This window comes from Lissotriton vulgaris, chromosome 2_1 (assembly GCF_964263255.1).
Source record: "Lissotriton vulgaris chromosome 2_1, aLisVul1.2, whole genome shotgun sequence".
Lineage (NCBI taxonomy): Eukaryota > Metazoa > Chordata > Amphibia > Caudata > Salamandridae > Lissotriton > Lissotriton vulgaris.
Window position 1 is genome coordinate 178,427,898 of NC_141687.1, and position 72,089 is coordinate 178,499,986.

Consider the following 72,089-nt stretch of genomic DNA (forward strand, 5'->3'; position numbering starts at 1 on the left):
CCTCCACTGGTAGAGCACTTGGTATCCGTAAAAGAAGCAAGCGACTGTAGTGAATGCCTTGCTTCAAGCCTCCAGTGGTAGAGCACTTGGTATCCGTAAAAGAAGCAAGCGACTGTAGTGAATGCCTCGCCTCAGGCCTCCTGTGGCAGAGCACTTGGTATCCGTAAAAGATGCAAGCGACTGTAGTGAATGCCTTGCTTCAGGCCTCGTGTGGTAGAGCACTTGGTATCCGTAAATGAAGCAAGCGACTTTAGTGAATGCCTTGCTTCAAGCCTCCAGTGGTAGAGCACTTGGTATCCGTAAAAGAAGCATGCGACTGTAGTGAATGCCTCGCTTCAAGCCTCCAGTGGTAGAGCACTTGGTATCCGTAAAAGAAGCTAGCGACTGTAGTGAGTGCCTCGCTTCAGGCCTCCAGTGACAGATCACTTGGTATCTATAAAAGAAGCAAGCAACTGTTCTGAATGCCTCGCTTCAGGCCTCCTGTGGCAGAGCACTTTGTATCTTAAAAGAAGCAAGCGACTGTAGTGAATGCCTCGCTGCAGGCCTCCCGTGGCAGAACACTTGGTATCTTAATAGAAGCAAGCAACTGTAGTGAATACCTTGCTTTAGGCATCCTGTGGCAGAGCACTTGGTATCCGCAAAAGAAGCCAGCGACTGTAGTGAATGCCTCGCTTCAGGCATCCTGTGGCAGAGCACTTGGTATCCGTAAAAGAAGCAAGCGACTGTAGTAAATGCCTTGCTTCAGGCCTCCTGTGGTAGAGCTCTTGGTATCCGTAAAAGAAGCAAGCGGCTGTAGTGAATGCCTCGCTTCAGGCCTCCTGTGGCAGAGCACTTGGTATCCGTAAAAGAAGCAAGCAACTGTAGTGAATACCTTGCTTCAGGCATCCTGTGGCAGAGCACTTGGTATCCGCAAAAGAAGCAAGCGACTGTAGTAAATGCCTTGCTTCAGGCCTCCTGTGGTAGAGCACTTGGTATCCGTAAAAGAAGCAAGCGACTGTAGTGAATGCCTCGCTTCAGGCCTCCTGTGGCAGAGCACTTGGTATCCGTAAAGGATGCAAGCGACTGTAGTGAATGCCTCGCTTCAGGCATCCTGTGGCAGAGCACTTGGTATCCGTAAAAGAAGCAAGCGACTGTAGTGAATGCCTTGCTTCAAGCCTCTAGTGGTAGAGCACTTGGTATCCGTAAAAGAAGCAAGCGACTGCCTTGCTTCAAGCCTCCAGTGGTAGAGCACTTGGTATCGTTAAAAGAAGCAAGCGACTGTAGTGAATGCCTCGCTTCAGGCCTCCTGTGGCAGAGCACTTGGTATCCGTAAAAGAAGCAAGCAACTGTAGTGAATGCCTCGCTTCAGGCCTCCTGTGGCAGAGCACTTGGTATCCGTAAAAGGTGCAAGCGACTGTAGTGAATGCCTCACTTCAGGCATCCTGTGGCAGAGCACTTGTTATCTTAAAAGAAGAAAGCGACTGTAGTGAATGCCTTGCTTCAGGCCTCCTGTGGTAGAGCACTTGGTATCCGTAAAAGAAGCAAGCGGCTGTAGTGAATGCCTCGCTTCAGGCCTCCTGTGGCAGAGCACTTGGTATCCGTAAAAGAAGCAAGCGACTGTAGAGAATGCCTTGCTTCAGGCATACTGTAGCAGAGCACTTGGTATCCGTAAAAGATGCAAGCGACTGTAGTGAATGCCTTGCTTTAAGCCTCTAGTGGTAGAGCACTTGGTATCCGTAAAAGAAGCAAGCGGCTGTAGTGAATGCCTCGCTTCAGGCCTCCTGTGGCAGAGCACTTGGTATCCGTAAAAGATGCAAGTGACTGTAGTGAATGCCTTGCTTCAAGCCTCTAGTGGTAGAGCACTTGGTATCCGTAAAAGAAGCAAGCGGCTGTAGTGAATGCCTCGCTTCAGGCCTCCTGTGGTAGAGCACTTGGTATCCGTAAAAGAAGCAAGCGGCTGTAGTGAATGCCTCGCTTCAGGCCTCCTGTGGCAGAGCACTTGGTATCCGTAAAAGATGCAAGCGGCTGTAGTGAATGCCTCCCTTCAGGCCTCCTGTGGCAGAGCACTTGGTATCCGTAAAAGATGCAAGCGACTGTAGTGAATGCCTCGCTTCAGGCCTCCTGTGGCAGAGCACTTGGTATCTTAAAAGAAGCCAGCGACTGTAGTGAATGCCTCGCTTCAGGCCTCCTGTGGCAGAGCACTTGGTATCCGTAAAAGATGCAAGCGACTGTAGTAACTGCCTCGCTTCAGGCCTCCTGTGGCAGAGCACTTGGTATCCGTAAAAGAAGCAAGCGACTGTAGAGAATGCCTTGCTTCAGGCATACTGTAGCAGAGCACTTGGTATCCGTAAAAGATGCAAGCGACTGTAGTGAATGCCTTGCTTCAAGCCTCTAGTGGTAGAGCACTTGGTATCCGTAAAAGAAGCAAGCGGCTGTAGTGAATGCCTCCCTTCAGGCCTCCTGTGGCAGAGCACTTGGTATCCGTAAAAGATGCAAGCGACTGTAGTGAATGCCTCGCTTCAGGCCTCCTGTGGCAGAGCACTTGGTATCTTAAAAGAAGCCAGCGACTGTAGTGAATGCCTCGCTTCAGGCCTCCTGTGGCAGAGCACTTGGTATTCGTAAAATGTGCAAGCGACTGTAGCGTATGCTTCGCTTCAGGCCTCCTGTGGCAGAGCACTTGCTATCAGTAGGGATACTCCGAGCCACGTCTCGTATGTTGGAGGAGAGAGCGCTGTAGTCTATGTTGGCTAGGAGCCAGGCTATCCAAAGACCTCATCCCCTCTGCATCACTTGTCACCTATGAAGAGATTTACACTGTTTGCTGCCCCTGCTGTCAATGCCATTGAAAAGACACTGGCAAACCACTGCTGGGCAATAGGCGTATCATGGCTTTTTGTATATTCCAGAGACATCCAATCAAAGTTCAAATTCATCCTACCAAGTCTCACTCATTCATGGCCCAAAACCGACAACAGAACGTATTGACATCAACCAAAAGCGCTGCCATGCACTGTCAGGGCTATGAGTGCAATATAAATTCAATACAGCATAACTCTATGCAATACAGATTTAAGGAAGTGTACATGCCTGCTTTTGTACCTACCTAGTCTGTATTTTTCTCATGTCAGAAAAAAAATTGAAAAGCAGTGACATCTTGTTTTTAAAAAAAATCTTTTAGAATATTCACCTAAAATGCAAACAGTTGATCAAAATCACTGAAAGGATATTTAAGAGCTGTCCACATAATTTCTGACTATTAATGCAAACACAGGGATAATTGCCATGGTACAAAAGAATACTGAGAATTATTCACACATTATTTTTCATCCACGAGTAGTTGTCCCTTCCACAATACCAAAACAAAACCGAATGGACAATATTTATTTCTGCGAAAGGTAACACTCTGATGAAGCCCTTGCCATATTGGGAGACATGCTCCTAGACTGTGCTTAGGTAGAGCCTCTGTTGTCCGGACCGAACAGAATCTGAGATGTTTCAAACGTATGCTGGCCTGAATCAAGTGCTGGGTTTCAGTTTTGACAGTGTACCCTGATGGCTTACTGTCAGCCCACTCTATTCCACAAACATCCCGACACCCATGCCTTCCCCATAGTCCTGCTTACTTGAAATCCAGCTTTTTCTCTTCGCTTTTTGAACCTTTTGGGGGGTAATTCGGCAAAGAAATGCCTCGTTTTATGAGGTTATCACTCTCCTTTCCCCTCACGACGTTTCTTAAAATTCACTTATGCACAATATGTGTTGTAGGCCTTAGTATGTTTTATATAATTCATTTAACCGATACATAGATTGTATCCATTATTTACACCTTCTTAGCACAGAGAGTTGTTTCCAGCTCTGTACCAGAAACTGTACATATGCATTACTTTATATATTGCTGTAGTCTGCTGATGGATGCACGTTTGCACCTCCAGTTATTTCATTATTGTGGCGTAGTCTCCGAGTTGGCCTTTGTTTGTGGTTGCAACAAATACAACAAATAGAATATTAACAAGTAATTATCAATTGTCACTTGAGGTGACATATTCGCTATTGGAATCCTGCGTGCTAGTGGGTTCTCAAAGCACCTCATGTGGTTTAAGTTCAGTCAGGCCAGGTACTGTGTTAGAGAGATTACATTATTTGTCGCACTGATCTAAAAAACACCGCTGTGTTGAGTCGTCTAAAATGGGGGTTCAAACCCTGAGGAACTATTTGAAGCTTGAGATGTTCTGATGTTTGCGTTCACATCAGTCGATGATCTGCAGGGCCATTAGATAATCACTGTTACGTATGTATTCTTGTTTGCCCCAGAGACTCTTGGAAACATCTCCCTGCACCAGTCTGTAGTATTTCCGGTAGCTTCTACGAAGGAGTCCCACTGTGGTAACATTACTAGGGTGTAACTAAGCGTTCTCCACAGAGACCGGCCGCCATTCGCTGCACTCTGCGTCACTTCCTCTGGGCCTGGGTCTAAATGTAAACAGTCAAGCCTAAGGGAGTTCTGAGGAGTTTAAAATAAACGGAAAATATGTTTCAGTCCCGTCAGAATTTCCAACACGTAAGGTTACTCTCTTGATGGTACTATGGTGCCCACGGAAGGCCGCAGAAAGATTAGTCTTTTTTTCCCCTCCCCTATCATCACCAGTGTTTTCTTTCATGTGTTGCCTACAGTATTGGTTTCTCACGTGTCTTCCGGGGACCGCTGGGGTCCGCAAAGCCTACTCAGGGAGTCCGCGACAGCTGCTCAGAAAGTTACGTTTTATTAACAGATTAGTAAAGTGTATATAAATAAAGAAGCAAAATTTAAAATTGGGGATTTGAAAATGCCCTGTAAATATGACAGAAGTTGAAATGAAAGGCTAAAAGTTAGATTAAACTCCTCAGACTGATTTGTGGGAGCGAAGCAAGTGCATCAAGAGAATATAGTGTGGATGATGAGTGGCCTCCACAAAATTTAGAAAAGTACCTGTCTTCCAAATATTTATTTTAATTTTTTTTATATTTGTATGTGATACAAATTAAATATTTCATAATTTGTGTATTTGCTTGATAAATTCTTGTCCGTATTTTTTGTGTCTTTTTTTGATTATTAAATCATCGAAAATGCTTAGGCCGGGATCGTTGGCTTCCCTTAATGGTTCAATGGGGGTCCACAGGTTCCAATAATCCTTCAGTGGGAGAGTACCCGGGTTAAAGTAATAATAAAGTGAGGGGGTACGAAAGTCAAAATGTTAGGAACCAGTGGTCTACGGCATTGGCTACTGACAGTAAAACCAAGCTTATCAGTGATGTGCCATACCTCTCGGCTTTCCTTACTGTAACAGTAATACCGGGTGTGTATCTCTGCATGTTTATATATAATACATGGGAGCCTACAATCCGTGCAGCCTATCTCTAATTTTGTTTTCACATTCGAGAAGTAACTCTATTCGCCTGTAATAACTGATCAACTTTAGTAATTTTTTCAATTGAGTTTTGACTTCAGCAATGTCATAAGGGATTTGCATTGGGCTATAACTCAGTGTAACTCAAGGCAGCACAATGCGCTGCTTTGCCTATCTTTGCATCCAGGAGGCTTTCTATGGGTGGTGCATGGACGTACCCATGCAAGCACCAATGGACTGTGATATTTAGAGAGACTTGTGGACGATGATTTGCGCCAAACTCCTGCACCTCCCTGAGGCAGTTGTTAGCAGGAGAAATATTTTTATTTCTCCTTGTTTTTCCCTTTTTGTGTGTGTGCTGCTTTTCGCAAAGAGGAAACTGCGTTTCGGCATAATTATCGCCCGAAGAGACGATTTCCTGCACAAAAACTATACTGACCACAACTCAGACACCCTTTCACTATGGTTCAAGAGTATCTGTGTTGACCCATGACAGAATAAAGTGCGCCAATGCAAAGAGAGGGAATAGAACAGCATCACATCTTTGTAGATATGGTGCTGTTCTGCTTGTCGCGTTCACGTAATGCCGTGCATCAACTTCACTTGCTGCGATGCGTTGTGTGATTTATTTGTAAATCTGTACCTCGTTTTTTTGTCGAGTCACTCGCTTCCAGCCTATATTTCTGCATCAGTCTGCCTTTGTTCTTTTTTTTTATTATTAAAAACAATGCGCATGTCTGCTTATGAGAAGTAAGGGGGAGGAAGGGGGCTTTTGATTGTCCTTCTGGCTGTTCTAGTCCAGATTATGAATTGTTTAAATAATCTTTCAAAGACCTGTCAGATACACTATTTTAGGAGATCTTAGCAATACTCGTGCCTGCTTGACAAATCAAAGTTATCAGGGCAAAGGGTTCATTATCATATGGCCCAGAACTGTCATCTTACTCCCATAGTACTGCTAAAAAGTTGCTATGTTGAAATTCTGTGTGCTCAAACGTGAAAGAACAAAGTGAAACTTATTCTCCACATACTTTTATTGTTTCACAAGGTGGTTATATCCTTCATACCGCTCAGGGACCATCAGAGAGACAGAGAAAGAGCACTACACTTTAGATGAATTTCCAGTTTGAGTCTCCAAAGAGCAATACTGGGAACCAAACAGCACTGTCCTTGCACGCGTTCTAAAGTGTATGTGAATATTTATGTGATTGTGTATGTGTGGATGATTAAGTGTGCTTGTTTGTAAATGTGTGTAGCTGTGTTTAGTTAGTCTAGGTGCCGATTATATGTGTGAGAGCGGCTGTGTCTGTGTATGAGATTTGGTGGGCTGGGGGACGAGTGGATCATGAGCGAGCAGCTTGATGAATACAAAGACAAAAAGAACTATTGATGGACACACTCTATGCATGCCTGCAGGAACGAGCTAGTATATGCCCAGCAGATGACCAACCAAGGGAAGTAATGGCGCAAATTATAGAAGGCTGCAGGTACAAATTATTAAGGGGCTTCATGATGCGGCAGCCCAACATCACCATGGATGACATCCTTGGTCCTGCTGTGGGTACTGCGGGCAAGAAGAACACGCCCTTGAGGAATGGACAGCACAAGGACGGACATGCTCAGAGTGTGGCACCCTAAACCACTTCACCACCACAAGCAGCGATGGGCCTAGAGGCAGAGGCGCACAAGGGAGGAAAATACCATTGAAATTGGTAAGGCAACTGTCCCTGGAAGACCTGGAATCTCAGGGCGCCTCAAAGATATCACCTCACCCCTGATACCAATTAGAAGACTCATTTCCAGACGAGGAGTAGAAAGCCTACCTCATCTTGTTCCCAAACGAAACCGACAACCACAACCCATATGCATTGTTGAGATCTCAGGATCCAGCATAGAGTCCCTAATCGATATTGGGGCTTTCGTAAACGTAATGGGGATCCAGCAGTACTAGTGCCTCCGGCCACAACCACCTCTGTCTCTGACAAATACCAACATCTTTTTACATACGGAAGACAGAAACCACTACCCTTAAAGGGGCAGAAGACCGTACGAATATAAGCAGAGGGCCAAGAGATCACGACCACCTGTATTGGTTCTCTTTTATGTTTGTTAACTTCCACTAGCTGCACACATTTACGATATTTCTACTAAAGCTATTCACAATGTTTAAGTCCCATTCACTGTCGAGATAAGCTCTCTTTCCATCGAAAGGCAGACAGCTTCTGACAGTATGCTCGAATCCAAGTTTTTTATTATTTAGTTGTGTAAAGCAAATCGTTTAGCCTTAGAATTTTTGTGGCATTTCCTATTCATTCCTCAGTACCTTTCTTTGCAGGCATTATCGGATTGATTTGGTCATTATGATCAAATTCTAAATGTTGTAATAAACATTGCAGGTTAAAAAGTAAAGTCAATATACAAGAGCGATGATATACTTTAGTACTAAACAGGCAGCCACAGGTGCAGTTACCAGGGTCATCATTTGAGTGGTGCAGCAAGTGCAGTAGCACCGAGCCCAAAATTTGTCAGAACCTTTCTAAACACATAATATTGCTATATTTGACTACTAAACAGACAGTCACTATTGCAACGACCTTGCAGTTATAAAGGATTTGATTTGAATGGTGCAGTAGGTGCAGTGGCACTAGGGCTAAAAGCTCCAGGGACCCCACTAAACCCAGATTATTGCTAAAATTCTAAGCTAAACAGGCAGTCACAAGTGCAGTTACTTTGCAGACAACAGGGTAATGATGTCAATGGTGCAGCAGGTGCAATGACACCAGGAGGAAAAAGGTCTAGGCACCCCACTAAACACCTAACCCCCATCTGCCCCCCAGGGGGGCAGTAAGACTGTCCCATTTGTGTTTGGGGGGGTTGGAGCATTGGCATGCCCATTCTGGGCGGCACCTACCCCTACGTATAAACATTAAATAAAATACCTGCCACCTAGTTGGGCTTCTGTCTCCTGGGAGGGGGTGCAGATCCAGGGATAATGCCCCCATCGGTTTCCTGGGCAGCAGAAAGACTGTGGCAAATGTTTTTGGGGGGCATTGGCATGCCCATTCTGGACAGCCTCCATCCCTATGTATAAAAAAAACAACTTAATCTCTGATTCCTAGTGAGCTTTCTGCCCCGGGGGGGGGGGGGGAGAGGGAAGGGGGGTGGAGAACAGGGGCTATTGCCCCCACCTGCCACCTGAGGGAGGCAGAAAGACTGTGGCTAATTGTTTTGGGGGTGGGGCATTGGCATGCCCAGTTTGGGCAGCCCCAACTCCTACATATAATAAAAAACATAATCCCTGGTGCCTATTGGGCTTTCTGTCCCCCCCCAGGGGGCAGATAATGGGCTATTGCCCCCATGTGCCTCCCAGGGAGGGGTTTGAAAGACTGTGGCAATTATTTTTGGTGGGTGGGGACACTGGCATGCCCATTCTTGGCAGCCCCCACCCCTATGTATAAAATAATGTGGGGTTTTTGTCCCCCCCCCATGGGGCAGATCAGCTGCTATTGCCCCCATATGCCTCCCTGGGGGGAGCAGAAAGACTGTGGCATTACTTTAAAAAAACATCCCTAGTGCCTTGTGTGCTTTTTGTCACCCCAGGGTGCTCAGTTGATACCTAACATTTCTTGAAACTACCCCTCGTTTCTGTCCCCCCGGGGGTGCTGATCAGGGGCTATTGCAGAAAGACGGTTTGCAATTGGATTTTGGTGGGTGCATGGCCTTGCCCATTGTGGGCAACCCCCATCCTTCTTTTACATTAAAAAGAGAAAAATCCCTGGTGTTTAGTGGAGGCCAGATCTAGGGGGGCAGAGAGACTGCTCCTGCCAAATATTTTGGCCATATTCAAAGGGCCAAGGGGGCGCTTCCCCCTCCCAGGTGTCTAGTGGTGGATCCCTGCTTGGGGATCACCCTTCTACAGCAATCCCCAAGCAGGGATCCCTCCTACAGGGATACCCAAGCAGGTATCCACCCGGAGGAGTACCATTGGAAAGGGCAGATTCTTCCCTTTCTAACAATACCTCTCCCGTCTGCCTACTTGCTCAGGAGCTGAAATAGCCCCGTGAGCACGTAGGCAGTAAAACTGAAACGAGACGATTGGCTCAGTTTACTGAAAGAATCCGAACAGCCTCAGGAGCTGGGGCAGCTCTTCCCCAGCTCCCGAGGCTGTTTTGGACTAAAGGAAATCCCTCTGGTGCCAGCACCAGATGGATTTCCTGTGCCGTGTGCACGGATGGCTGGGAGCTGTCCGACGCACACGAGTACCGTAGCGATGGACGGCGCCTGGCCGTCTGACGCATGGAACAGGTTATGGTTTCTCATGAAGAAATAAATTCTGGTAGATAAAAAGAAAAAGTCATTTGTCTACAAGAACTTCCTATATGCTGCTGAACAGCTTCGACAAGATCTTAACACAGTTTTCACCCTGTCTGTGTTGCAACTAAAAGCTAGTCTAAAACAGGCCATACAAGTGTCAGGTTTCCGCCTAGATAGGGAGGTGTACTTTAAAAGGGGGTATTTTAAATATTAAAGATTCAATCTTAGTGAACAGACCACAAATTTATATAAAATGGAATTTACCAGATTAGGTTGGCAGCCTTTAATCCCCTTATGGCAAAATGGTACGGATCCGCTGCTGAAAGTAACTTAAAGACTTAAATCTTGTCCCCTTTGTCTGCCTGGCACTTCAATTACCACAGCAAAATTGGCTGAGGCCAATTTGCCTGCAGTCGTCTATATGAACCGCCTTGGAAATGCAGAATCATTTTATAATCCCTCTAATTAAATATTCTGTTACAGAATTGTTAACTTTTATTAAATGCTTTTCAACTTTGTACATATTGTAAACTTTTTACGCAAGTATGTACTGTTTCATAATGCTCTTTTATGTTTTTGAAACTGTTAAGAATTTGTCTGTGTCTGATAAAATATACACATAAATTTATATTTAATGTGCACCTCTTTGGAGCTCTGTAACATAAATAAAACTTGAAACTCACAGCCTGAATCCCCCAAATTGTAATCTGTTGCCATCTCCTCCAGCCATTCTCGGGGGAAACCTGTTGGACATTGACTGAATACTAGCTAAACCGCTTGAAACCACTAATCTTGACTTGCAGCTAAATTCACCCATAGCTAGGTCCCCGCTGTTAGAGTTTCCATCTACTGTTTGCGGGGGAACATCCACAACCCTCTAATTAAGAAATGATCCATGAGAGTAAGAACACCAATCCACAGAACCCCCAGGTAGGGGGGAACTTGCATCAGATTAGTTCCTTAAATTCCTGTCATGGAATGTAGCGGGGATTAGAGCCAAGTTAGCGGATCCCGACTGGGGTACTTTCATTGACCAACACCATATCATACTTCTCCAGGAGACATGGGCATTAGAACCGGTGTTTAGATCAGGGTACATTACAATTGCTATAAATGCAGTACCATCTCCAGCAGGAACAGCTTCAAGCGGCTTGCTGATGAGGTTTAGGATGACCTCGTTCCTGTAACAAGGAAAATTACACTAGTTTCCATAGATCTACTAGGCATAGTCATTCAAATGGGCACCAGGCATATTGCTATCATAAATGTCTATATTTGCTGTCCCGGAAAATGACCAATCGGACATGATGGCCCAATTCTCAGGCATGATTGACTATATATTATAGCCATCCCTGGCGATTGTATGCTAACTTACCCTTTGACGTATCCCCCATAACTTGATGGATCAAACACAAGTGCCCAGGGCACTGTCTGCTAATGTTACAAACCAAGTGGCTAAGCACTCCAGAGTTGCCAGCCAAATTGCTGATCTGTTAGCAGGCCATGGCCTGATGGTTGTAAATTGTGTTATTGAGTCTGATTGACCCCACATACAACTTTTAAGCAAGGCACCAGTAGCATTGACTACATTCTTGTAGACAACTCACTTTAGCCAAGCCTAATAGAAATGGAGGTAGTCTCTAGAAGCGATAGCGACCATAACGCCCTGAGCACCAATTTCATGCCAAAACCCTTTTTGAATCCAGTCATGGCACCGCAGAGTACCACAAGCAAGGGCTAGATTTACAAGGCCTGTTTGTGATCGCACAGTTTTCGAACGCAAAAGGGCATTACTATTGTTTGTACAACTGGCTTTAAGTTCTTTAGGAATTTTGGTTACTTGGCTGGACGCTGTAGAAACGGGCTTATTTATAGATCTACACATGCAGAGGCGATATTAACCTTGCTATGGTGCTTTTCACGCTTGGGTACTGCATTTTTTATAATTTCTCCTTGAGAACTGCCTGTGAACTGTATTGATTGCTACAGCCTTACTACATGTGATTGTGTGTTTGACCTCATTTTCTCCAAACTTTTCTTGGTCAGGAGAGGGCTGGGTTTGCTTGCTATGTTTACTGGTGCTGGGGCTCGAGATTTGATCAATATCCTATCTCTCTTGATCTAACCCCGATTCTGGTCGACTGAATTTTTATTGCCTGTCATTGAGGAAAGAAGGTGCATCTAATACCAGGTCAGTTCAATCAATAACGGCTGGACTCGGAAGAACCACAGACTACTTCTAGCTTTCAAAGGTTTATTATAAAGTCAATATAAGTTGCAAGTACAGGCACCTCAAAATGAGATTCACCAGGTATACAGGCCCAACTACATATATGTGCTCTCTGAAAACCCTCAGACGAGCAATGAAAACTACAAGTACCAATTCTAAAAATAATAGGGCTACTAGCATGGACACGTATTGAGATCTCTCCGTCATTTACAGCAGGAGGGAAAATACAGGTTAGGCTGTCCCACCCTGATCTGGATGGTATCCCTACTTAACAAGTTCTCATCCTACCAAAAGGTGTCAGTTGTGAATGACTTCCTAAGAAGATCACCCACTCTTAATCTCTAAGTGGAAACCTATATTCGCCAGTCATGACCCCTCTCTGCCTACCCATCCGCTCTCTGAAGGGTCCTCAGGCATCTGCTCTGCCTCCACCCAGGGGTGCTGTCCCTAATACAAAACAATAACATTCTGAGACGCCCCTCGGGAGACGCCCCTTCACGTGATGTTTTCTTCTGGCTTTTTCCATGATCTTCCCCGTTGAGCCTCGTGCGTTAGAGTTGACCTTGCTTCTCAGACTCGTCTCCGGCCCGCTGATACACCCCAACATTCTCAACCCTCCTACGTGTCTGCGTCGAACTCCTAAACAGTTCTCTATTCATCTCATTATTAATTTGGACCCCCTCACATTTGCAGACAGACATCCGTAGCTGGATCCCCATTCTCATAAACTTCTAACAGAAGTTTGCAACAATTCTAGACACAAGTCGGCCCGTGCCTTTACGTGCAGATTAGAACCTTTAGGCCTACAACCCTTCTTGCAGCAGTTAACTAAAATAACATGTTAGCATCATTTCTGAATTACTAAAAAGAACTCACATCTATGGAATATAAATCTAACGAACAAACAACATTTAATTATAACATTTGTGCCGTCCATGTAAATGAAAGGTATACCATTCTAACTCTTTCAGGCATGGCCATGTGGCCTGTTCCCTTCTGTGCTTTGCAGCACGACCTTTTCCCATTAGCAGCTACATTTATCATGGACCTTGATTAATCACATCTAATAAGGTTATACATTTCATACTCGTTTCTTTCTTAATTCCACTTCTATATATATATTCTCTACGTTGGCTACACAGTTTAGATATAGGTGAATATAATATTCGCACTCATGGCATTTCTCCTCATGACTTGTGCGTACTACATGTAATTCGGATGTACTCATACATTTTACTCAGTTTACGCTCTCTCAGTTCCCCCCTTTGATGACCTCTCGGGGTCATCACCAACACTTAAACTGAAGTAATTGCTAGTGCTCCTCGTTTCTGCGTCTCTAGAGCCCTCAAGCTCCTATACTGATTGTCTTGTATAGCAGCCAATCTCTGCAGCTGCTCTCTTCTGGATCTTTCCAACTCATTTGATCTATACCATTGATACAGCCTCACCAATCCCCACAACATGACCACACAGATCACTATTATGATGATAGGTTTTAGGATGTACCAAACAAAGCTCCTTCCTATGTTGGCGAACCAACCTCCAACTTCACCCATTCCATGACCCACTTTTTCCCAAACATTTTCTTTTGATAGGTCTTCGATCTCCTTGTGAATATTAGTTATATTCATAATGACCTTTTCTAGAGGCTTTGAATTGTCTGGAATGTAAGTGCAACATTCCTGGACCTTCAAAGCCTTACAGACTCCGCCCTCTTTTGCTAACAGGACGTCTAATGCAAGACGGTTTTGAAGCACCATGGCCCTTATCGATTGCATCTCTCCTTCCACCAACATTAAGGACCTAGCAGTGCTAGCAGACAACCTGTCCACGACTGTAGCCAGTCGTCTAATTTTGACATCATTGAGAATCAGTCCTAAAAGAGGAAAAACAGCTCCAAATACATCTCCGACCATTTCTGCATCTCTCAGGTCTCTTCTCCCCCTCACTGAGGCCTTGCCCTCGATGATCTCTAAGTCTTGGGCATGGTATATTTTGGGGAAGATGATTGCCAGATAACATGATCCGTACCAGTTGTCAGGCAATCTCACGTAGGCATTTCTCCCACACACAAAGTATACATTTGGAATCACTTGCATTCCTTTCAGGAAGTCCTTTGTATAGTATTCTATATTGAAAGCATGTTCACAACTAACTTCTCCTACGTACACATTTTCGTAATACGTTTTGGCTGTGTGAAGACATAATTTCCCTCTTTGCGTTTTATCTAAAGCTATTGGACCGCTACTACCTTTTCTCTTGTGTGACTTCTCTTCTTCGGTCCAATCTGTTTTCCCCTGTCCTGATTTCTTCAGGATCTTTTGCCTTCTATATCGATCATCCACCTGCCCTATAAACTTCTTCTCGACTTCTGACACTTTGCATGTCAGATTATTTCTACGGGCATGTGAAGTATCTAAAGTAATCCAAGGAATGAAGAACTTGGCCAATCTGTCTTCACTCTTCCAGTAGTCCCATTTGTTCATCTGTTTATAATTTGGGACTTCTGGTAACACAGAATCGTAATTGGAGAAATAGTATTCAAAACTATCTCTCCCATAAAATATACTAAGCAATAAGCTACATGTAATGCCATATGTCAGCGGGAGGTGATGATATCTAATGCCTTCATCTACAGACGCCGGCAACTGCATGCAGACATAGCAGTCCTTAACCTCCATGGCATCCACGTATTCATACAGAAGTTTAGCATAAGCGTTTGACCTATAGTCGCCTTGGGACTCATCTATGTGTAACCTACGGGCTTCTGCTGCTAATAACGCTTTCTCCTGTACATTTTCTCCCTTCTTACTAGCAACAGTGGGTTTCGATGTCACTACAGCCTTGTCATCCGTTTCCCTTGCTTCACTCTCATGTCCCATAACATAAGATACAGTTACAACTAAAGCTATAAGGAAAATCACTCCTACTATTAATGTTCCTTATTATACATTTGGCCTTTCTGTTTGGGGTGCCGGTCTCCATTTCTTCAGATGGTACTATTCTTTTCTTTTCTGTAACACAAAGTTCTTTTCTTTCTGCTCCTTTACAGTCTCTTTTGATCTTCCAGTCTTTAGAACCACCTGTGGAACTGGCACTCCTCTTTTGCAATGTCTTTCAAGCTTTTTACACAGACATCCCTAGCCCTTCTCCGTCAACTTATAGGGAAGTCCCTACAATTCTCTGCTTCCTGGGCGCTAGGTAATCTTCTTTCTCTTCTCGCTTATTTACAAAGTCTTTTAAGCATCTACTATAAGGCCTGGGCCTGCGGCTTGAATAGCATAGTTCAATATTTCCAAGCGAAGGATATTCTCCTCATGGTCTGTTACCTTGTTTCCAAAATCGGGGAATTGCAGTTCAGTGAAAAACATGTGCTTTAACTTGCTTAAGCGGGGAGGGCTGGGGAGTGTGAAAGTTAGTGTCCCTTCTGCTTCGACTCCGGGCACTAACAGCTTTACTTCCACCTTGATGATAGGTTCAGAGCAGGACACCAGCACCGCCCTGATCCTCCCTGTCGCTCGTTCCCAAGACATCTGTCTCCAGATATGTCCACTCAGGGGTGGCGTATCTTCTGTTTGGTACACGTATTCTCCTTGATCTTCTTGAATCTGGTGCTGCAGCGCCCTGAGCACCTTCCTCCTGGTCTGAGTCTTCCGATATTGGAGCAAGGGTTCTCTCTGGCGTTGACCTCAGGCTTGTACTCCTTCTCGGCGGCCAACTGGCTTCTCCACGCCTTACCCTTCTGCTCCTTCTCCTTCGGCTTGACTCGCGCTCTCTGTCGGCTGGGTCGGAGTCCGACTCGTCCTCCCAGCTACTTCCTCCTTCTGTAGCGTCGTCCGTTTCACTGTTGTACTGACCGTCCTCAGCCTGGTCAGACACACTTCCAGCTTCTTCTTGCACCTCTACAGCTTGGCTAGCCCCCTCTGTGGCTTCTCTTTCCGTTTCCAGACTTTCATCCGAGAGAGGAGCTGTTTCTTCCAGAGGTGCTGGAACCCTCCGTGTATGCGACGCGTGGATCCAGTTGGGCAGACTTCCCACTTTTACTGCTGTGTTCGTGATCAGGATGACCTGATAGGGTCCTCTCCAACGAACATCTAGGCAGCTTCTTCTCACGTGTTTTTTCACCAGGACCCAGTCCCCAGGATACAGGTCATGACACGGGCCCTGGCACGATGGAACCTCGGCAGCCTGCACCTGAAGGGACACAGAATGAATGGCGTCAGACAGCCCCTTACAATAGTCCAGGATCATATCATCTGTGATGTTTAACAGTGCAGCCGTCGGCACAGACGGCAATCGCATTGCTCTCCCCATTAACACCTCATGTGGTGACAATCCTGTTCTCCTGTCTGGGGTACTACGAATGCTCATAAGAACTAATGGCAGAGCATCAGGCCAACTCAGGGACGTTGATGAGCACATCTTGGCAATCCTGGATTTTATAGTACAGTTCATTTGTTCCACAATTCCTGAAGCCTCTGGTCGATAGCTGCAGTGCAACTTCTGGTCAATGTTTAAAGCCGCACAAATCATCTTTACAAGCTTGCTGTTAAAATGTGTTCCCCTATCTGATTCCAAAGAGGCCGGCACCCCGAACCTCGGAATGAGCTCTCTAAGCAATAGTTTGGCTACTGTGAGGGTGTCGCACCTGCGTGTAGGGTATGCCTCGACCCATCGGGAAAATATGCAAACAACCACCAGGACATAACGAAGGCGGTTGCATCTTGGCATTTCTATGAAATCTATTTGCATCCTATTGAATGGCCCTCCTGACCTCCCTATGTGGCTTAGAGCAACTGGTGTTCTCTTCCCTATGTTCAGCTGCTGACAGGTCACACAGCGCTGGCACACTGATTCTGCTGCTATTCTAAATTTCGGGTTATACCAGGTCTGCCTGAATACTCTCAGCATAGCATCCCTTCCTAGGTGTGCTGGACCATGAATCAGCCTGGCCATTGGGCTCACCATCTCATTGGGTAATACTGCTCTTCCATCTGCTGACACCCAGAAATGGGCCTCGCCTAGCACACATCCTGCAGTTTTCCATGTTTGCTTTTCAAAGTCTGGTGCATTTTCTTGCATACCCCTTAAGTCGTCCCAGGAGTCAACAGTTTCCAAAACCATAGCTAATTCAGTTCTGACATGTATTCCACCCACTTCCACCTCCGTGAAAGAGTACCCTTGTTCTGCGCAATACCTTGCGACTTCGTCGGCATATCTATTGCCTTGTGACACGAAGTCCATATTTTTGGTATGCGCGGTACATTTCACAACAGCGATAGATGCTGGACATTGCAAAGCTTCCAACAGTAATCGAACAAACTCTCCATTACGGATAGGAGAGCCTGAAGAAGTCATGTAACCTCTTTGAGACCACAACTGCCCGTAATCATGAACTACCCCGTAACCGTATTGGCTATCGGTGTATATGGTGACTCGAATTTGTTTGCTTGCCAGGCAGGCACGCGTTAATGCAACAATTTCAGCTACCTGAGCGGAGTGTACTCCTTCCAGGCATCCGGCTTCTACAACTCCCATTATTGTACATACAGCGTAAGCTGCTCTCAACTGCCCAACTTCGTCCCTTACACATGAGCCATCGACAAAGAAAACTTCGTCTGGGTCAGTCAGTGGCTCATCAACGATGTCTGGTCTCGGTTTGGTGCATAGTTCAGTCACATCAAGGCAGTCATGGTCTGTACATTCATCCTCATCCTCGATATCTCTTGGAAGTGGCATCAAGGTAGCAGGGTTCAAAACAGAGCATCTCTTGAGGGTCACGTTCTCTGCAGCAAGAATGACTTGCTCATAGCGCGTGAGCCTGCTATTGGTCAGATGCTGTGTTTTGGTCCTGGTCATCAACAGTTCAACAGAATGGGGCACGTATACCTCTAACGGGTGCCCCATGACAATATTCTCACATCTTTCAATACTGACACCTGTTGCGGCAACGGATTTGAGACATCCGGGCAACGCTGCGGCTACTGGATCTAAAGTAGCTGAGAAGTAGGCAACTGGTCTACGGGCATTCCCATGGATTTGGACTAACACAGCCAAAGCACAACCCTCTCTCTCACAACAGTAGAGCAAGAATGTTTTATTGTAATCAGGCATTCCCAGAGCAGGAGCACGACACAGGTCCTCTCTCAGCTGCAGGAACGCCTTCAAACAGTCCTTGTCCCATGGTACCGGATCACTCACCTCCTTGTGCGTCAGTTTTTGCAGTGGTTTTGCTTTCAGTGAAAAGTTGGCTATCCACTGTCGGCAATACCCCACCATCCCTAGGAACATTCTGACCTCTCTCTGTGTTTTAGGCGCATTCATTTTCATGATCGCCTCGATTCTGTCTGGTGACACTTTTCGTTTGCCTTTCTCAATTCTGTGTCCCAAGTACTGCACTTCTGTCAGGCAATACTGCAATTTCCCCGGGGACACCTTATGCCCATTTACAGCTAGGTGATTTAGCAAAGCAATGGAGTCCTCCCTGCAAGCTTCCTCTGTCTCTGACGCCACAAGCAGGTCATCTATGTACTGGACCAGAACTGACTTCTGGGGTAGCACTAGACTTTCAAGATTCTTCTTCAACAGCTGGTTAAAGATCGATGGGCTTTCTGTATACCCCTGGGGGATACGACACCATGTTAATACGCGATCTTCCAGCTTAAATGCGAAAAGAAAATGGCTCTCCTCGTCCAAAGGGATCGAGAAGAAAGCCTGGCACAGGTCTATCACCGTAAACCACCCAGCTTGGAACGGTATCTGAAACAGTATCACTGATGGATTCGGTACCACTGGACAACATGAAACGACTATGTTATTAATCTTTCGAAGGTCCTGCACTATTCTGAACTTTCCATTTGGTTTCTGCAAACCCATAATCGGGGAGTTACATGGACTACCCACGGTTTCTTTCAATATTCCCTGCTTGATCATGGACTCGATCACGGGCTTTATACCGGCAATCGTTTCTGGAGTCAATTTATACTGGGGTGTTCTTGGAAACTCAGCATGCGGTTTTACTACTATCTTAACTGGTTCTACTCCCTTGACTAGCCCAATTTCTTCCCCAGTGAAATCCCACACTTCCGGGGCCACGGTTTCCCTTAGGTCCCATGGGAGCTCATCCACTGTCAAGGTGGGATACAGTTCTACACATATTCTCGAGTTTGCGACTTTGAAATCTGCGTCATCATCATTGGTCAATACCTCCACTCCCTGAGGTGTGCAGTATATTGTACAATTCAACTTACACAGACGGTCTCTTCCCAGCAGACATACAGGACTAGAATCGCAAACCACAAACTGATGCTCATCACTGTATTTCCCTATTTTCACCTGTACTGGTTCTGTCAATTGGCTGTTTATTCTCCTGTTTGCGACCCCCACCACTTGTATCATCTCTCCAGACATGGGCAAGCCTGGGACTGCAGCTGATCTGATCGTGGATCTAGTGGCTCCTGTGTCCACCAGGAATGTTGTGGGGCACCCCGCCACTTCTGCCTCTACATAGGGTCCCCTTTGATCCACTTCTAGGGCTGCCCCAAGGGTACAGTCCTCCCTTTCCACTCGTTGTCCAGTCAGTGGATCAACGTAGTAACATTCCTCTCCTCCTACAAACAGGGGCATCTGTCTATATGTCTTTCCCATAGTCCCTACTCTGGGTGGCTGAGGGAACTGGGCTCGTGGAGGTGGAGTACCCCTTTGAGCACCTTTCCCTGGTATGGCGTTACTCCTCTCGCAGGCGTACTCTGGACCTCTTCCTCCTCTACCTCCTGTTCTCCAATTTCTACGTTGTAGGGACACTCGCGTTTCCAATGCCCCACCTCGTTACACTGGTGGCACCTAGTCGTTTTCTTCAAGGCAGCTATGTCTATTCTGGGTTTAAAGGTGGAGTTCTCCTCATTGCCCTTGTTCTGGCTATACTGTTTCTTACCCCCAGTTCCTGTTCCTTGTTGCTGTTGCCCCCCTTTTGCTGACTGCATCTGTACCACCATCAATTTTTCCTTTAGCTTCTTTGCTTTAGAATCTATCTCATCACAACAATACCTAGCATATCTCAGGATTTCATCCAAAGGTTTGTTTTGCCAACAAATCAAGTGTTGCTGAATCATTAGACTTATGTCTGGTCTTAGACCCAAAACAAATTTAGACACAAACTGCCCTATGTCTTTAGGATCCATTACGTCCAACCCGCTGTACTGCTTGAAGGCTTTCAACAATCTCTCATAATATTCATGAACTGTCTCTTTGGGCTCCTGTCTAGTTCGATCTATTTTGACCCAATCTATGTCCTGCATTGGCACCTTATCTTTCAGCCAAGTCATCACTCTCTCATATTTGGCCATTACTGTCTCGGACGGTCCATTAGTCCGTGTATCTCTCTCTGGTTCCGATGTGGGCCACTCGGCACTAACTTTGCATGCTGTCCACAAGTCTCCTGGTACCACTATATCGAACAGAGTGTTCAGATCTATCCATAGGACTTTAGAGATTTTTACAAACCTCTCTACTTGCTTGTACCACTCGACCGGGTTCTCCCTCAATTTTGGGAAGGAGTTGGTAAAAGCAGCTAAATCTCCCCTACTCCATGGCACATGCACGTAGTTCCCATTTGCAACTTCACGCAAAGGGTATGCCTCTATTCCCTGCAATCCTCCAGGTGTCGTACCAAGCATGCTTCTCCTGACGGTCCCTTTCTTGGACCACCTCTCTTCCCATTTGTCCAATGCCCTCCACGTCCTTATTCCTGCGATCAGCTCCCTTATGTGTGTTTTTAAGCCTATTGTTCTTCTCTCATCTAAATCTCGATCCGTATAATGTAGCCTATGGTTACCCTGTAGTGCTTTGGTCCTCGACAGGTCTACCGTGTATTTTTCTGCTAATTCGACTAACTTCTCATGTGCTGCCCTTGCTTTCCGTGTGACATCTTTCGACATGAACAGTATCTCATCCTGTTCATACATGTCCATTCTTTCTAAGGGCAAGGTACCGTCCACCATATCATCTAGATCAGACTTTAAGGTAGCAACGTCGAGTCTTTTGGCTTTTATCTCTGCTCTCAGTATGTCCTTATTAGGTGGCCCATTGGTTTCTCTTCCGTCCCAGCTCCGGGCCCTACGCTTAGGGTCAGGGGAATTAAGGGGAGTCCTCCCTTGTTCCCATCTCTCCAGGTCCCATGCTCTCCCATCTTGCCTCGGAGGATGATGGAACACGAGCCTGTTTCCCTCATTCCCACTTTGTCCATTCTCTCTGGGCTCCCTTATTTCTCGACAGGATTCTTTGCTGTCCTCCACCCTATCGCTATTCTCCCTCTGCCTGGTGTCACTCAGTATCTTGTAAGACCCTTCTCGACTCCCTATTTCCCCCGGGCCACGTTCTTGTCCGCGCTCACAGTGGTTATGGCAAGGTCTCTCGCGACTCCCATTCTGTCCGTCCTGTCCAGACGCATGGTGAGTGCACTTAAAGCTGTTTCTATACTCCTGTGTTCTCCTATCCTCTTCGCTGTGAATCCGGCGAGACACCCCCTCACACTCAGGGCTTCTGGTAGGGCAAGGGTCTCTGCTACTATCTTGTCCCTTCTCGCCCCACCCTGGGCGACTTTCATCCGCTCCGCAATGAGTCCGGGTTCTGCTATCTTGGCTTTCCCTTTCTGCTTCTGCAGCTATGATGCTCTTGTGAGCCTCTACGGCCTCATCCCATTTTTTCATGTACTCGTTTAGCTCCTGGAAGGATTTGCGTCCTGACCCCCTTAGATCCGTCGGCCATCTAGGTCCCTCCGGATCTTCTGTTTGACCCACTGTTGTGTGTACTGGGGTGCTCCAATCCCTCGGCCTGGGCATCTGTCTTGAGGAGGTGATAGTATCGTTCCTCCTTACCATCTCTGCTCTCTCTGGGTCGAAAATCGATACAATAGGGCCTATAGTGACTGGTACTTGCAGAGCATCTGGCAGTGCGTAGGAAGTGGCACACTCTGTTTCTGGGGCCCTCTGTACTACAAACCTTCCGACTACCTGCTGCACCGGATTAGGCTGGGACAGTTCTTTCTTAGCAGGGGGATCCCAATCTGTTATGGAAAGCGGTCCATTTTCCCCTACGCTAGCCCCCCCTTCCCGGCTTTGCTCCTCTTTACTTGTCTCTTTGTTGTATGGGGGTGGCCTATCTGTTAGTAACCTATTTATCAGACTGTCCTCTGTCTCGCTCTCATCATCTTCCTCACATGGATTCTTGTTTGGGGTCACTTCTAACACTGGGTACAATTTGTTTACTTCAATGTTATGCACTCTCCATCTTTTAGCGTCCGCATCCCACTTAGCATCTTGCACTGCTCTTACCGATCGTTTCACCCTCTCTTGGCGTCTATTCAGGTTTCTCTCGTGCGCCGCCCTAATCCAGGCATTGAGAGCTTCGAACTGGGTCGGTCTAGGCATAGGTCTCATTGAGGTCATAACTGCTTTTAATCGGTGTAGCACCTCTAATCTGAACGTCCCGTACTTAGGAAACGTCAGTTCCTCATTTCCTTCTGTAATCTTACTCCACTCCGAGATCCACATTATTGTATGTAGCCCCACATTCACCGCCATATAATAAGCCGGCGTACCCTCCGGCGGGGCTTCTTCCCCTTCATAAGATCTCCGCCTTTCTCTCTTAAATGCCGCTCTTAACCATTTAAAACATTTCATGATTAAACATACAATTTTCAACCTCGCTATTCTGTTTACTTCCTGATGACAATCCACCAATCCTAGCGCGGCTTTTCTAGCTGGCCTATCACAGCGCGGTCTTGCTCCGACCGGCCAATCCCAGCGCGGCACTCTCTGACGTCACTAGTCTCCGCTTCGCAGCAGCACCCCTCCTTTCTCAGCTCGTCTCCCGGTCATGCATGCGTCCCATTCATACACTGAAAAATGACTACTTCCGACCAAGCCGTCACTTCTCTTGACTGTACGTCCACAGTCTGTCTGTAATTGTCACCACAACTGACGAAGCGTCTTCCGTCTCTCCGATAGGTTCCTTACACACAGTAACTTCCGACCAGCGTCCGTTACTCACGCACTCACTCTTACGTTCCCCCTATCTCGGTCCTGCGGGCGATCAATGGTACCTCATGACCCCCTTCACTCTGGTTGACAATTACTCTGAATGTCCGATACACCCAAAGCACTTAAGCTCTCCTTGAACTTAAGATTTGCACCGGTTGCGCGCGCTCACAACCTGTCTCACAGTCACTCTACAGGCATTCAACTCCGCTAGACATTACACAACATAAATACAATATAGAAACACCGCAATCTAACACGCATGACCCTTTATACTCACTCTCGACCGATACTGCTGCTTTTCTGTTCTCACGTCATCCAGATCCTCTTCGGCGGGCGTTTCTTCCGATCATCGATCTCTAGGGGCCTTGGGGTAAGCTAACCTGGCCTAGGTTACCGTCCTCAAGAAGGCAACCATCCTCTATAGCTACCAACTGCTGGGGCTCGAGATTTGATCAATATCTTATCTCTCTTGATCTAACCCCGATTCTGGTCGACTGAATTTTTATTGCCTGTCATTGAGGAAAGAAGGTGCATCTAATACCAGGTCAGTTCAATCAATAACGGCTGGACTCGGAAGAACCACAGACTGCTTCTAGCTTTCAAAGGTTTATTATAAAGTCAATATAAGTTGCAAGTACAGGCACCTCAAAATGAGATTCACCAGGTATACAGGCCCAACTACATACATGTGCTCTCTGAAAACCCTCAGACGAGCAATGAAAACTACAAGTACCAATTCTAAAAATAATAGGGCTACTAGCATGGACACGTATTGAGATCTCTCTGTCATTTACAGCAGGAGGGAAAATACAGGTTAGGCTGTCCCTACCCTGATCTGGATGGTATCCCTACTTAACAAGTTCTCATCCTACCAAAAGGTGTCAGTTGTGAATGACTTCCTAAGAAGATCACCCACTCTTAATCTCTAAGTGGAAACCTATATTCGCCAGTCATGACCCCTCTCTGCCTACCCATCCGCTCTCTGAAGGGTCCTCAGGCATCTGCTCTGCCTCCACCCAGGGGTGCTGTCCCTAATACAAAACAATAACATTCTGAGACGCCCCTCGGGAGACGCCCCTTCACGTGATGTTTTCTTCTGGCTTTTTCCATGATCTTCCCCGTTGAGCCTCGTGCGTTAGAGTTGACCTTGCTTCTCAGACTCGTCTCCGGCCCGCTGATACACCCCAACATTCTCGAACCCTCCTACGTGTCTGCGTCGAACTCCTAAACAGTTCTCTATTCATCTCATTATTAATTTGGACCCCCTCACATTTGCAGACAGACATCCGTAGCTGGATCCCCATTCTCATAAACTTCTAACAGAAGTTTGCAACAATTTCTAGACACAAGTCGGCCCGTGCCTTTACGTGCAGATTAGAACCTTTAGGCCTACAACCCTTCTTGCAGCAGTTAACTAAAATAACATGTTAGCATCATTTCTGAATTACTAAAAAGAACTCACATCTATGGAATATAAATCTAACGAACAAACAACATTTAATTATAACATTTGTGCCGTCCATGTAAATGAAAGGTATACCATTCTAACTCTTTCAGGCATGGCCATGTGGCCTGTTCCCTTCTGTGCTTTGCAGCACGACCTTTTCCCATTAGCAGCTACATTTATCATGGACCTTGATTAATCACATCTAATAAGGTTATACATTTCATACTCGTTTCTTTCTTAATTCCACTTCTATATATATATTCTCTACGTTGGCTACACAGTTTAGATATAGGTGAATATAATATTCGCACTCATGGCATTTCTCCTCATGACTTGTGCGTACTACATGTAATTCGGATGTACTCATACATTTTACTCAGTTTACGCTCTCTCACTGGCTCAGTGCAATTTAGAGATGTATAAAAATATTATTCATTGCCTTCTCAGTCTGTGCTTGTCCTGATAACAAGCTTTTGGTCACTTAGTAGCTGAACCAAAATATGGATTGCATCCTTTAGGGGCACATGCATCATTGCAAATTGCATTCGCAAATGGTGCGATTAGCAAAAATCGGCCGTTTGCGAATGCAATTTGAATTTTTGGGATGCATGAAGGGTGAAGAGCCTCGCAATTTGAGAATTCGCAAATATTTGCGAATTCTCAAATTGCGATTGCATTTAAGGAATTGCATTTTGCGATTTCTTAAATGCAATGCTTGAAATGGTAATTTGCGAAAACTTTGAAAAGTGCACTTTTGTGCATTTTTCAAAGCTTCATGTTTTGCACACACATGCCTTTAGGGCATGTGTGTGCACAACATATGTGCACAGATTGATTTCAGGGGTGCAACAGGGTGTCCTTTGGACAACCCTGCACCCTTGAAATCGCATTCTCAATTTGCGATTCGCTAATTGCTAATCGTAAATTGATAATGTCTTCCCATTCATTCCTATGGGCCTCTAGGCCCATAGGAATGAATGGGGAAGTATTCCTTAATTGCGATTCACAATTTGCGAGTCACAATTAAGGAATAATAAGAAATCGCAATTTATTTAGCAATTTCTTCATGCATAACCATTTGCGATTCCTTATTAGCGATTCCTTATTTTTCGCAAATGGCAATGTTGATGCATGTGCTTTCGGTCGTCTAATTCCTTTTTTTGCATCTCCCTTGTAGAATGCCTTTAATTTAGATAAATATGTGATTTCCCTTCTTCTCAGTATGTGTCCTCCTGTCTTCTTTGGAAAATCCAGCTGAGTTACAGTAGGGAGTGCGCTATGACGTCTTGGATTTCCCTATGGGTCCATTCTTTACGCTAGTTTCCATAGAGAGAATGCTGGGAGTTGCTGTCATGCTGCAAAGCTGTGGAAAGTCCGTATTCTTGCCCTGGCACGTTTAATGACTGTACAGCTTCAGTTCTTATAGCTTTAGTGGGCTCAATTCTCTCAGGGCTGGGGCTGCTTATTCAGAACAGCCATAGCCTGTTTTATATTCAGGAAGCGAAGTCTCCCCTCCCCTCCCCTCAGTGTGTTGGATGAAGACATTGCTTTCCTCATGGCTACCCTATTGCCAGGCAATGGCCTCTCCGAGAGCATTACATTTGCCTTTCTTCTGTTTCCTACTAATAAGAACTACCACCATACTCTGACAAGAGGGCAGTCTGGTTCTTCAAAACAACTAAAATAGCCATCAATTTGCACCAATCATCAATCCCTTCCGGTAAACTTTGCGATGTCCTGATCTGCCTATAGCCTCTATTGAAACCGAGTATTTTTTCATTTAAAATGCATTGTTTATGCTTGGGTCTTACCCTCCCTGTCTACTTTAGAATTTGCACAATCATCTTTCTCATTTAAAAAAAAAAATGTTTTTATTAACCTTTTGTCAAAAAGCGCTCACAGTACATCTGAATGCAATTGGTGAAGTTACAACGGTACAAACAGGCCATCAGGATGTAAACACTGTTCATATGTTGTGCATATCGGAGGCATGGGTCCGTCAGAGTCTGCCACATCGTGAGGTTAGGGGGGGGAACTGGGGGAGAGGAACGGGGGAACGTGTGTGGGAAGAATGAGACTGGTAACCATATCCGAGGAGATGCGGGGGGAAAAGGAATAAACCGGGGAGGAGGGGGGGGGGCGGAGACCGAGCCGGGGGAGCAGGATCGGAGAGATTGTTTGGGACACATCTGCAAGAGGTTAGGGAGGAGGAGGGGAGGACCGGAGATGTTGGGGGGTCGTGTCGTGTACACCCTAATGGGGCGTGGATGCTGTCTGGATCGTAGCGTCACATTGGGAGGTACTAGGGGTATCGCGCTCAGGGCTTGCATAAACTGGTAGGACAGCGTGGCCCATTCTAAGGATATGGGGTGTTTACGCTGACCTTTCACTTCCTCCTCCCTCAGAGCGTCCTCCTCTGCTGCCGCCCACTTTTGCATCGCACCCACCCATGTCTCAAACGAGGGACCGGTGATCGCTCGCCACTGCATGGCTATGTTCCGTTTTTGCTAGGAGCAGGGACAGAGCAGCGTATCGGACCTGTACTTTGTGTGTCTTTGGCCTGCGAAAGATTCCCAAAGCAACTGCTTCCCAGGAGTGTAGCTCTGTGAGACCCGTGGGAGTGCAGATGGAGTTGAGTAGGGCTGACCAGTAGGTCTGAAGGGCTGGGCAGCTCCAAAAACATGTGTTGGAAGTGTGCATCTGGGGAGCGACATCTTGGACATACAAACAGTGTGTCGGGGTAGAACCGTTGGAGATGTGCCGGAGTCTGATATGCCCTGTGTAAGATAAAGTACTGTATATTTTGGAACCTTGCGTTTCTAGACACTTTCTTCGGAAATTCCAGCGCTCTGTCCCATTCCCGGTCGTGCTGTTGCCGCCCAAACTCGACCTCCCATGTGGCTCTCAGGGTGAGCAGGGGCTTGTGTGTAAGTTCTTTAATTGACTTATACAGCCATTTGACAAGGTGTCGGCCAATGCCCATGTAAAGGTTAGTGTGGACTACAGGGTGTGTTACGGCCTCGCGAGTTGTAAGGTCGCTGTGTTGGCGAAAGCAGTCGATTAGTTGGCGATGTCAGAAACTGCCCCGGGGGAGGTCGTGGTCCTCCATAAGTTGCTCATACGGGCGAAGCTGTCCCTCCGCAAACAGAGCTTCTGCTTCCGTGACTCCAGATTCCGTCCACACGCGCAACATGGCGCTTGTAAAATGGGTGTCCCCTCGTGGCCACCCCACCAGCGGTAGCCGTGGGGAATAGCATGGGGTCTTTGCTGCAATGCGATGAATTTGTTGCATGCCACCGACACTTGCAAGGGGTAGGTCTGGCGGGGTTTGTTGCCCGGGAGTAGTAGGCGACAGAGCTCGGGTATGGGGACAGGGCCGTGTATTGTGCTAGTCTCCCCGGTGTGCCTGCCCGCCCGCCGTCCAATACGAAAGCCACTAAAGTTGCACCGCGAGAAAGTACGACTCGAAGGCGGGGGCACCCAGACCCCCCTGTGTGGTTAGCAGCTGCAGTTTGGTAAGGGCTAGTCAATGTCGGCCGTTTCCCCACACGAGTGCTCGAAGGAGCATGTCCAATTCGCGGAAGAAACTTCCGGGTGGCACGACCGGTAGGTTGGTGAAGTAATACTATAGTCGTGGGATGATGACCATTTTTGCTAGGGCTACCCGACCGATTGGGGCTAGTGGGAGGTTTTTCCAGAAGCCCACCGAGGAACGAATGCTGGCGAGTACCTTGCATTGATTGCCCTCGTAGATGTCGGTGGGAGAACGGTAGAGTCGGACACCTAGGTAACGGGGAGTGCCCATGTTCCAAGGTAGGCTCTGGGTGCCAATCCGTATCTCCTGAGGAGCGAGAGAATGATGCAGGGGGTACACTACGGATTTCTCCCAGTTCACCTGGAGGCCTGCTGCCTCCGCAAATTCGGACAGTACTGTCCATATGGAGGTCAGGTCCTCCGTAATACAGGCGGAGGTCATCCGCGTACATGGAAACGCAGTGGACAGTACCCGCTATAGGAATGCCCCAGGCGGATCCCTCCTGGCGCAAGCGGATCGCCAGTGGCTCTACCGCCAAGGCAAAGATCAGTGGCGAAAGGGGGCAGCCCTGTCTAGTACCCCTCTCGACCTGCAGCGGGGGAGAAATGTATCGACCCAGCCTGATCCTAGACGTGAGATTGGTGTATAGAAGCTGAGTGTATTGTAGCAGGGTTGGGCCTATTCCCGTCCGGCGAAGGACGGCAAATAGGTATGGCCAGGTCACAATATCGAAAGCTATTTCGATGTCAAGTATGATGCAGGCCGCGCGGGGGAATGCGTCTCCCACCTGATCCTGGACATGGAAGATCCGTCTAATATTCTGAGACGTGTTCCGTTTTGGTCTGGGTGAACCAGGGGGCTTAGTATCTGTTCGTATCCGGCGGCAAGTATTTTCCCCAAAATTTTGCAATCAGCCGATAGGAGCGTGATGGGGCGGTATGAGGACAGTTATTGCGGGTCTCTATGCGGTTTAAGAGAGGACACAATGACCGATTCCCGCAGCGATTCTGGGAATTCTCTTCGGTCGAAGGCGTCTGCAAACATGGCGGTCAACCGTGAAATCAACAGGGTGGAGAAGGTACTGTAGTACTCAAGTGTAGCCCGTCGAGGCCCGGAGCCTTGTTCCGCGCCAAGGAGCGTATCGCGCAGGCGACATCGGCTGCTGTTATTTTCGTATCTAGGGAAACCCTGGTTGCCCCTGCGATATGGGGGAGCAACAGCAGGTCCAGGAAATGGGTTAATGCTTCCTGCCGATAGTGCATCTGGGTGCTGTAAACCACTGCATAGTATTGCCAGAATGCGTCTAAAATGTCTTGTTGGGAGAGCAATGTCCGTACTGGGTTTGGGGCCACCTCTGACCCCAGCGAGGATCCTTAGCCTCGCGGTGATGCCCCCCGCTGCCCGGCCTACACCGCCAGCTCCGGAGGGTCTCTGGCCCCTCTCCGGTACAGGGTGATGTTGGCGGTCACGGCGGTGGAGGATGAGGGGGACCGCAGAATGGCCGGTTCCAGGCTTGTGCACTCGCTGGGTGCGCCCGCATTATGTGAATGTCTGGGCGGTCTGCGTTTCCGATGCCCATCCCGATCAGGAGCGGGTCGCCGCCATTTTGAGCCCCGGTCCACGGGCCGAAGTCGGCGCTGTTTGCTGCCCCCGCAGCGCGGGGCGCCGCTGTTTACCGATTTTCCCCGGTGCTGCCGGGGCTCTGCTGTCTGGGAGGGTGTTTGTCCCCCCAAGGTGACAAGAATAACCGGACTTCTGGGCCGCCCGTCTGCAGAGCCTCAGCAGACCGCAGCCGCCATCATGGGTTGCTAAGCCACGCCCCCACAATGACCTTTCTCATAGTGCGGTTTTCAAGTATAACTTGATTTTCAGACTTCTGTTTTTGTTTCACAGCTTTATTTCTCTATTCAATCTATCAATCAATCAATCATAGCATTTGTAAAGCGCACTACATACCCGTGAGGTTAGTTTTGGCGGAGTGGGGGTCCTTGGTGAGCGGGAGGATCAGCTGGGTGTCGTCGGCATAGGAGATGATGTTTAGGTCGTGCTGTCGGGCGATGTGGGCGAGTGGTGCCATGTAGACATTGAACAACGTTGGGTTGAGAGATGAGCCTTGGGGTACGCCGCAGATGATCTCGGTGGCTTCGGAGCGGAAGGGGGGGAGGCGGACGCTCTGTGTTCTCCCAGAGAGGAAGGATGTGGTCCAGTCCAGGGCCTTCTCTTGGATTCCGGCATTGTGGAGGCGTGCTCCTAGTGTGTGGTGGCAGACTATGTCGAAAGCGGCTGACAGGTCCAGGAGGATGAGGGCCGCGGTTTCTCCGTTGTCGAGCATGTTCCTGATGTCTATTTGGCTGTTTGCCTGTGAACAACATCCACATATTTGAAGGAAGAACAGTCTTTCAAACTCTCTGGATTCGGCCAAACAAACTCTCCTCTTTCATACATTGGGGCCCCTGCATAACAATGACTCATTAGTGGCCCTTGTGACATGTCAATGTAAATAGGTAAAGTGACCATCCCATACGTTGATGTGGTGGGAAGTTTGAGGCAATCCCTCTAAAAACATTCAAGGACCAGTAACCCACTAACCAAGCTGGAAGCAGGGCGCCCCCTCAGGAAAGTTGGCAAGAGTTGTGTGGGTTCTAAGAAGTGCTGGTGCACACCAGTGAGTGTTTTGTACCTCTGGCGTCTCCTTGGATGACACAGGTTGTCATGGATCATTGCCTGCCTATATAGATCACCTATCACTGCATGTCCAGCTGTGGCCTAGAACCCTAGCTTAGAAGCACATTGGACAATGGTCACTGGACTCGCTGCTACTCAGCCACAGTCGATGGTCCAGGTTAGTTCTCATCCATGTGGGCGAGTGATGCAGGCACTGCCTAAGGAACTCAGTGAGCGCGGTGTAGAGCAGGCTTGTGCTTGAATTCACTAAGGTTGTGGAAACCTTGCCCAGGTGAGGCCTCCCCTCGAAGAATGCACATTATTTCAGCTCACCAAGATCCAACTGCAGTCTCTCTCATACTCTGTCAATCAGGGAAACATCAAGCACCCAGTCTATTCATCTTACCAAGCAGTTAAGACCCTCAGGCCCACCCAGGCAGCCTTGTACTCCCTCTCCTGTTGCTGGGAGGGGGATATATATTACCCAAACCATTGTAGCCCCTTTACATTCAGTGCTCATTCAGCAGAGCCCTGATCGTCATCGACCAGAAAAAGACTTTTTTTTCCCCTCCGATTCACAGTTGTGGGTGCAAATATGCTCTCTCTCTCTCTCTCTCGCGCTCTCTCTCTTTCTTGCTACATTTTGTGGTGTGCACATGACCTATTACGCGGGCAGGCCCGCAAAATAACGCAGTGCAAATTGTTTTAATTTACAAATCCAAGATGGATCGACAGATATAGAAGTAGCACAATAGCGCTGTTAAGCTGGAGGAGCTGGCAGCAATTTGGTGCTAGTCCTTCGCCCAAAAAAATTATAATAATAAAAAAGGACCACAGTTGGGGATGGGGGCAGAAAAGGGGAGCAAGCAGGTGGGAGGGAGCAGCAGCACTCAGGGGGGAACCACACGAGCAAGAAAGCAAAGTGGGGCGAAGGGAATGAGAAAGCAGCATGGGGGAGAAGCGCACTAGGGGCAAGTGCAACACAGAGGGGGTAGAGACTCTTAGTGTGAGATACCGAGAGACTACAAAGGCCTAACTGTCTATTGCTATGGGGCAAGATCTATCCGAGAAACTAAGCTAGAGGGTTACTCCTGGTTGCCCTGCTATTGGATTTGAAGCCCTTTTCAAGAATCTTCTTAAAATAAGAGGGTTGCGATGCAGTCCAAGTCAAATCAAATGAAACGTACTACAGTCAGAATTCCAAGTTAAACCTTATAGTTTTTTTTCAAAATTAAGATCATTCAGGAAGGCAAAAATGTAATTAGTTGGGGAATAAACAATACATCTCTCAACAGTATGTGAAAATAATGCAACAGGAAAAAAATAAGGTCTACCTCTAAAGCAAGCAAAAGACACAAATGATGGACACAATGCAGAGCAAATCAAACATTCACCCACAGTCAATTGATCTGGGTTAAATCCATCTTTCTTTTGCTCACCACACCATCCCTCTTTGGAGCCAACCATATGCAAATCAGTCTTGACCCTGGTCCTCATGGGAACAGTCCAGCCCGAACTGCCAAGCCAAATCCACTTTGGATGGAAACAAGCATCCTGGGACCTGTTTCGGGGCATCATCCCTCATCAGCCAGGCTAGCTTGAATTCAGTGTAACTGAAACAAATGATGGACGGAATGCTGAATTAGTCAAACACTCTTCCCCAGTCAAGAGATCTGGGTTAAATCCATCGTTTTTTGCCCACTATGCCACCACAGTTTGGACCAAGCCATATGCAAATCAGTCTTGCCCCTGTGCCTCATGGGAACAGTCCAGACCGAAGTGCCAAGCCAGGTCCTCCCTGGACCAGAAACAAGCATGCTGAGACCGGTTTCAGGGTATGTCACCCTTCATCATCCAGGCTAGCTTGAATCCAGTGGCACAGTGAGTAAGGGACCCACGTCTGGGCATACCCGTGCCACTTAGGCCGAAAAGTGTAACTGCAGCAGATGATGGTTGGAATGCTGAATGATTCAAACATTCTTCCCTAGTCAAGAGATCTGGCTTAAATCCATTGTTCTTTTGCCCACTACGCCACCCCAGTTTGGACCCAGCCATATGCAAATCAGTCTTGACCCTGTGCTTCATGGGAACAGTCCAGACCGAACTGCCAAGCCAGGTCCTTCCTGGACCGGAAACAAGCATTCCGATCATCACACCTCATCAGCCAGGCTAGCTTGAATCCAGTGGCACAGTGAGCCAGTGACCCACGTTTGGGCATACCCGGTGCACTTAAAGCGAGGAAGCAAAAGACACACAGATGATGAGCAGAATGCAGATCAAATCAAACATTCACCCCCAGCCAATAGATGACATTGTTCTGCATTCTTTCCATCAATTGTTCTTTTTGCACAGTCACCCCGAGTGAGACGGGTATGCCCAGACTTGGGTCCCGTGCTCTCCATGCCACTGGAGTCAAGCTATCTTGGCTGATAAGGGGTGAAACCCTGAAACCGGTCCTAAGATGCTTGTTTCCAGTCCAGGGAGGACCTGGCCTAACAATTCGGGCTGGACTGTTCCCATTGGGCGCAGGATGAAAATTGATTTGCATATTGATGGATTCAAACTGGAATGGCGTTGGGAGCAAAAGAAAACAATGGATTTAGGCCCAGATCTCTGTACTGGGGTAAATGTATGACATTGTTCTGCATTCTGTCCATCAATTGTTTTTGCATTTGTCACCTCTAAAGCAAGTCAGCACCCAGCAACCAGAGGACTGACATGGAGCCTGCCTCGACAGAAAGCCCAAGAAAGTCCTACATATAAATCAATAGACAGACTGGCATAATCTGCTCTAAGCAGGTAAGCAATAGTCTGGCACAAATGCCAAAAACATCGTCTTTCATACCATTTTAGATAGAGAAGTCACACAGTCAGTGCTGTGAGATGACACAATGTGGGTGTACTAATAATGATAATGTACCTCACTTATAAGTCCAATTCATTAGATACATCTAGAAACACTGACTACACCTCTAATATTGAATAAGGTGTGCATAGGAAATGAATAAAATGACATGATGTTTATATAATACACAGATACAATAGACAATTTAACTTATGGATGGTCTCTAGAAAAGACTCGAGCAAAGGAGCTTATAAGTTACAAAAACACAGACATCCTGAACATGGAATATAAATGAATACAAATATGTTTTGCTAAATAAACATGACCTTGAAGAAAGCATCTATTTTGCTTATTTCTGAAATAAAAAGGGCTTGTTGACTTAAAATAAACGTGCACATTTCTGTCTGTAAATATTAATGGATGTCAATGCAAGGTGTTTAGGGGCTAGTCATGCTAACATATCCACATCTAAATTAGGCATTATTTTTTTTTTTTTACATCTTAGTTGATTTTATTGTACTTGCTGTAGAGATGTGTGTGTTACTTACAAGTAACAAATTCGGAATCTTTCCGTGGTAAGTAGGCCTTGATTATGAAAAATAATACAGCTAGCATTGCATCAACTGCACTGTCAGCGCCAGGAAGCTCCCAAGGCTTGTGCAGTAAGCACTATGTAAACTATTATATGTACCATTTTGCCAAGTTTCTGAAGATGACCTCTGCTTAATGTGTGCAATTTTTTTTTGTTAAATAGTTTTTATTGAAGATAAGAAAAACACAGGATTAAAAAGAACATTTAAACATTTCTGATGAATAAGTGAAGACAAAAGTATGAGTTATGAATATACATAAAATACATGAGATATATGATAAGAGAAAACAAACTACAACATAAGTCTTATATGAACAGTTCAAAATTAGTGATTATAAGAATACATAGTAAACCTAAATATACCATAATACTAGTAGATAATCAACCTGTGTAAATATAGAATGAATACAATATAAGAGGAAAGAGTAGTAGTTTTTTTAAAAAAAAACAAAAAGGAGAGAGAGCAGAGATGAAAGAAAAAGGGAAAAAAGGAAAGAAGAAAAGAGGAGGGAAGAGGAGGTTTGTGAAATAAAGTGATAAGACTATAAAGATTAAGAAGATAATGATAGAAAAGTAGTGAAAGGTAACCATAATAGATCAGATTTAATTTGTGAAGAAATTGAAGATTGAGGAACCGATGAGATTCTATGTTCATCACATATCAAATTCCACCAAAGAAGAAAAGATCATTTAGAATTGTCTTTCCAGCAAGTTAATATAACTATAAAAGCAACAGCAAGAAATAGATCAAATAAGATAGACTTGGAGGAAATTTGATCAAAATCAGGTGACATTGTACCTAGAAAAACATTTATAATGTTACATTGAATCTTATATTGAAAAATTAAATTACATTTCGACCATATAGCTTTCCAAAAAGTACATACATTTGGGTAATAAAACAGTAAATGAGTCAGAGACCCTTCAGCAGTATGACAAGACCAAAATGTTGAGGAAATAGAACAATTGAATCTATGTAAGAGCAAGGGTGTAATAACAACTCTATTGTAAATAAAATATAGAGATTGTGTAATATTTGCAGCTTTGGAATTCTTGAATTTTTTTGCCAGAATCTATCCCATCGAGCTACAGATAATATCTGGGATAGGTCTAGTTCCCATTCAAGCTCGACTGTTGATTTACTCCGAGTGCCCTCTGAAGTAGATAAGATTTTATAAATAAAGGAGGCACTAGAAATAGAATCAGTGGAAATTTGATATAAGGGAGTAACGGGTGTGAATGATGTAGGAATGGGATCAGAGATAAAATTCTGTGAACATTCCTGTAATATGGGAGCTAAAGTATTATATTGCTGAATACAGGAATCCGATAAGTGAAAGGTCTCTTGCCATTGATGAAAGGATAAAATCATATCATTAACAAATATTTGGTTAACATAGCAAAGGCCCTTTTCTTTCCATTGTTTGTAATAAAAGGATTTGTGTCGAAACTTAATGTATTTGTTAAACCATATTGAGGAGGCTAAAAAAGATTGATATTTATCAAACATTTTAAAGAAAAGAGTATGTAAAAGGTATTGAGAGTGTTTCAAAATTGGGTATTTAGAAATAAAAGTACAATTATCCATGCAAGCAATATCTCTTATTGAAAAATCATTTAGCAATGAGCATTCAACATTGACCCAAGAGGGTTTAGATAGATTCTGATAGTCTGCGGCTAAAGCATAAAACTGACAAATCCGAAAAGCATTATGATACAATTGAAAATCAGGAAATCTTATACCCCCTTCCTTCTTGGGATGAATCAATTTGGAGACAGCAATAGTGCATGTTTATTATTCCAGAGAAATTTAATATATAACGAGTTAATCTGGGAGAAATAATATTTAAGCATTTTGAAGGGTAACCTAGATAATAAAAACAATATCTGGGGAACAATCATCATTTTAATGGTGTCATGTCTACCCCACCATGATAAAAATAAAGGTGACCAAAGATTCAATAAATTTGCAATTTTAAGTTTTAAGGCATTAAAATTAAAAAGTAATGTCTCACGAATGCCAGAGGAAAACCATGTGCCTAAATATTTTATTTTCTGGGGGCACCATGTGAAATTAGCTGATTCAAATATATGTCTGTAACATGAAGAATTTAGGGGTAAAATCTCCGTCTTAGAAAAATGTAATTTGTAACCTGAAACCTTAGCGAACGCAGAGATCTCTTGTAAAAAGGGGAGTAAGGAGGATACAGGATTAGACATATAAATAAGAACATCGTCAGCATAAGCAGACAATTTAATGTGATGTGATTTAATTTTAAAACCAGTAATGAGAGAATTACTTCTAATACGTTCCAAAAAGGGTTCTAAGCACAACAACAAAAAGTAACGGGGAGAGGGGACAACCCTGTCGAGTACTTCTTTGAAGAGAAAAGTAAGAAGAAAAGAGGCCATTAACAAAAACACAAGCTTTTGGATTCGTATATAACAATTTGACATATGAAATGAATTTTGAACCAAAGCCAAACCATTTTAGTGTGTGCATCATAAAATCCCAATTAATGCGATCAAAAGCTTTTTCTGCATCCAAAGATAATGCAGCTAATGGAGAGGGATATTTTTTGCTAAGAGCTAAAATATTGGAGAACATTCTAGCATTATCAGAGGCCAGACGACATTTAACAAAACCAGCTTGATCAGGTTTAATAATGAGAGGGATAATCTTCTCCAAACGGGATGGCAACATTTTTGAAAATATTTTACAGTTATAATTAATTAATGAAATAGGACAAAAAAAATTGCAATAAGATGGATCCTTATCTGGTTTGGGGATTACAATAATAAGGGCTTCTAAAAAAGTTCCACATGCCGTAGAGTTGGATATGAAGGCATTAAACATTTCCAATAATTTGGGAGAAAAAATTGAGGAAAAGGCTAAAAACAGTTCAACTGAAAATCCATCAGGACCAGGGGCTTTAGCTTTTTTCAGGGATTTGAGCGCATCAGATAGTTCTTGAAGAGATATATCCTCCTCAAGTTGTCGAAACAAATCTAGGGAGGTGGTAGGCTTGGGGATATCTCGGAAAAAAGAGGTAAAATATTCTTCAGATCGTGTAGTAGTTTTTGTATATAATAGATTGTAATAAGATTGAAATGTATTAATAATATCAGCGTCAGTTGAGAGGAGTGCATTCGTCTTTTCTGAGTGAATAGGTCCAATAGTTTTACGCTCTGATTTGATTTTTAGGTAATTTGCTAACATCTTTCCTGCTTTGTTTTGACCACCGTGGTATTTTGATTTAATCTTAAGGAGGATGTTACATGCATCCACAGTGAGAATTTTATTTAGATTGGATTTAGCTTTGATTCATTCTTGTAGTGAGGATGAGGATTTGGATGAGTAGTAAGCGTGTTCTAATGTTTTAATAAGAGTAAGAGCTTCCTTATATTTAGCATTCATTAGCTTTTTCTTTTTGGAAGAGTAGGCAATTGTGAAGGCTCTAAAGGATGCTTTGAAAGTATCCCAATTATTGTGCAATGATGTATCCAATGAATTGTTAAAAGCAAAAAATTCCTTAATAAAGGATGTTGCCTCCGATATAAAGGTACAATCCGATAAGAGGTGATTAATAAATCGCCATCGACCTTGCTTGCATGTGGTAGTGGAAAGGTCAATAAATGTAGTGGTAGGAGCATGATCAGAAATAAAAATAGATCCAATTTTAGAAGTTTGTAGAGAAGGTAGCAGAGATTTGGAAATTAAAATATAATCAATACGAGATTTAGTATGGTGTACAGGAGAATTGAAAGTAAATTCTGTAGTAGCGGGATTACATGTTTTCCATGTATCAAATAGGGGACGGGAGGAAATAGCTGATTGAAATGATTTGTGTGTTTTATCTGGTTTAAATTTGCATTTTGATTGTCTGTCAGAAAATGGGTCTAACCAGTTGTTAAAATCCCCACCAACCACAATGTCAGAGTTTGAAATAGATAACAATTTCAATTTTATAGACTGCCAGAAATCCGTATCTGGTTTTACAGGACCATAAATATTAAAAAAGGAAATTTGTTGTTTATTAATAATAGCATCTACCAAAACCCAACGACCTGAGGTATCACACTCTGATGACACAATCTGAGCATGAGTAGACTTGTGAAACAATATAGCAACACCACCATGACGATCAGCAGCCGGTGAAAAAACTATTTGATTTACCGATTGACGTTTAAGTTTGAGAGATTCTTTGTCATTACAATGGGTTTCCTGCAAAAAAGCGACCTGGGCGTTAAGTTTAGCTAAATGAGACAATACCTTTTGACGTTTGACAGGATGACCAAGACCATGAACATTCCACGAAACTACATTAACCATGACGTTGGGATATGGGAAACAGGAGGAAACAGGGAAACGTAACTGCAAAAACAACAAAAAGAGAAAATGGAAAGATAATAGTCAGCATGTGATAAAAAACACATGGTAATAAATGTAAAATAGTTGTTGAAAGAGAAAACTAAAGCTGAGAAACAATGTACAGCATTTGTAAAGATCAAACGGTTACCAAAAGACAAGATAAAAAATGAGAACAAAAAAGAAAAGGGGAGAAGGAGAAGGGAGACAGAAGAGAAGTAAAAGAAATAAAAGGAAAGAAGAAGAAAACAGATCAAGGAATAACATCCAGATCTGTAAAAAGAAAAGAAGTTGAGGAAGGAGAAGCATAGTGACGCCAGAGGGCACGGACCTCAGAAACAGGTAGAACGAGGAAGAAAAGGAAAAAGATATAAAAGGAGAAACCAAGAACTTGAGAACATTGAATAAACACCAATGATGAGTTCAAATGAACAATCCTAGTGAAGAAAAATGTCAGACATTAGTTTCCATTCCATTAGAGGAAAGGTTGAGAAGATATAATTTCAGTTTCTCCGGATCATCAAATGAGCGTGATGGACCATTATGAGTAATTTTGCATAAACATGGATGGAGGATACCATATTGGATCTTGAGATGTCTCATCTGAGGACGCAAAGCAAGAAATTCTTTGCGACGCGCATTTGTTGCGTTGGAAATGTCCTGAGAAATGAAGAGATTATGACCAGACCAATTAAGATGATGTTTAAGTCTTAAAGCTTTCAAAACTTGCATCAACTCAGTGAATTCAAGAAAAAGCATTATTATTCCACGAGGCTTTGTAGCATTAGGAGTAAGACGACCCAAACGATGTGCTCTTTGTATGTTGAAAGGAGTCGTCGAAGATGTTGGAAGATCTAGAAGTTCTGGAAGGAACTTTTGTAGAAACGCTACCATATTGGATCCTTCAATATTTTTGGGAAGTCCATAAAGGCGTAGATTGTTCCTACGGTTTCGATTTTCAACAACCTCCATATGGATTTTGAGCTTATGAATTTCTTCTTCCAGGAAGGGTATCTTTGTGGATACGTCCAGTAGGTTACTCACACGTTGTTCCAAGTCCAGAACCTTACTCTTCATAACAATCCATCTCTCCTCAATTTGTTTCAACTTTTCATTGGTCGCAGTCATAAAGGGTTGAAGACCACGGACTTCATCTAAAATAGAGTCCAGAACAGGATTCTAAAAAGAATGAATGGGAGAGGGTGGATCTTTATTATGACGTTTTGGTTTAGTACCGGTAATTGAAGCTCTAGCAGAATGAGTATCATTAGCCATTGTGATATGTAACAAAAGCCACCACACCGCTAGAGAAAGTATCAGATATTCTCACTATTTGTCGCGTTGATCCAAAGAAAATATTATTTGTTATAATATTATCGTCAAGGTGAGAACAAGAAGCAAAGAGTCCTTCAAATATGCATAAAGATCAATGAAACCGTGCAATAATACCTCAGAAAAAACAAATGCTGGCATGGGAAAAAGGCTGCGTCATGACCACATTGTATTGGTAAGAGCAGGAGAAATAATGTGAACAAACAACTACTACAATATCAGTAGAAACTTATTTCAGGTATCCATTAGAGGGAGAGAAGTACATCCACTACTGTATCTCATGCTGTCATATTGTTGATACTCCTTGTGGCGTGATAAATGTATATTTAGTAGTCGCTGAAAAAGTATCGTTGCTGGTGCCAATTTTACACTCTTATAATTAAATAGCTTGTAAATAGCACGAATATTAAGTGAATTGACTCCCTCAGGTGCTTAAGATCTTGAAAATACCAGTTGATGATAAATAGTTCAGGTCGTGACGAAATGGTGCCTTAAGAAAGTAACATTATGTGCCAAAATCTCAAATGTTCAATGCACCATTAAATTGGCACTTTGACATGTTGCTATAGCAAAAATAAGTAAAATTGGAAACAAATGCGGTCGAATTTGGTGATTTATAGAGACGTGAGCGCAGCGACCTAAAATGTCGGCCGCTCGCGTCTGTGCCAGGAACAAAAACACCGTGAATGTAGAGCAGCTTACAGCGGGCGAGAATCCATTCAGCAACGCGGTCTGCAGACTCACCACGGCTTCCGATTCAAAAGCCCATCACTTTTCAGCTCCGGAGGCAGGAAACGATATCCAAAAACAGCTTCTAAGCTCTGTGATGCGACGGAGCTCACGCCGGGTCCGCCATTACTCCTCAGCGCGCAAGCCGCGCCCCCTTAGACATTATTTTGTAATAACTAAAAATCCTTTTACAGTTTGAAGGTGTACCCTGTATGTTGCACATTTTCTACTTATTGTATAATCCACTATCTATAAGGTAGCAAAAGAAGCTCCTTCCCAAATTCAGTCCATCACAGCAATGGGGCTCCCCAGGTAACTGTATCCCACTGGGAAGAGCACTGGGACCAGGAGAGTAGTGAGAGCTTGTCAAGCTTCAAATTTACTATCACAAATTTTAGTTTAAAGCGCCTCATCAGTCCAGAGGTCTTGTTCCTCGGCTCCCGGCAGGATCCCCATTCTACATTCAGGAACCTCCTCTCTCTTCTTCTGAACCATTCCCCTCCAGTTTTCCTAAAATTATCTTTTGAATGGTATCATTTTGAATGTATTATTTATATTTATATCAAACTGATCTAGCCATTAGAACAGAAGAGAGCTTTACATACCTAGATACAATGTACCAATATGTAAAGCATGTTTGTGGGTTTCTTGATGCTGTTGACCAATAATAGATATTTGCACAACTTAATGGTACTCATTTTCTCACCCTTGGATGGCTGAGTGGACCCTCCATGTTTTGGAACCTCTGACCATGAGGTCAAACACAAGTCCATGGAGTCGCTACTTTAGTCCACTGAATTACCCAACCATCTCAATTTTACCAGAGCACAGAAAAGTGTGAGCACTACTCCACTGGAAAATCGGTTCCTTGCTCACGTGTATGCTAAACAATATGGCACTGTGAACTTGTAATAAAAATGACCCAGGTAATTAGTAGTAACGATCCTAAACCCCTGACACCCTGTCCATTTAATACACAACATATGACATTCTAAATGGCACGTAAGGAAATTTATGCTGCACCAGAACATACCTAAAGAATGTGCAAAGGTTAAACCAACAAGTAATTGTGAAACCTTTTTGATAGCAAATGCCCACCAAAACGACTAAAAAAATAAATTATTTTAATAAGAATTGATTGAGTGATAGGATTTTGTAGTACAACTAAGACACCAAAAGTGGATCACTTGAAGGAGCTTGGTGGAATTTGGATTTGAATGTTATGCTTTGGCAAGAGCCACAACAAGAGAACTAAAGCCAGAGACTAAGGATAGCATTTCAAGTATCTTAATATTAGGCGGTATGACCAAACAATATAAATTATATTGCCAGACAAGGGCGATTCAGATTCTAGCTTCTAGGTGTACTAGTCTGGTACATTTTATGTGTCTTGGTGAGACTCCAACAAGCAGCAGGGTAGTACCCTATAAAACAAGCCCAGCCAACCTTTCTATTTCTACCTTCATTTGTCTTCACTCAGCAAGCCCCCTCATTATGTCTTTAGTGAATAGGTCGGCTTCTCGCGACTGTTCTTCACGTTCTGCAAGCAAGTTCTCTTTTGGTCTTGATAGTTAATCATATTTTAGGGAAATACATCTCAAAAGTATGTAAGCAATATAGTGGGTAGGCCATTGTTCTGAGCTGCTTGATTTTAATTTTCAATCTTAGTCCATCTGAACATGGGTACTGCACCTACTGGCATTGTACACAAGTCAGGGTTTGCCAACGGTCTCTCCCTTACCCTATCAATCTCTCTAATCCAGACAACATCAGCAACTGGTGCTGCTTAAGATGACGTTTGCTGCCATAGAACAACCAAAGGTTCAAGAGCCTGATGGCGGTCTAGAATGTTAGCTTAGGGTACTAAATGTTCTTTATGGCCTTGATTACTTGTTTAGACTAAATCTGAAACAACAGTTTGTATTGATATGTGGACTGTACTGTACCAGGGTTATTGAATGCTTTGAAACAGTTTTGAAACACTTGCTTTGCAATTAGATGACCCACCTGCCCTAGCAGTGGTAGTCACAGCTATTCCGTTTGTCCCTTTGCTGAGCAACACTCTGCACTCCAAACCCCAAGTTATCGGGCAAGCGATCTTTCTCTCTCACTATTTCAGAGTGTATTGGCATTGCTACCTAAATGAGCCCAATATTAGAACTGTCCTCACCCTAAATTATCTTTAATTTGAAATTACGGATAGGGCAACATGGAAAGGCATCAAGTAATGAATGAGAACATAAATGCTCGGATGTTGCTCCTCATTCACCCTGATGATACATACAAATGTTGGAAAATTGTGAAACTACCCCCCCCCCCCCTGACAGAAAAGATCTCAATTTGTGCAGCTATGCTGAACCCCCTACCCGATTTTCAGCATTTACATCCATAATTTGTGTCACATTCAATACCAAGGAGTTGCAGAATGGCACGTTCAGTGCCATTCTGCAACTCCTTGGATAATGCTTTTACTTGGCAATGAGTGAATGCTGCTTTTATTGTTATGATCTTTGCTCTGTCAAATCAAGCGCAAAAGCTTAGATTGCCTATATAACGCTACATTAGCTGCTTAATTCAATAGTAGATTATTTGCTGAAATTAAATTCTTGTCTGAGTGCTCAGGCAGATCATACAAATGACACACTGCAATGTAGACGTTCGCCGATCTTGCAAAAATGGTGCTACAAAGTGTGGTGGATTACTTAGAGGCAGAACATCTGGGGGCACCTTCTCTTCAATGGTAGTGGTAGACAGACTGCTCTTTCATCTCCTCAATTATAAATTGCAGATTCTACAACAATAATTGATAATCCCTCTGGGGATTACAGTTGTAGCTATAATACATCCTATATTTCCCAAAGATAATCCGGAGGAGCAGGCAGCTGTAGTTGGTAATTCACCTTCTCTTTAGACAGCTCCCACTAATGAGCTGTTAGGTTTTACCAAGAAGAACAGAAGAAAAAAATGCTTAGGAAAGCAAATAATCAAAAAAGGATAAAAAAGGTCATTAGGCTTGCCATGGAGAAATAATACAATGGTCTTCCCCTTTGTTCAGTTTTTAAGGCCAAAGATACTGTTAAAACAAAGGAAGTTAACTCTAGCATAGGAACACTTTGTGTAGGAGTAGTTCGAAGATTACAATGAATATAAATCAATCACCTCTTCTTACTTAAGTGTCCCCGTGTCCCCAGTCATAGCACATAATAACTCTTAATACAGGATACACCATCTGATATTGAAATGATTAATGATCACCTGCATGGAGGTCAGAACTGACCGAAAGATTGAACCAATCTCCAAATTGTTGATCGCTTTGAGTAACCTAATAGCAAACATTGCTTCCAAAATTACTTTTGCCCCCTACCCCAATTTGATCTGATAACAGGACAGCAAGAACTCAAATTAAACACATCTCTTTCTTCCCCATCACTTCTTAAAACATTGTCTAAGGATCCCTTAAGTGTAATGTGGGTAGGGAGTTCCTGCAATGTCTAATAAAGGTACTAATATCAGTCAGGTACAGCAAGTGGGTCGTCCCTGTCAATTTTTTTTTTACCTTTTATACATAGTCTTTTGTTATGTTGAAATCTTCCCACATGGTAAGGTATGTTGTTATTCAGCTCTCGCTGACGCCTTTGGTTTTGGCAGCAGAAGCTGTGAGCAGGACAGCCCTGGTCTTTGAAGTCAGGGAGGTCGATTTGCAGGTTGGAAGATTTGTCGCCTCACCTTGTCTAAAGTTCCACCTTCGAACGTAGCCAATGTATGGGAAATCAGAGTCCTCCAGCGGAGCAAAGCTGGCAGAAGTAGCCTGGTAGCACTCCACAAGGCTACATACGTTTGCTACATAATCCCACTGAAGCAATTTTCAGCACAGCAGTAAGCCCAGAGTGGGATCAGTCTGATTTTCTTGCCCGGACACAACTTAACCTTCGGAAAGCAATCCCTGGGTGGCAGCAGGATTCTGGAGTCCTCTTCTTCCAGTAGAAACCTGTAGTCTTCTTCCAGGAGGGTTTCCTTCTTAAAATGGAATCTTCCCAGTTCTTCTAATGTTCTGAGGAGGTCATGGGGGAAGTGCCAGATACATCTTGTGTCCTAGCCAATGTTTGGTGAAAATCTACCACGGAATCCTAACTATTTTCTTGCAGTCCATCGCCTCTTTTTGCAACACTTCCTCTTTCTTTGTCTTACTGTAAGAGGCGCCCCCGTTTCAAGAAGGCCAAACCCAGCTTCCACCAGATAGGCCTGTCTTGAGCTTCTAAGCCACTCCACTGTTCAAAGGAAATCCCGCCACCCCCCCACTCTGAAATCAGCTGGTGGTTTTAGGTGCACAGCACCAGCACTTAATCATCAACACTGGGGCTTTTCATGAGCACCAGTTAAAGACTTATTAATTTACGCGAAGATTAGGTGATCTGCCAAGAATCAAAGAATGTTGAGCCGGGACTGTAACCTGGTTCCCCAGCTCTGAAGTCTGCAGCTCAGTCCATTATGCCACAACCTCGCCCCACTTTTACGGTTAGCAGTTGATTCTGTTTTAGGCGGCGCTAACAGAAGAAATCGGCTGGTTCAAGCTGCCTCCTGACGAGAGTACCGATACTTATTTCTTTTACAAGTTAACCACTGCTCCTGCTGTGACTGGAGCCTGGCTGTCTTGGAGGGAACTAGGAATGAATAGGTGAAGCCCTCCTTGGCATTTCAAAGTCAAAAGAGGTAATGCTAAGGCAAGCTGCCCTTTGTTTTGCCAACTTTTTCTGTCCATTTCATGATAGCTAATCCCTGCTGATTGGCCAGCATTTAACACCCATTGACCTTTACGGGGTGAAGGCATGTTAGTTTACTTAGGGGAAAGTCTAGCGAAGCCTGCCCAGTGTTTATTTCACTGTGATGGCACAATAACCCCTATTTGTAGTGTATTCTATTTTTTATATATTAGATCCTTGCCCTGTGGATTTACAAGGCACGCGTGAGGGGTGACTAATGAAAAATAAAAGATATATATATATTTAAAGTTCAGGTGACACCCTTAAAACCGGGATTAAGGGGCAGGGGAAGGTAAGCAACCACTGATTTCTTGTGGCTGAGTCCCATATTTCTCAGGCCGGTCTCATGATATCCGATTAGTAGCAGACTGGGGTCTTGTGTTTCTAGCCTGTCTGGGTATTTCCAAAAGGAATGCTGTCTGTCACTGCACATATCGATCCTGTGTCGTTTAGTCTCATATTAAGACCATACAAAACCCATAATTTGGGTTGAGGGAGAGGATGTGGCACAGCTGGCAGAGCTGCCGACTCGGGAGCTGTGGATCCGTGTTCGAGTCTCTGTATCGGTGCAACATCCTGTGATTCTGGGCAAATCACTGAATCTCCCCTTGCTGAAGGACAGCGCCTGGATAACCTACCAGGTGATAAACTACGCTATATAAATCTACAAGCTTTAACATAACTTTATCCTTGGTAATATTTCCACTTCTCAGGTGGTCTATTTGCTATTAATTTTTCCCAAAAATGCCCAGATAAAGGTGTCAATAGCCTGTTGTAAAGCCTTTATATCCTTTACTGGGAGTGTCTGAAAGATGAATAGCAGCCTGGGCAACACATTTTGCTTCATAACAGCCACTCTACTCACCCACAATAAAAACAGATTTTGACATTTGCGCAAGACTGTCGCAATATCATTTAATCGTCTGGGGTAGTTTGCAGCATGTATTAGTCAATGTGGCAGCGTAAAGTATAATACTAGGTATTTTATTTTGCTGTTAGCCCAGCGAAACGGGGACTTGGCTCATAGTTGGTCCTTGATCTCCAGAGGCAAACCTAATATTTAGCAATACTGATTTGTTAAGGTTCACCTTAAGACCAGACACCCTACCTTAAGCCAAAGCCTTTGTTACCCTGAGAATAGAGTGTTCTGGGTTAGTGAGAGGAGAACATTATTGGTGAATACTTGGATTGAATGTTCCTCTCTCACAGTGGGAATCTCTCTAATATCTGTTTGTTGTCTCATAGCGGCTCCCAACCATACGGTCAACTAAGAGTGGGGAGAGTGGGCAACCTTGTCTTGTTCCTCTATTAGAGGATATTCCCTCTGACCTGATTCTATTAGCAATTACTGTTGCTGCTGGCTGCTTATAACTTACCGCTTTCTCAATCAATCAATCACAGCATTTATATAGCGCACTACACACCCAAAGGGTCTCAAGGCGCTAGGGAGGGGGGGTCCGCTACTGCTCGAACAGCCAGGTCTTGAGTTGCTTCCTGAAGGCGAGGTGGTCCTGGGTCCGGCGGAGGTGGGTCGGGAGGAAGTTCCATGTCTTGGCGGCGAGGTAGGAGAAGGACCGTCCTCCTGTGGTGGCTCTTTGGATGCGGGGGACGGCGGCGAGGGCGTGGCCGGTCGATCGAAGCTGGCGTTTGGGAGCGTAGAAGTTGAGGCGGCTGTTGAGGTATCCCGGGCCTTGGTTGTGTAGGGCTTTGTGTGCGTGGGTGAGGAGTCGGAAGGTGATTCTCTTGTTGACCGGGAGCCAGTGCAGGTCTCTCAGGTGTCCGTGATGTGGCTGCGCCGGGGATGTCCAGGATGAGACGTGCTGAGGCGTTCTGGATCCGCTGAAGTCTCTTCTGGAGCTTGGCGGTGGTTCCGACGTAGAGGGAGTTGCCGTGGTCCAGACGGCTGGTGACGAGGGCCTGGGTGACCGTCTTCCTGGTCTCGGTGGGGATCCACCGGAAGATCTTACGTAGCATGCGCAGGATGTTGAAGCACGACGAGGAGACGGCGTTGACTTGTCTGGTCATGGAGAGGGAGGAGTCCAGGATGAAGCCCAGGTTGCGTGCGTGGTCTGTAGGTTGGGGTGCGCTGCCCAGGGCGGGGGGCCACCAGGAGTCATCCCAGGCGGAGGGTGTGGATCCCAGGATGAGGACCTCCGTCTTGTCCGAGTTCAGGGCGGTCTCGGTGCTGTGGTTTGCCCGGAAGCCAGACTGCGAGGGGTCGAGGGATCCGTTCGTCTCGAGGAAGGCGGCCAGCTGCTTGTTGACGGTCTTCTCGATGACTTTTGCAGGAAACGGGAGCAGCGAGATGGGGCGGTAGTTCTTGAGGTCGGTGGGGTCGGCTGATGGCTTTTTGAGTAGGGCGCTGAGTTCGGCGTGCTTCCAGCTCTCCGGGAAGATAGCGGTGTCGAAGGAGGTGTTGATGATGTCCCGCAGGTGGGGTGCGATGACAGCGTCGGCCTTGTTGAAGACGTGGTGAGGGCAGGGGTCGGTCGGAGATCCGGAGTGGATGGAGTTCATCGTGCGGATGGTGTCTTCGGTGTTGATCGGAGTCCAGGCGCGGAGGGTGGTGGTGGGGGGTGGGGGTTCGGTCGTGGCGTGCGTCGGTTGAGTGCTGAAGCTGTTGTGTATGTCCGCGATCTTGTTGTGGAAGTAGGAGGCGAGGGCGTTGCAGAGGTCTTGCGAAGGAGTGATGTCGTTGTTTCCGGCGTTGGGGTTGGAGAGCTCTTTGACGATGTTGAAGAGTTCCTTGCTGTTGTGTGCGTTGTTGTCCAGTCGTTCCTTGAATGCGGTTTTCTTGGTGGCGCGGATGAGTTGGTGGTGCTTTCGGGTGGCGAGCTTGAGGGCAGCAATGTTGTCCAGAGTTGGGTCTCTGCGCCAGGTTCTCTCGAGGGCTCGGCAGTTCTTCTTGGAGTTCTTGAGTTCGTCGGTGAACCATGGGGCTTTCTTGCTGCCGGGTCTGCTAAGCGCGGTCCTCAGGGGGGCGAGGTCGTCAGCGCAGTCGCTGATCCACTTGGTGAGGTTGGTGGCCGCCTATGTTAACATGTAGGGACCGAGACAGACTGCTTTTCAGACTTGTGAGGGAAATATCCAGCTGACTGTCAAATGATTTTTCATTGTTTAATGACTGAATACCTAAGAGTAACTTTCAAAAGTAAGTGTTTTTTGTTAGGTGCAGCATACATCTAATATTATCAACAGCTTGCCTCTGGAGAATACATTTAGCCCCTTCGCCGCAGGGCTGATTCCCCCGCGATGCAGGGGGTAGGGGGAACGCGTGTGGCCCCGCAGTGCTTGTGACGAGCTCGGCTCTTCATGCTGCACGGTGGCGCTGAGCTCATCACGACTCCGCCCACTTAATGGAACGCCCCGCACTGGAGGGGAATTATCCTTGCGTGGGCGTTCCACGGCGGTTATGACGAGCTCAGCTCGTCCTGAGCACAGTGCCACTGTGCCTCATGACAGATCACCAAAAGTGTTAGACTGATCCGGGTCTATGAGGTTAGGCCTCTGTGGCATCAAACTGTTGACCAATACTTTTGTAAAACGTATTGCATCAGAAGTTTAAATGCTACAGCGCGATAGGTCTCACATTATTGGCAGGTTTGTCTGGCTTATGTATTAGGATGATATTCGCTTATGCCATTGAGGGTGTTACCATTAGGAAGGGTCACTAGACATGGAATCAACTCTGATTGAAACTACTTTTAGAACCTGTTGGTTAGCCCATCTCGTCACAGGGTCTTAACAGAGTGTAGATCAGCGATTGCCTTTGAGACTTCTTCGGCTGAAATTAAATCTTGCATTCTACCCCTATTGACATTAGTTAGTTTCAATAGGTGGGCTGTATTAATAAAGGGTTCAAATATTAATTGTACTGGATCCTGTCGATATTGAGCAGCGTAAAAATCATAGAAAGCCCTAATCTTTTTTTAATAACTCTTTTTATTACGCAGTTGTTCAGATTCACAACAGTACAGTTCAGAGGATTAACAAACACCATGGGCCCCTCTCAGGGAGCCTGTTCACATTTTGTCTCAACACTGATCACGCCCGGCCCTTTCACATGTACAGTGCGTATCACGCCGGCTATACCAACTGATGCATTCAGCAACGGGCTGCCTTGCCCCTCCCTTCAAAGCAACCCAGCCCCTCCCTCAGGTCGCTTTGTATTGTGTCCATGGTCCCCAAATCTCATCAATTTATGGAGGCGTCCTTGACCTTGATAGATCCTGCGTCCCACCGTCTGGCACCAGTCAAGATAATTTTCCAATTCCTGGACTGTTGGTGATCTGCTCGTGCCCCACAGTCTGGCCAAAGTTCACTTTACTACCACCACAGCTACAGCCAGCCATAGTGTTTGGTACTTGGGCCAATTCTCTTCCCCAGTGATACCTAGGAGCAGCCATTTGGCCTTCAGTGGGACTGTAAGTCCTGTAACTGCAGCCATCACTGCTGTGACCTCCCTCCAGAAGAGCTGTATTATTGGGCAGTCCCAGATCGTGTGATAGAAGGTACCTGGTGCCTTAGTCAGCATGGGATCAAGAAGCAGCCGATCCTCCATGGGTGAGTAATCTGGCAGCTCCTGCTCCTCGGGTAAGTGGCACCTCTGTGCATGTTTCAGCTGTAAGAATCTGAAAATCTCTCTCTGCTCCAGAGCGTATTTTGTCTGTATCTCAGTGAAGGCAACCATCGCGCCCCCTCTGCAGACGTCTACCAACTTGTCCACCCCTATCAGACCCCATCTTATATTATTTTGCAGTTTTTTCACCTCCTCAAGGCGGTTGCTGTCCCACATCGGGGTCTCAGCTTTTAGTTTAGTACCCCATCCCAGGTGGTGGTTGGTCGTTAGCCAGGCCTGCACAACTGTACGGGTTTGGAATGGAAGTGCGTCACCGTTTCCCTGAAGACCGCCTTGAAGGCATTCCAGAGTGTGTTAGAGGAGACCTCATCAGCGTCATTCGTAGATGTATCATTGCATCCCACAGTGCCTGTGCATGATCTTTGAGTAGGGATGTATCAGAGGTCCCTGTTGTGCCTCTGTGTACGTTCCCTTGTCACTCTCCCTCCCACACTAATCTAGCATGGTCAGACTGTGCTGTTATATCAGTTGTCATTGAACCGGTGACATCCATCTCCGCACATCAAGTCAATCCTTGAATGGGACCCGTGTACATGAAAGAAGAAAGTCCATTATTTTTCGTCTGGATAGTTGACTCTCCATATATCTGCAAGTCTTAAATCCTTCAGTTCTTGTTTCAATGTCTAAGAAAGTGTTTCTTGTACACACCTATCATAGGGCATCTGGTGCAAGGTTAAATCGCCAACCCAGTGGACACCATCTGGGCCCCAATCTTTGATCATTGTCAAACGATTACATATGTTTTACTCCTGACCATGGTTGGGGATATAAACAATAAGGATATTAACCCCTTCCCTGCTGGCCCGTTTCCGCCGCTGTGCGGTAAACAAAAGAACAGGGGCGGGCCATGACGAACCCCAGCCGTCATCAGCACACGAGCACCGTAGTGCATGACGGCTGGGGTTCGTCATCAGCATGGAAGGGGTTAAAGGCAACTCCCGGGTGTCGACTTTCTAAGTATATGTAACGACCCACCAGAGTATCTGAACACCTTTATTTCCTCAAAGTGAAAATCTTTGTGTATTCGAGTCCTTGCCCCTCCCCCCTTGGTTTTTGTCCCTGCACAACACTTAGCGGGGTGAAGGTTGTGTTTAATTAAATGAGTATCAGTAGATTTCAAGTGGATCTACTGGAGGCAGACTACGTAAAGGAGCATCTCCCTCACCACTCTCCGTACCGTGTTTTAATTAACTTGGAAATATAGACCACGTAAATTCCGTGTTATAATCGGAACAGCTTCTAATGCTGTCCAGTTCTGCTGATGGGTATAAGGCTTGGCTTGGCAAGTTAACTTCGGGATTGACAGATAACAGATAAAACTCTTCTCCAAAACAGTCGAAACATCCAAATATCTACCCGGAGCTCCTACTCCTTGACCCTGCATCTATTCTCTTTTCCTCTCTTCCCCCACTCCCTTACTCCTTTCCTCTCAATCCCAATCCATGATTATAAGCATCCCAAAATAGGAGGATGAGTTGCCCTGTGGCCCGCTACCCTCCTCCCCAGACATCGCTTGGCTTCTCTATGTATGGCCACACATCTTCTTGTGCTGGTTATCACAAATGCACAGGAGCAACACAAGTTATACCTACAGTGCAAACCAACCAATCCAGCTAACACATAGTGGTCCTGAGTCACAAACTGCACTTTGTGTACGTTTGCTTTTTTTAAGTAAGCTTACTACTTTTTAGTATTTACAACTTACAATTTTGTTGTAACCTACACTTTTGTAGTAAATCCAGCACTACACAAGGCTAACCACACGTACTGCAACACCCTCCCATTAAAAATAACAAAGGGATGGTCTTAAAATAAAAACCCTCAGAAAATAATGGTACAATAAATTAAATTATTTAAAATAGTTAAACATATAAGTGAATACGAATAAATATTAAAAATATATATACAAGTATGACAGAATTATTTAACTATAAAATATATGACCTATTTTAAATTCGAAAAAAATTTAACAATAAATAAGGCTGGGCAACACCATGGAGAGAGCAACAAGCGAACACGCATCACTGTACAGTCTCCCAACCACCTCTCTCCAGTAATCTGCCACCTCTGCACAAGTCCATGTGAAGTGCAAGAAGGTGACATCATCTATTCTGCACCTGGGACATGTAGCCGAGCTGTGAATGTATTATGTTCAGTTTGACCGGGGTTAAGTAAGTGCGGCGAGGATAAAATGCAGCAACTTAGGTGCTGATTAGGATGGTGGGGAGACCGCCCGGTCTCCCTACCATCCTAAGCAGCTTTTCCGCCACCAGATTCTGATGGCGGGCGGTGTGCAGGCGGGTGAAAAGCCTGACTGCCATGCATCCGGCGATGTGGTGGAGGGCCTTACAATCCCTAAAATAGTGGCAGTGCCTACCAGGCATCGCCATAGGGATTAGGATGCTCTCTCTACGCTAGGCTTTCCATGCCGGTTTACCAGCCATAATAAGGCTGGCGGGGATGGACATTAGGGGCCCATAGCGGGCCCCCCTTCAAACCTCTCTAGCAGGACAGAGCCACCCAATAATCCCACAAGGACTGGGTATGATCAATAACACAATAACAAATTGTCCCCGTAGGAATTGTTTACACAATATTCTTCAATAAATATCAGTCACCACAGTCTTAGTCTTAGTCTTCTTCACCTCCAGCTGGAGGTTGTTGATATATATGTGCAACTGGTCCTGATGATGGTCCTATGGATTTGTCTTAACCAACGAGGGACCGAAACGTCGACGCACGACACCACTTCATTTATATCATTGTTTGAATATTTGTCACAATTAATGAATTATGTTGTAACTTCATCCCTTTTAGGTAGTGTGGCTTACTGGTTAGAGGCGGCAGACCCGAGAGCAGAGGACGGCCCGGGACCAGGGTTCGATTCCCGGCGCGGCAGGTTTCTGGACCAGGGTCAGCGGACTCGATAATTCTCTCGCCTCGGTGCCCACTCTGATCAGCGATCACACTCGGCAACTCTGGGCATTAGCTTGCCTCATCTTCACTAACGGCCCCACCAGACCGCCGGGGATGCCTGGTCTCACCCTGGAGATACCCATTAAGGGACCATCTCTCAGGGAAGCCAGGAAGGGTTTCGCAGCGGTCGAAGCGCGGAGATACTCCCCCGGGAGTGATTCTAGCGCTATATAAACACACAAATTACAAATTAAATTACATGGTAGTGTGATTCCCCATGTAAAAAAACATAAGGTGTCTTATAATACAAGAAAACAAAGTGTATATTTTGTGTAGTATTTTTTGTTGCCATAAAAAACTTTTGATAAAAACAAAATAAAATAACAGTATCATACTGTAATATCCTTGCTGCTTTATGAGTATAAGATCACTGTGGTGACTGATATTTATTGAAGAATATTGTGTAAACAATTCCTACGGGGACAATTTGTTATTGTCTTACCCCTTCAAACCTGGCCCTTTTGTTTGGGTGTGGGGGACTCCTATATTTCCCCCCTACATATCCCTGTACAAAGTGACAGGCACTGCATGGTGCCTGTCATGTAGTACAGGGATATGTAAAGCATCCCTTTTTAACATTGCGGCGGGTGCTTCAACCAGCAGCAACCGCCGCAATTTTAAAGGTGGGTGATGTGACCACCACAGTGGCGGTTGCATCCTTAGTCTTATTGTGGGGCTGTCGCCTTGTTGGCGGGCAGTTCCAAATATGACACAATGGTTGGACGGACTGAAGTCCGTCCGCCATCGTAATCAGGGCCTTAAATCTTGCATTACATGAGACCCATTTTAATTAAGCACGTCATCACTGTCTCTGTCCATAAGTTGCTTGTCAATGTCCGCTTCCCACGCTTGTCAACTCTTTAGTGCTCTGAACATCAAGATGACACTTAGTTCCTAATTGCAATGTAGCCTCAGGGATACTAGAAAGGGGGGTGGGGGCTATGGAAGACTCACTCCATATTTCTCTGACGGTCGCAGCTAATTTAGTGAACTGGCTAGGGCCCAACTCATAAGTAGTTTCTTGTCTTGAACCGTAATAAATCCTCCCCAATATACAGATCCTCCAATGTATGAAAGCCCCCCCTTCCAGTGCAACACTTTCATGTCCACAGCAGTATGTTGAAATGACTGGAGGACCTAAATATCCAATTCTTATGTAAATGGCGGTTTCTTCAGGATTCTCGCAACTGTTCTTTCCCAAACTCAGCTGGTCTGATATATAACATAGGGATAATTCCCTGACAAGTACCCTTGACCCTCTCTTAACACCTTCACTGTGGCGGCTATTCCGCCACAGCGCTAAGGGGGCGGGTGGGCCGCGCGGGTCGCCCATGCTGGTGACGGAACTGCTCTGCCACCAGCCTCGGTTCAGCTGTGCTCATGACGGAGCGGTTCCGTCATGGCCCCGCCCGCTCAATAGAACGCGCCACGCCTCTCGCGAAATCAGCGCAGTACAGACGTGTCAGGCGGGCCATGACGGAACCGCTCCATCATCAGCACAGCGCTAAGCATGGGCGAATTTTGCGGATCTCGCGTTCGCGAATTTTGCGGATTTGCGGATTCGCAATCCGCAAAATCCGCGAATTCCCGCGAATTTGCGGATTTTTTTTTTTTGTGTTCGCCCGTGTTTCTGCCAGTTCGCGAGGGTTTTTACAATTTCGCAATTTGCGAACTTACCTGTCGGGTCGCAAGTTTCGCGAACTTGTTGTTTCTACGTGTCCAGCCTGTTTGGGACACTCTTCTTCATCACTGCCACTCTCTGTCACCACTGCCACTCTCTGACTACTCATGCCACCCTCTGGCCCACCCATGCCACCCTCTGTTTCATCACCACACCCTCTGGTTGTCCAGTGTACATTATTTTCGGCAAAGCAAAGCACACCTTCCCTGCCTCAAGTGACCTGAATTAATTTGGGGCTGATTAATGTGTCACAGAATATTTTTTTAGCTGGCACCTGTTTCCTTAGTGCGCCCTGATTAGTGATCTTTTGCACTTGCTAAGTGCTTTCATTGTTGCAAAATTAGTTACAACACCTGCCCTGCCCCAACTGACAATAATGAATTAGGGGCTGATTAATGGATTTTAACTTCCAGCCTGGCTCCTGCTTGTCTCCCTTAGCTGTAATTCAGGACCTTTGTGGCATATGTGTAACTATTCTGAGGTTCAGAGCAGGGTCACATAATAGTTTCAACTGGCAACTGAACTCTGGAGGGGCCCCTCAGGAAGCACTACAGGAAATGGCTACTAATGATGAGCCTGAACTTTTGAACCTGGTAAGTAGTTACTTTCAGTTTTGCTAAAATCGTATTTCTGCAATTTTGCACTTATTCGCGGGGCGCGAACTCACGCGAACAGTGCGAGCAGTGCGAGCAAAATCCGCTGCTCGCGGATTTGCGGATTTTGCGGGAGATTCGCGAATCTCGCGGATTGCGAATTTCCCGAAAATCCGCGAGCGGAACGGATTTTCCGCCCACACCTACACAGCGCCACCGCGGCTGATGACGGAGCGCTTCCGTAATCAGCACAGAAAAGGTTAAGTAATTCCAACAATGAAGTATCCCCATATGTTAATCTGAGTAACTGCCTCTTCCAGTTACCTTCCAGGGCAACCAATCCAGCTGCATGCTGAATATGTGCTACACAAAAATAAAGCTCTATGTCTGGAAAACACAACCCTCCCTCCACCTTCTCCAACTTTAACATGTCTGGGCTACCCTACTCGGTTTCTCCACCCATCTAGGGAAACAAGCAGGCTCTTCAATTTCTTAGAAGTGGCAGGAGTCAAAGGCACAGGGAATTTTGCATAATATACAAACATAGCGGTAAGAACACCCTTTTTTCGCTATTGCAGTTCTTTCCATAATAGATTGGGGCAAAGTGTTCTAAAAATGAATTGATGACTGTAGTCCCTATAACACTGTCCTCATATTGTAAGCAAGGACGGTTCCTCCATTAAGGCAGAGGAGTCTCGCCCCACTAATAAATGCCCCCAGAGATGGAAAAATAAAATGGCAATAAAGTTAATTTATTAGCATTATATTTTTTCAAAACCCCGAGCCGAGCGTCAGGACTTGGGGGGGCTCTCTGATGTTGCCAATCAGCTGTTGACTGTAAGGCCCACCACTGTGCCCAATGTCTCCTAGTACGCCAGCAGTTTCAAGACTGATTCCCCAGAGCATCATCTGCATATAGAGAGATCATATGAGTAGTGTCTCCAACTCTATTATCCCCCCCCAGTTCCCTAAATCTGTCCTGATTTTAATTGCCTGGGTCTCAAGAGTCAGGGCTAAGGCGAGCGGACACCCTTGCCTAGTACCACGTTCAATGCTCCAACTTTCTGAACTTGTTCTACCGTTCTTGATCCTCGCCTTTTGGGCAGCGTTGAGTACTTTCACCCAGCTACAGAAAACTTTACCAAAACACATATGCCACACGACCTCCATTAAATAATCTTAACTTATTTTGTTTTGTGTTGCACATTTTTTTTTTATGGTAATAAGGAGTCAGAGAAATATACATCGCGAAGAGACAACATCTGCCGGCAAAATGCAATTGCCAGCAACAGTAGTAGAATGAAAACATGAATGGCATTCACATCTAATAATCCTAATTTAGTGCATCAAAAGCTTTCTTTAGGACAACTGCAACCAGTGAAAGATGAAAGCTCTTTGACTTCATCAGCCAAAGAGTGCATGCGTCTGCGGATCTTCATCGTCTTGATACAACCGAGTATTAAGCTGCGCTGATCATGTTCAAGGCTACCCGCCACCAGCCAAAGCTCATTATCCAGGATTTTGTTTAGTAATTTAGTGCTCAAAGTGACCATGGTCAATGGATTATAGGACGACCGAGCATAGAATCTCCCCTGATTTAAGCATCTTGCAAATCATGCCTGCCCACATGGTGGATGTGAGGTTTCCCAATTATCCGGCCTCCTTCATGGTTACCAGTAGTCTCTCAGTTAGCTGGGATGTCAGGATCTCAAACTTTAATTGGAGTCATAGGTTTATGGTAAACTTCCCAAAGCCCGCGCTGATCATGTTCAAGATCGATACCGTTTATAAAGACCATTCCAGGCGCAGTTTGGCACTGGAAAGTGTGACATCATCAAATAAGTTCAGAATCTTTACCTAGACCAGCACTCTGTGATTGCCGGGGTTTCAGAAGCTTCTGTAACTTCAAGCCTTTCTTTCCCATGCTAGAGTGCCTGGGAGCCTCGTCTGGCCGAGCACTGGGACAGGTTTCTGGATGACTAGTCCTAATCTAAACCAGTTCACCCATCTCTGATAATAGGACTGAGTTACTAGGCCAGTGCCTCAAACATTTTAAAATGTGTCCATTCTGTCTGAGGCTTATTTGCTGAGATTCTCATTTCCCTTTCCCTGTCCGATACCCAATTTTACAAATGTTTCAAGAACATTCAGTTACTAATTTTAACTTTTCTTCCTTGAATTAATATTTTCAAAACATAAGTCAGCGCGTTTCACATATTCCTCGCACTTCAACGGATTTCATTCAATTTTCAGTTTTACGCAAAAAAACAACATTCAAATCGCAATAAAAAACTTACGTTCGTATATTTTCATGAGTCAGTATACACACCTGGACATGTATTTGATCAATGTTTAGGGGAGTCCGGTTCCTTCCCTTTGTAATTTGAATCGGCCTTGTCTTCCATCAGGCTTGTGCCTCCTTCACTAAACCTGTATTTTTTAATAACAAAGCACTTTCGTTGTTAAAAATCATTTATACCTTACGGCTATAATGTCCCAGGTTTTTTTTAGTTCAAAATGTTTGCCTTTGTGATAGAGATTTTTCATGCAATCAATACATTCGAATCAGACTGCATGATGATCATGAACTGGCTCGATGCTGGTGATTTCATATTTTAAGTTTAATAATTGTCTTATGTTCTGTCCACTTCATTTCACTTGTCCTATGGAAGACTCACTCCATATTTCCACCCAGTCTTCATGGGCCCTTTATGTAACAGACACGGAGACACCGAAGTCTGTGGCACAAGTACCATTACTTTATAGGCATATTTTTCTCTGTGGTAGGGCTAATTTATATACGATCTTTTCATAATTTCAGGGCAGTGTACACACGTTAAACACTGAAATGTACATTGATTTGTTTCTTTTTACAAATTTTAAATACTTTGGGAATTCGTTTTCTCAGCCTTGATTTTCTTTTCTTAAATAATAGCATTAATCACTTATTGTCCTTCATCAGGGCGTTCGGTTGATGCACTGCTCAAAGGATGGCATTGCGGTTCCTGTTATGTGGAAAGGGGACAACTAAGGGCTGTGGAGAGTATCTCAAGGCAGGCACCTAGTAGGAGCCCAATGGGTGCATTTAATGGAGAAAATGGGGCAGGTCAGTGGCCGGAACAAAGTTTTTGAACCAGTTCTCTATTAAATGGACTGTGTCTGGTCCTTGCGCCCCTCCAGCATGCCCATCACACGGATATTGTTGCGCCACAAGCACCCTTTTGCGTCCTCCACCCTACACTCTGGGAAGTGAACTGGATCCAGTAAATCCAGCACTTGTTGATGTAAGTCTTGGATCTGAGGTTGTACCTGTTGTAAAGTTTTTTCAGTTTGGAAGACTCTGTCTGATAATTTATGCTGATTGTCCCAGAGAAGATTAACATCTGTATCAATGGCATCGATCTTGGACTCCAGGGAGGTTCTGGTCGTCGTCATGGTGAGTGGGATTTAATCAAGCTTGTAGGCATCGGTAGCAGTGTCTGCTGCCGCAAGAGTCCCTGATGAGGCCCCAGGTGCATCCACCGCTGAATGGGCATCAGTTTTGGTTTGCCTCGTGCGTCCCATCATGGTGCTGTCCATTTAAAGAGATGGTGGCAGAAGTAAGGTAGGACTTGCAGCGGTTATCAACAGCAGGGTGGATGCCAGGAGTTGTCTAGGAGGCGCTGATGGCGGGAGGTAGAAATTGGAAGTCCAGCTCATGGCGGTGAACCCAGATCTGGGTGACTAGGAAAAGGAGGACCAGCTCGCCCTTTCCCACACTTAAGTATGGCAGCAAGAGCAGTCCACAAGACAGTAAGCATGGTCTTTTCAATAGGGCCGGCCAGAGGAGCCAGGTGAGGTAGGCCAGTGGCCTGACCACAATGTCCAGGAGGCAATGCCAGTGTCTCAGCATTGCAGTAGAGGAGGGTCCCAGTGGTACAATGGTGGAAGAAGAAATGATGCTCCCCGAGGGGGTGTGGAAGTGGTTGGGCTCCTCGAGCCTCGTGTCCTCAATGATAGTGAGTGGGGACGCCTTCACACCATGCATCCCAGGGGGCTGAGGCTCTGAAGGAGGCACTGCTATCTTCTAGAGGTGGCAGCCAGTAAATGCAGGAAGTCCCACGGGGAAGTGGCGGTGTAAAAGCACCCACTGATCAGCATGTTCTCTGCCTCAAGACTTTGAAATTTGCACCCTCTAGTCAAGCACTAGCTTTGATGTCTTCTGTACCGGGGAGAGGAGCAGGTGCTCCCAGATGGATGCCTCTGGTTTGCTCCAACGCTGGGAAGCGTGAGGTCTGTAATGCTCAAGGGGGAGCTCCAGCTTTGGGCTGCTGAGGCACTGCTGGTAGTCACCCCACCCGCGCCTTAGGACTCGCGCTTGAGGGGATTGGTTGGTCATTCCTCCATCACAGAGCGGGCACAGTTGCAATCCCAGGAACAGGCCAAAGAGCTACGGGCTGCGTTCACCAAGGGGCCCAGCAGCCTTGGTATTTGGCATCTACGGCCCAGATGCTCCCCGTTAGGCATCTGGTAGCATGCTGAGGGCCACAGAAGCCTTGGTGTTTGGCGGCCGTGGCACAGTTGTGCTCCATCCAACACTGGGTAGGGCGCTCTCCCAATGCGGCATACCGGCAACAGCAGAGAGTCCAGATAGGCGAGAAATTGCAGGAGTCATTGGCTACGGTGGGAGCCTCACAAGACTGTGACCTCCATGTTTTGCTCGTAGCAGCGCCCCTCCTAGATGCATTACCTCCTTAAGGAGGGAGGTGTCTGATTTGCAGAAGGTAAGCTTTCACTGTGGAAGAGCCTCCCCTTTAGGAATTGTGTGGGCAGCCTTGGGAGGAAGGATGGCTTGGGAGCTGGCATTGGTGCGGGGCACTACAGGACCTCCCCTTTTTTTCTCAACTGTAAGATTTTTGTTTTTAAATAAAGTGCTTGGGAAAGTAAATGCAAGGATGGTGCGGTGTTGTCTCTTGTAGGCCACATTCTCTGCCTAATTCATTAGACAGGTCGTCATGTGACCCCCTGTGAATGTCCATCATAGGTGGTCCTCGCAAGTTACATACCCCTATGCAAAACAGTTGGTGTGCAAATTTCACATCCTGGATTGCCACTGGGTCTTTGTACATTAGGCCTCGAATGAATAGTTTGCTATTTCAAAACCTCTCAACAATAAAGACTGAGCTCACAAGGATGACAGTTTTCTCAGGGGATTCCCAAACTCACGGCCTGATTTAGATCTTGGCAGGACTCCTGTCGTCCCACCACAGTGGTGCTTCCAAGTAGTCTGTCAAGCTGACAACGGTCCACACACCTTAACCCCTTCGATGCTCATGACGGAACGGTTCCATCATGAGCATCGGTCACGCTGTGCTCATGACGGAACCGTTCCGTCATGACCACACCCGCGATAGGAATGTTCAGCACCGGGAGAAAATCGGGGCCGCACGCAAGGTGGTAATTAGATATTGCAGAAATAGACAGTAGACCGCGGCGACGGCAGTCTTCTCTGCTGGCAAACAGTATTCCATTTCTGTCAGATTTGCGCCGAGCCAATTTTGATGTCATTGTTGTGCTGGCGGTCTCCTAGCGGCGGTTTGCTGAGGGAATGACTTCCTAGTGGTGTGGAGACTCGTAAATACAACTTATTAAAATGTCAAAACACATGTCATATTTGCATGAAAAACATATGCAGGCAATGTTTTATGTCCCTTTGTGTTACATATTGCATGCCACTCACACAACAGATGCACACCATTGAATATCCACCCACAGGTACTACTAGCACAACACCCTCACGCATCCCAGCAAAGCATATTAGTTTTTTAGGTTTCAACACAGGTGTGTTCAATTTACCTTGATAAGTTAGAAAATGAACACTGCTGCATTACATCTCAGAAAAACATTGCCTGTAAGAGCAATGCAAAAATACAATAGACTGGCAATTGTCAACAAACAATACATAGTAGGGCAATAGTACAAGTAGCTTTCGTAAGATCTCGGCGACAATGGAGTGGTGGAGTCTGAGCAGCACTGGAGGGGCCTGGACGATAGGGTACAAGAGGGAAGCGTTAAGGAGGACAAAATGTATCTTTTTACGTCATTATCATTGATTCAGCCAGTTCAAGTTAGGAGGGATTCCCGCCACAGTTGCCTTGACTGAAAGGCACATCTTAATCAGCTCAGTGGGACTCTTGGCTGAAGTCTCGCCGCCAGCCGCTTCTGCATGTGACACTGTCGACACAGATGAAGATTCCTTGTGGAGGTGGTGGAAGTCTGGTGGTCTTTTGTCCGTGGACCTGCCAACATCTATATCGGGTGGGTGGACCATAAAGTCAGCGAGTAGGATGACCGGGGATGGCAGGACCTGAACCACAAACAACTAAATCCGGCCCACAGGTCTGTGGTTGTAAGGTCTGGTACCGGTAGAAGAAAATCTTGATCCTCTTTATAGACACGGAGTCCGAATGTCTGAGAGTTATGGAAAGGATGTCTGTGAAAATGTGCTATTTCACTGAAACAGGATCACTTCAATGTACACAAGGCACACATTTCACTGATGTGCCCCTAGATGCTCAGATGCTTCCAGGAAGAGTACAGCTGAGCAAAGGTTGGTGATGTCCAGGGACTTCATAGAGTGCAATACACAGTTCATGAACAATGACTTTTCTATGTGAGGATAAACTGAAAGTCAGCAGACTTAAAAACCGAGATCGTTTGGTGGACTCTGGTTCTTGCCTCAATGAGCAGGGTTCTGTTACTGTTCAAAATTGGACAGACTTACTTTTTCCTACAAACCTTCAGCCAGTGACCTCGACCTCTGAAACCAGGAGGGTGCATTTCAAGTGGAAATCCAAGGTAGTCTGAACAGGGGCCAGGAAGTTCCAGTGAATTCCCTGGAAACCGTTCCTTCTCTGCTACCCACTAAAGTAGGCCTACCCTTCACTACCATCACTGCACCTAGATCACCCAGGATTCTTCACTCCTGTCAGTGATCAGAAACTGTTATGTTCTACAGATTCCACTGCTACAACCAGCAAGGTAAGCATTTGCCTGAGTTTGTCTCTCAAGAGCATTTGTGGAGGTCTTTTTGCATACAATAGATCAATTCCCAACCAACAGAAAATACATATCTATTATTTACACTAGTTTCTGGAGTATATAAAATGGGCTCTTCACAAACTAGAGTCATTCTAGATCAGGTACTGTTGCTCTGAAGTTCAAGCTACTATGCCTGTCCCCAGCATTGGCAACAATTTAGTACAGCCACTAGTTATTCTTTGTGAACGTGTGGGACACCTTTTGTGATATGTGACCAGTACTACCAGTCCATTAGAATGGCCTTTGGCCACAGTACAGTCAGCCCTCTGAGTGTTCACAAAATACTAGCTACTTAATATCCATTTCGGTGCTTCAGAAAATCCCATGCTACCCTCACTGGGATGGCTTCCCTTTGATAGTATCCTCCAGGGATTTGGCTATGTACAGTTTGACTTACGATCTCTGAACCACTATAATCTTGGGTTCACGGTGAACCTCTCGAACTCCTTTTCTATACCATTGATAAACATCCATTTCACAGGAACAATTCTGTGTATAGGTCCCTCCACAAGACGTAATATACTTTAATAAAAAGACTCTTTTCCCAGAGAACATCTTCATTATGGAGGCTTATGGAACTGCAGACCACTTGAATGAGGTAACTGTATCCCCGCCTCGCAGATCACTGCAATCGGTGGCTGAACAGCATGTTCCAGTCTTTGGTACCACCTCTGAGTTTGTGATCGAAGCTTCAAACCTATTGACGTGATGCTCTTTCCACCTGCAGATGTGAATCACAAGTTGAGGCTGCCAGGATCTGCTAGTATTTTATGGGATAGATCTGATACATTCTTTTCCATAAATGGGTTTGAATTTAGGGCTGTTTTCCTGGGCTTAAAAAGTTTCCAGCTAGTTCTCTCCATCCCACCTACTACCAATACCACCCAGGAGGTCATCTCAGGAGGTTCATGTAGCATGCTGGAAAACCCATTATTGTTACATTGTGCATCTCAATCAGAAACAAAAGAATTATACGAACTTAGTCCATCCTGAACTAATTATGCCAGTGGTGTGCACATATTCCTCTAATCTTGAAGCTAATGTTCTTCACGGTGTAAAGGTAAATGAAGTCTGTACTGCTTGGAATTTTTAAAGAGAACCACTTGCAACTTAAAAAGGAAACATGTAAACTCATAAAATTTACATGTAGGTGTTTGCATTTCAAAAACAGAATTAGGAGAATTTTAGTAAAGAAATGTGTGTATGCACCATATTTGAAAGAGATGGGATGTTGCTAACTGCTTTCTGACACATAATTACAAGTGTGAGGATCCTTTTCGAGGTTAGTAGGTCCACTTTTGTGACATTGCTAAAACCAGGAATACCACTTCAGTTAAGCGGGGCAAAAAAGACTATCCCTGTGCAGGGGCTGTCGTTATGATAAAACGCAAAAGGGCCTAGCATAAAACAAGCTCAGCCATTAAATGGAAAAACAACTTCAACTTCTTGAGACTGAGAACAGGGAAATATGATCTACAGGCCGCTTTGGGATGTTTTACTTCTTCCCCTGACTACATTCTCATTCTTCACAGTTCTCAGATCTTGTTTTCATTTCCCAACCTCTGTGTTTCAGATATGTCAAGATTGCCCTCGTCTGTTCTTCTGTTTTTTTCCCCATCTTCGAGGTTTGGTGTTTAACATATATGCTGCATTTCAGATGCCTTACATCTAGGCGCAAACGTACATGTTCAGTGTTGCACTTGTAATCTTCACTAGTGATAAGACATACCTGATCCTCTGTAGCTTTTTTCTTTTTCAGTGTCCGAGACCACCGTAAATGTACAGTAGATACTAAGGTCAATTTCTTTCAACTCAGCTGCCCTAGAGCTACCGCCAGAAGATGAGATACTTGTATTATTTATCAGAGATGTTTCCTAATCCCAGACACATTACAATTTAAGCAAATCAAGACTACTTACTTACAGTTGATAAATCTCTTCCTGATAAGGTGTCAGTGTGTCAGGCACGGTCCTGGTGCACAATCTTCCTTGTTGGTCCCATGTGTAGTGGGTCTCTCAGTGTGGGCTGGGTTTCTTTTATTCACCAAGTTCAACTACTTTAATTAGACCCCACTGACGTTTGCAGGAGGGTCTGTAGCTGGGCGCTTTCTCTGTTCAATCATATCTTGTCCTTTACTGTGCTGACCAGGGAAAATACAAGGCGTCCCTGAAAAATTCAGTTTACTGAAGTTTCAAGAACTGAACATGGTTGGAATTTATAGCAATTTTAGAAGAAAATGCCACATATTCTGTTCGAATTTATTATTGCGGTATTATGGAAGGCTGGAACTATTACAGTTAGATTGCCTTCCTTTTCCTATTCAGCAGAAAGGCCTCTATGACAGGAAAGATAAATGTTCTGACATTTTAAGCGAGAAAGATAAAAATTGTTGTCATTGTGAAAAAGCTGATCAGAATAAGTGATTTCATTCAGTGTACACCACTCAAAGATAAGCCGGTTGTTATAAAATCTAAACTGCAGGGATAAGCTTTATATTTTCCCTGGGGTCTTATTGGGTCTCTCAAACGGAAAATGTAAAAAGGTTGATCTTGGATGGCGGAAGGATCTTGGAGGCCAGTTCTTGACTGTCTTGGTTTGCCAAAGTTAAGGGTGACCCCTTCCAGTGGCCACAATGCTGCCGACACCTGATATCACCTAAACAGATAGTGTTTCCCAGAGGCGCCACAAAGGAGGAAAACAGATTTCTACCCGTTTTGCCTGATCGGGCTGTTTCCCTCACAGATGGGCGACATTTTTCCCATCTGTGCGGAGAAAAGAATTGGTGGCGGGTGACTGTTTTTTGGGCTGGCTTGGGGGCACCTCACTATTTGTTCCTCCGGTTGCATTGCATTGAAAGTGGGCACAGACCCCTACCTCGGATGGATGTTCTCCCCATTCTGTTTGGCTACTCTAGCTTGCCCCTCCTTAAGGCCAGCCCTAACCCCAGCTTTGACATCACTGTCTGTCACACTCACACAATAATACAAGTAGTTACAGTAATGCACGGTGCCAGGTGCACATTAATGTAACTACTTTCATCAATATTCACACCGCCCCCCAGTGGTGTATGTTTGCAGCGCAGTACGTCTAATTCAGGGTCCAAAGTGCTTCAGAGGACTGCCCTGCTTGAATAAACCACGGTACCTATTCATGCCCAGTGTATGCCCAGTCTTTCAGTAAGTTTGGAGACTGGTTCTCTAGAGGAGAATCGCGATTCCCGCTGGGCAGCAACTCTGACACCAAGCCTGAAAGAAAAGTGTCCCCTCCTTCTCATATCTTGCTGGTCGTGCTTAAAGGCCCGTCTGAGAGGAAAGGTGACAAAGGGCTGTGCTCAACCACTGGACAGGGTCGCATTGGTAGCACAGGCACTCGGGAAATGGCCGAAGGGCCGGTAGCGAGGTCTAGCTGTGGGCTGCTTTTTTGGGCAGCCTGGGGGATGCAGCCAGCGGCCGATAGGGTGCCTGACTGGCCTTTCTCGAGGCAGATGGGTAGAGGTATTGCTCCCTTTCTCTCGCTGGACCGGCCCATTAATGTATGCTGATTGAGAGGGGGCAGGGGGCCTCAGCAGAAGTGGTCTCACTTGAATTCATGTGTGGCTCAGCAGTGTGGACTAGTTTCAAGTTTTATTTTATTTGTTTTGGTACTCTACTGAGGACCACAAATGTTATACGGTAAAATTCAGTTACAAATAGTTTTAGAATATTTCATATTAATACAAAGCTAAAAAAGGTTTTAAAAATGTATAAAAGTTATAACAAACTAATTCATTGGGGGAAATTTACATACAGTGATCAAGTCCTATACGGTAGTGATACAGCAATTTATGTATATAGGGTACAGATGTTTTGTCCTAGCTGCAACTACTTTTGGATTAGGGCATGTGAATAAAAGATGTTCTACATCTTGCTCCCCTCCATAGCAGAGGTTACATAATGAAGTTCCATTTGGGTGCCAACTTGATGTTATAGTTAGCACTGGTAAAATGCCGAGCCGTAACAGGGTGATTGATCTCTTAGCGCCATGCGAGAGATTAAGGTCTATGTATTGTTGTACTTGCTTAGGTGCAATTGTTTCCGCGAAGCTTTTATACAGAGTCAGTTTGGCGCAGTGTGAAAAATCAAGATCGTAACTGAGTCTGGGAGTAAAACATTTTAAAAAGAGTTTCAGTTGTGATGGGGTCCACGTAAGCAACAAGTTAGCATTGATCTCAGCCAGTTTAAATGCAGAGGACATGTTACTGAAGAATGCTTGTTTCGAAGCATCACAGTTGAAGGTCTCGGCTTTAAGTAGAGAACGGAGAGTTCCATCCTTTGCGTGCAGCAGGTTATATGCCCACCTGATGACATTTGCGATGGCTCTTGAATAGGAACTCGTGATTGAGAATTCGAGGCGAAGAGCTTGCACCGGAGTGGATTGTGATACCTTCAGCATTTTCCTCAGTATCTTCCCTTCTTTTTGGTCCAGGGATGACCACTGTTTTATTGGAATATATTCCAAAGCGAATGATAAAACTGGAGGTATCTTTGTGCTATATACTTTGAGAAGGGATGAAAAATGTCGATTACCTGAAGCCGCATATAGTCTTTGAAGGGCTCCGGCGTGCACCTCGGATTTCCTGGTCAGGTTATTAACCTGTGAATTGTTTTTTAAGGTCTTAGTGAAAATTCTGCCCAGGTAGGTGTATTCCTCAGTCTCTTCTATTTTTCCACCGCCGAGTCTCCAACAAAATTTGGTGCTTCTTTTTCTTCCTGAGAAAGAAACTATTTTTGTCTTAGTGACATTCGGGATTAAGAAGTTTCCTGAGTATATTTGTTCAGAGTGTCTAGAAGTCTTTGCAGACCAAAGGGCGTGAGATCTAGCACTACGATGTCGTCTGCGTATAAGAGGGCGTGAACGTTTTGGGCTGCAATCTTTGGAGGCACACTTGGCACTTGTTGCAGGTGCTGAGGCAAATCACTAAGATATAGTGAGAATAACAAGGGGGCTAGGAGACACCCCTGCTTGAGTCCATTTGCTGTTGGAATTATGTTGGTCAGGCCCTTTTCACACCCCATTTGTACTTGACACCACGTGCGCGAATGTAGTGTGATTATGATTTGTAATAATTGTTCTGGGATTCTTAGCTTCCTCAGTTTTTTCCAGAGAGATGGTCTGTCTACTCGGTCGAATGCAGTTGAAAAATCAATGAATGCTGTGTATACCGGCTGGGATTTTCCTACAACGTATTTGTCGAGGATTGTTTGTAATATCGCAATGTTATCAATAACCGAGTGCTTTGGCCTGAAGCCGGCCTGATATAGGGGGATTGGGTCCTGAGAAAATGCCCAATTTTTGAGTTGATCCAATACTTCAGCGGCGAAGATTTTCCCCGTGGCATCTAGTAATGCTATTTGGCGATAGTTACCAGCCTGATGTCTTGATCCTTTTTTAAAAATCGGTATTATGATACTCCCCTTCCAGGATTTTGGCACTGATCCTGCTTTGAAGATGAAGTTAAAAAGGGGAGAGAGCATCTTACTCCAACCTTTGGGGTCTGCCTGTAGGACCTTGATTGGTATTTGATCTGGGCCGGAGGCTCCTGTAGATCTTGCCTTTCGGATATGCATTTCTATTGAAAACGGGGAGGCGGTTCCAATCGGAACGTTGTTTCCTTCGCTATTATTCCCGGTGTTATCAGCCTCTTCATTACTCGTGTTTGCTCTATACAAATCTGTCAGGTAGATTTCCCATTCTTGAGGTGGAACTGGGATGGCTTGCAGGACCTTTTTTGTACCGGTTTCCTTTGCGATTAATGACCAATAAGATCGTTGGTTGCGCTGTTTTGCCGCAATTTGTAGGTCGACCCAGTTTTTGTCCTGCACTATTCTTTTTAAACGACGCTTTTTTCGCTTGAGTTGATTTTTCAGTTGATTAATTTCTGCCTGTCTTGAGATTGAACGGTCCACGTATTGTGCTCTAATAAGTTTATTTAGTCTTTTTGCAATTGATGAATTCGAGGTTTTATTTTTATTTATATTCTTTACTGGTGCAGCTTGTTGCAGTTTATTTTGAAAAGCTTGGTTTAGTTTCTCGATGATGGATTCAAAGTTCGTTATTGGATCAGCGGAATATTCTATGGATAAAAGATGGTTTGTGTCAATTAAGGTGGTTATTTTATCTAACATGGTTGAGTTCCAATAGATCCGCCTTTGGTTTATTTTTGCCTCTATTGTGCTATGTTTAAACATGATATGACTGGATGAGCAGGTTCTTATTTTCCATTGCGTGTGTAATAACAGGATTGCGTGGTCGCTCTCTTCAGTAAAATAGGTGCGAAAATGTAAAGGGACTCAAACGACTCCAAACTGCAAATCATATAATCTAGAATTGATAGAGTTCTATTTCCCCGTCTTGTGTGGGATGCAGGGATGTCACCTTCCACGTTTCCGTTCAAGATGATTCCATTTATTATTGGAAGTGACGCTAATAACATTTTCCCCCTTTTGTCAGCCCTGCTTCTGATCGGGAATGTCGGCACCAGAATTTCTAGAGCTTCATCTTTGTACCAGTTTGCCCAGTTGGAGATTTCGGTGTTTGATACTTTACCGTTGAAATCACCCATGATCAGGTATGGCAAATAAGATTGAGCTTCGATTATTTGCTGAATGGCGTCGAAGGTTTCCACAAATTGGACGTCATTCTTTGATCCGGGAGGAACATATACATTGAAAACTAATAGACCTTTTTGTGGGTCTGAGGGGTGAGTCTCCAACCTGATCTTTATTCACTGGAATTGCTTAGATTTGGTGTCAACAATCTCTTGAGCCCAGAGATACTCTTCCCTTAATAGGATAGCTATCCCTCCCTTAGCGTGTCCCCGTTTGGCTTCCTGCACGGGGGTATCGTAAACAAAATATCCGTCCTGGTTAAAAGGTTTTGTTGACCAGGTTTCCTGTAATGCCAATATGTCCGGTCGATTTTTTGTGGCTTCCGTCATTTTGTCTGTAGTTTTCCCTGCCATGTTCCAAGATGTTATCGAAGGCCGTTGCTAAACGGTATGAGTCGTATACTTTGCATTTTTCCTACCGTTCAGTGACTCATAGATCCATGACCATGACTGGAGCGTTTTTGCTGCTTCCTTTGCCTGTGCGTCATGGCTCCAAACTTCTCTTTCTCCATTCTTTACTGAGATCTTTAGATTTTGATTTAAATTTGAATTTGTTGCTGAGTCTTCTGTGCTGTAGGTAGTTTTATTTTGAATATGGGAGTTTTTCCATATAGGTCCTTTGAACCATTTTTTGGGATTGTTGACTGTGGTTTCCTGTGTTGGAATCAAATCATAGCCACATTTATGTAAGGTCTCCTGTTCTCTTAAGATGATCCCTGGTAACACCGATGACCAAAATACTACCACCGCTATTTTGGTATTTTCTTTATCTGGGAATATTACTAAATCGATTTCTTTTCTTGTTAAGGTTTGTAACGGAATAATACGTTGGAGGAGGTTAACAATTCTACCTCGATTTAGTGGGACATTGTCTGTGGGAAAAAGCTTTTTTATTTGTAAGTGTTTTGACAATGTTTCTTCCCCGGGTGGGGCTTTTTTGCCATGGTCTTCTGGCCCTTTGAAGCGCTCCCTTGACCCTGTGGTTGTTGGATGGAGGTGAAATTCTTCGGCTCTTGGGTTTAAAGTAGGGTTTTGTTGAGGAGTTTTATTGTCTGCGTTTTCTGCCACGTTTCGATTTATTCCCTTTATGGGAGTCGGTGTTTTCGTACTTTCTTCTTGCTCATGCTGGGATGCAGGAGGGATTATTGCTTTCTGGAATTTGAGCCTACGCGCTTTCTTCTTTTTGATTCTTCGTTGTGGCTTTCCTCTTTTTTTCCCAGCTCCTTCTTGGTTCTTCTTGATTTTTTGTGTATTCCTCGCTTGTTCGCCGTCGAGGATGATGTTAGCCTTCTTTCCTTGATCAGTCACCGAATTGGACGTTATTGGTTTATTTTTGGTGTTAGTGAAAATAGGATATTGGTTATGGGCATCAATTGGATCTTCTCTGAAGAGCTTCTTTAGAGAATATAGAGTTGATTCCTGGTGGTTATTCCGAGTTCCCTTATATGATGTTCCTCGCGTTTGGGTACCAATTTCGCTTTTTCCCTGGACTTGCAGCGTGTTGATGGTATTGTTGTTACTTATTGCCTCTTGAATGTTTGCTGGCGTTTCTTGCATTTTTGTTGACTCGGTGTTGTCTTTTTTCCTTTTTTCTTTTACTAGGAATTTTAATATTCCTATTTGGACATCAAGAGTTTGGTCTGAATTCGCCAGAATATGGCCTAAGAGTGAGAGGACAGACTCTAAAATTTCTTGCAAGGTAAAAAGTGACTTAGACACAGGAGTGTTGTGATTAGTTAAGCTGGTAGATTTGAACATGTAGAGGTCTGGTGAATATTCGAGATCAACTTCTCGATCCGGGGATTTTTGTAGTGTACTGGTAAGTATCTCATCTGGCCTTATATGCGGTTCGAGCTTCTTATCGTCCTCCTTAACAATTGTTTCTGAGTATAGGTTGTTACAGTCAGTACTGCGTTGGATATTTAATAGAGTCGGAGTAGTTAGGCCAGATAAGTCTGATTCCAGGGGGGATTCCTCTATAACTGATGGAATGATTTTTGTTCAAGTTCAAATTCAGGGTTTGTTAGGTTTTGTTCACCTGATTCGTCCTGTGAAGCTCCCAGTTTGTCTTCTCCACCCTCCTTCAACTCAGGTTTTATTCCTTCTTTTTGCGGTTGACTTTCTATTTGACCTTTGGTGGTAAGTGTAGAAAAATAATTGGTTATTGCCGGAGTCCTTCTTATCCGTCCACTTTTCACTGCTTTATTGAAGGACTTTCTGATTGCCTCTTCAGTTCCCATTCGTTTCATGAAGATGGTTCGCGACCTCAATTTCTTGAAAGCCATTTCCTTATCCTGGGGCGGTAGTTATTCCGCCTTCCCAGGGGGTGGTTATTTTGGGCTACCCCACGTGTTATCAGGAGGATAATGGGCTATAAGGAGGTGTTAGAATCCCTCTAGGCGTGAGATAAATGGTTAAGTGGGTACTCTTTGGAGGCGTAGGGCGCTTTGGGGGGGTCGCTGGGGCGGGGAAAGGTAGTACTGACCGCTCAAGTCACCACCTCCCCTTTCCCCGAGTCCCAGGTGCCCCTCTCACGGTCCTACTGCTGGAGGTTTCCGTTCAAGTTGGCCGTCTCCTGCCTCAGAGTCCACCAGTTCTTGGGGCTTTACACTGGTACTTCAAGCCACTTTGGAGCTGGTGTTTCGCTGGCACATCGGAGTGTTGTTTCAGGTCTTCTCCTCTTACTCCGGTCCGCTTCGATCCGTTCCTCGATTTCCTCTGCTCCGCCGGTCGACGGCAGGCCTTTAGCTGTGCAGGCCGTGTCCGCCGCTGGGGCCGCCCGCTGCACCGCGTTTCACGCTATAGAGACCCGAGTGCTTGGTCTCGTTTTGGTTGTCGGCGGCAGATTGCGGGTTGATTACCGCCACTTGGGCTGCCTGCTGCGCTTTGGATCGCGCTGCTGGGGCCCAACAGGCAGGCGAACAGGCTGGGTTGCTCTCGGTCGCGGAGTTGCCTTCGAGCCTCCTGCTCCGCTCCTGCTCCTCTCCTCTCCGCTCCGCGCTATAGAGACCGGACTGCTTGGTCTCGGTTTGGTCGTCGCTGCAGGTTGCGGGTTGGTACCGCCGGTTGGGCTGCCTGCTGCGCTGCGGGGGCCCGGTGGGCAGGCGGGAGTTCTTTCGGTCATGGTATTGACGACGAGCCTCCCTCTCCGCTCCTGCTCCGCTCTGCTCCGCTCCACTCTGGTCGGCGGTCCGTCTCTCTGGTTCTGCTCTCTGGCGCCACCTGCTGAAAATCGTCAATGAATTTGTGGACTAG